The sequence below is a fragment of the Zingiber officinale genome, chromosome 2B (assembly GCF_018446385.1).
Source record: "Zingiber officinale cultivar Zhangliang chromosome 2B, Zo_v1.1, whole genome shotgun sequence".
In the NCBI taxonomy this organism is placed as follows: domain Eukaryota; kingdom Viridiplantae; phylum Streptophyta; class Magnoliopsida; order Zingiberales; family Zingiberaceae; genus Zingiber; species Zingiber officinale.
The window spans coordinates 145,546,311-145,617,776 of NC_055989.1; the positions used below are offsets into that span (position 1 = coordinate 145,546,311).

A 71,466-nucleotide genomic window follows, 5' to 3' on the forward strand; every position below is an offset into this window, starting at 1 on the left:
ATATACTCAAGGGTGAGCATAGGATAAAAATGAAGGATATGGGAGTTCCATTGAGTTATTTTGACAAAATTGACTCTTAAGGGGAAGAGTTTTTGATGTTTATTAAAAGGAGAGAAAATATAGGGTCTAAGTTAGAAACTCACATTCATGTTTCGAGCATGGGATAAAGTTGGAGTTGGGATAATATGAGTTAGCGTAACTTAAACGTATTGTCAAATATCAAAAAGGGAAATATTGTTGGTGTATCCCTGGATCAAAGTTGACTAGTTTGACTCAAACTTGAGTTTTGATATTTAATAATATATGGAGATTACATGTACAGTTGTCCATTTAGGAGATTGTTGATGTAATTGTCCCTGGATCAAAGTTGACTAATTTGAATTAAGCTTGAGTTTTGATATTTGATAATATATAGAGATTGCAGGTGCAATTGTCCATTTGGAAAATTATTGGTACAATTCTCCACTAGTCAAAGGTTGACCAGTTTGATATGAGAGAGTAATCAAGTACGTCAAGCTTGACTGGTTAATAATTGGGAAAGTCCTAACTGGAGGTTAGGTAAGAGCAAGACCAACAGGATGGTTAGCAAAAGAAGAAAAACCAAGTGAGTCAATGTTGACCGAATACTTGGTATGAGAAGTCCTGGTGAGTGAAGTAGGGCAGTGAGGAAGGTCCTTGTGAGTGAAGCCAGGTAGATGTAAAGTCCTACTGAGTGAAGCTAGGCAGATCAAAAGTCTTAGTAAGTAAAGCTAGGCAGATGAGAAGTTCTGGTGAGGAAGTCGAGCAGTGAAGAAAGTCCTGGTGAGTGAAGCCAGACAGATGGAAAGTCTTGGTGAGTGATGCCAGGTAGATGGAAAGTCCTGGTGAGTGAAGCTAGGCAGATGATAAGCCCCAGTGAGTGAAATCAGACAATGAGGAAAGTTCTGGTGAGTGAAGTCAGGCAGATGATAAATCCTGGTAAGTGAAGCCACGTAGATGAAAAATCCTAGTGAGTGAAGTCAAGCAGATAGAAAGTCATAGTGTAAGTACCCCGTGATAGTTTTGATGTGGTCAACCAAGTTTAAGTACGTCCCTTGTATTTGATCTTTGTATCTAAGTGTGTAGGAGCTTGAAACACAAGAAGTCGAGCGGAAGACGCAGCCAGTGAAAAGGATGACACGAGAAGGAAGTCAACGGGCTCAGTGCATCCGAAGGACAAGGTGCTGCGGAAGAGTACACCGACGGACGAGAAGGACACGCTCGGTGGTTCGAGGGACAAGAAGCCAGGGAGGAAGGCTGCTCGATGAGAAGGTCAGAGTTGGGTTCAGATGAGCTCAACTCCGATTAGTTAGAGCATCACCGATGCAAAGAGATCAACAAAAGAGTTGATCTGCCGTATGGAAGGCACCTTCGATGAACAGTACGAAAGTGCCTTCCAGTGACTGTTAGCAAAGATAAAGTTTTATCTACACACGGATAAAGCTTGCCACGTTGGAGGCGACTTCTAGCCTATTGAAGGCGCCTTCCAGCCTCAGATAGAATTTTCCAAGTGCTATAAAACGACTCTTGGAGCTAGGAAATAGACAACAACTTGAACTACGACTCTTGTACTCTTTCCTAATCTATTTCTTGAGCTGTCAACGTCTGTATGAGGTTTCTCCACATGCAACGAAGGAGATTTTCTAGTGCCTTACACTGTCTTAGATTAACAACCATCTAGATTGTAACCAAGTTAATTTCTGACCTTCTTACATCTTTCTTTTAAATTGTTTAGCTCAGTGTTATTATTGTTGTTTTTTATTGTGCTACTAATTAAATCAAAAGAACGAGAACGGGCATTTTTTTTTAGGAAATTCACCCCCCCTCTAATCGACCCTGTTGTGCCAAGTGGTATCAGAGTCAGAACACCTCAGAAGGACTAACCGCCCACTGAAGCACTGAGACGATGGCCAAACCGAGCATTTACCCACTGAAGTTCGAGGGAGAATTCGCGACATGAAAGAAACGCATGGAGGTATTCTTTAAAATAGACTTTGAATTGCTTTAATTATTAAATATGGTTTTGTAGCTCCTATAGACTCACAAGGAAATGAAAAAAAAGAATACAAATGGACTAAGAAGGAGCAAACAAACTTCATAACAAACGGACGAGCCGAGTTCCACCTGCTCAGCGTACTTCCATCCTAAGAAGTTAATCGGATCGAAGATTACGAATCAGCAAAGGAACTTTGGAAGAAGTTCCTGGAGCTACACGAAGGAACTTCCGAAGCAAAGCTCTCGAAACGATACATGTTCCGGAACTAACTGACGAACCTCCAGATGGAAGAAGGCGAAACAGTCACACATCTACACTCAAGGATCAAAGAACTCATCACCAGACTCGCGAATCTCGGAGAAAAGGTAACGAATTGAGATTTATTAAGGTATACTTTTAATGCATTTCCTAGGACACTCGACTAGACATCTATAATCGACTTGTTTTATATATTTAAAGACCTCGAGTTAGTTCATTAAAAAAACTGTTTCCATTTTTGAACTTCACGAATTAAGATGTGTAGGCTTACGAAATAAAGAAGAAAAGACAGCTCATAACATAGCTCTAAAGGCCAACAAGAAAGGTGAAACAGATCCAGACTCCGAATAATTAATCGATAAAAATGAAGCAGCAATATTGGTAAGAAAATTTAGCAAGTTCATTAGATCTAATAAATTTAATAAGTCGTAGGTGAAAAAGCACTTTCGGAGCAAATAGAAGGTTCAGTGCTATAATTGCCAAGGAGAAGTGCACATCAAAGATGACTGGCCTGAACTGAAAAATAAGGAAAAGGACAAGGGAAAAAGATCAGCAAGATCGAAACACAAGAATTTTAAGACCACATGAGATGAATCGTAGTCCTCTAAGTCCGAGATCGAAGCTTACACCGGCTCTAATGGTAAACAGTCAAGAAGAAGATGAAATATCTTTTTGTGTGCCAACACCGCTATGAGCCTAAGATACCGAGTGTTGATCTTCTGGTCTATAATCTCTGGTCCCCTCCTGGTCCCTTCCATAATTTGTACGTCAGATCGTGGTCAAAATCCAGCCAATATTAACTGTGATTTCCTCTGGTTCACCCTTCCATCTATTAATAGTAGCCCTAATACCAATTATGAGATGATTGTAAAGGTCTCATTTTGTATCATATTTCATTATTAATAAAAGGCAAAGTTGGTTATTATATTTATTTTAGTTCAGTGCCGAATGAATAAGTATAATAATGTCCTTGGGTAGTAGGTTCTTGTCTACAACATATTAATTGGTTGAATTGATAGTGAGATATTGTAGATATACATAGAACACTACTCTTAACTATTCCTAGTCAAACATTAATATACAAGGACAATATTAATGCGTTGAGACTAACATGTAAGTCAATGGATGACTTAATCTCACAAGTCATAGATATGAGATATTAGAGAATATATACTAAATGACCCGCCATGAGAATATTTCATAGATCGTTATATAAGTGTCATAAACATTCTCATGTGACTATTGGTATGAATAGCTTGAAGTCACTACGGTTCCCTACATAAGACATTGTATACTTTGGTATCGGCAAACGTCACCCGTAACAGGGTGGACTATAAAGTCGATCACTGGGTATGCTATAACTTATGCGGAGGGATGTGAGTGATGTAAATGGGATCTATCCCTTTCATATAACGGAAGTGATATATGTGGGTCCCTTGATTAGTATGACACAAGAAAACATGACCAAGCACAAATGAGTCAATATGAGATATTGAGCTTATTTGATTGAGTGTGTCTACTTAGAAATCAAGAAACACAAAAGTTGATAAGAGGATGATACTGTCTATGCCTCATTGATTAATCTAGATATCAAGGATAGAGGGACCAAGTCATACAAGATAATAGTCATGGAAAGGTTAAGTCGGATCTCAACATTCTTGTCACTTCGGTAGCAATGATGACTTGTTAGATGTCACTCATTGCTTATATATCTAAATGTTGATTTTGATACATGTTACGAGAACCTATTGGGTCACACACAAAGAACAAGTTAATTTGGAGATAGATTTATATGATGGATCATTGGATTAAATCTAATCCAAATTAGACTCATTGAGTTAGACTCAATTGGATCCAATTATTGGATTAAGTCTAATTTGAATTAGATTCATGGAGCCAATTTGGATTGATGTTCATGGAGTCAATTTAGATTGATATGGTTCAATGAGTTAGACTCAATGGGTGATAGTTCAATGAGTTAGACTCATTGGGTGAACTTGAGTTCACCAAGAAAAATAATAGTCATCAAGGAAAATGAATAGTGAATTTTGAACCATTGGATTGAATGGTCAATTTCAAACCATTGGATTAGAAGACGAAAGAGCAAAACCCTTTTGTATTCATGAGATGGATATAAATGAAAATTTATGGATGATAATTTTCATTAGATGAAAAACTTTTCTTCTTCTTCTTCTTCTTCTTCTTCTTCTTCTTCCTTCTTCCTCATCTTGGCCGAAACTCACATTCTTGGTTTAGAGCACAACCTAAGGTAGTTTTCTTCTCCACTTTAGAGTTTGTGAGACAAACGGAGACACTTGTTCGTGTGGATACCGTTAGATGCGTGAACGTTTGATCGTGCTGAGATCCTAGCTGTCGGAAGATCGTGTGCACGCTAGAGGCGCGAACACTTGATGTTGTTTATTCTTCCCTTCGTATGGATCCTCTTGATAAGGAACTAGATGTTTTTCGCTGTATTTTTGTGTATTTAGCGCCCTAATACTTTACACAATCTAAATTATAGTTTAAGACAAATGACCAAAGGACCGCCTAGGATGGGCAGACTATTTGACACCGAGCATTATTTTGATTGATTTTACGCCGTTTTAAAAATTTTGAACCTCATTTCAAACCCAACGAATGGCGGTAATTACACATAAGGTTGTAGCACACTTAGAGGGTGTTTGGCTAAACTTATTAAAAACAGCTTATAAACTCGTACAGCTTATAAGTTGTTTTAGGAGCTTATAAGTTGTTAGGTCTTATTTTAAAAATAAGCTGTTAAAGTGTTTGGGTGAACTTATTACAATCAACTTAAAGATATTGATGTGTTTGGTATTATAAGATTTTTTTATTAATAAAATTATCAAAAAGGGTATAATACTATTAATAGAGGGTTTTGGGCATTTTATTAATAGAAGGTTTTGAGCGAATTTTTGCACCAGGGGAGAGAAAATTGGAAAGAGACGTTGGTGGAGAAGATGGCACAGCGCTGGAAGAGAAGTCGGTGGATATATAAAGATATTAAGTTTATAAAAATTTATAGAGGATAAGATGAGAATTTATGAAATTATATAAGGATATTTTAGAGAAGAAATTATTAAAATAAGATATTTTTTTAAAAAATAAAGTCTTCCATACTTTTTTAAAAATAACTTATATAGAGAGCTTATAAGCTCAGCCAAATACCCTTAATCGAGTCACATTAATAAAGTGTTCGATTTGATCCAGGAAAATTTCCCATCAATATAAATTTAAAAAAGCTAGTAGAGATACATAAAAAATTTATATTGACCATCAAAATAAATTCCAGAGTACTTGCGAATTTATCTTGATGGGAAAAATTTAAGGTCGTTCTTTTTTATTTCCAAAAAATTATCAAATAACAACGTTATTCACTGATTCTTCAAATAACAGTTATTTTTTTCTTTAAACAAAAATTTATACTTTTTATGGACCCAAAGAAAAAAAAATCACTATCTATATTATTTTCCATGAAACCAAGGAACCAATATTATGCTAGTGTCCAATATCAGAAAATATTACACCACCACCAATTTTGTTGTAGCAACTTGGTGTATCAAAAAGGTTAAAACTCATCGTAACAAATTACTACAAGCGCTAGAAAGAGGGCTAACCAGGGCGAATTGGTCATCGTTTATGCCTCTTGTTCTTTTTATGTTTCTTCTCGATTGAACGCTTCTTACCACCTTTCTTATGTGACTTGTGCTTAGCGACTTTCTTTAATGGTTTCTTCTTCACAGCCAAGCCAGGGCTCTTTTCTGCTTTTCTAGTCGCAAACGGTATAATGTCCGTTGGCTTCAAGTCATCATCATCATCGTTGTCGTCATGGGAAATAGAACTTGTAGTAACTGTAATGGTTGTGGTGCGGTCTTCATACATCTTTGTCTCTTCGGACACAATAACATTAGCACAGCGACCCAATGTATCGATCAAGGAATGAAAATATAGCATTGACCGTGATGTCGAAGGAGACTAGAAAGTACCTGAAGCAGATGCTATCATGTTGTCTTGCTCGGCATGACCATCATTATCGGGCTCAGCAGCAGCAGGAGGTGGATCTTCTGAAGAAAGAACCTTACCGTACAATGCGATTTCTTTTTCTTGTTTCCTCTATAATAACGAAAAGAAGGTAGACAAATGTGAGATTAAAATAGAACAGAGCTTTAGACTCTTGCCTAGGTTATAGGTGAAGTAACCAGCACATATGTTAAAAGAATATTCATAAATCATTTACCAAGATTCAAAATATCCAACTAAATATATTGAGACTAAGTCACAGTGCATATGTGAAATAGTTGACAAACCAATTTCCGAGTCCGGATCCTCTTCAACCTCTCCTTTTCTTGCAACTGTTTTTGTGCTTCTTTTCTTCTTTTCACCTTTCTTTTGTGAAAGCCAGTAACATATTCCCTGTCACAGAAATGCTTGTTGAGTGTGCCATAAAAAGAATATGATTATCTATCAAAATCCCATGTCTACGATAGTCAATTTGGTAGTAGATCATAGGTAAATATACTAACTATACTACAAAAAAACCATATTGCATAAATAGAACAATGGCGACATAAATGGGAAATAGGAGCATATTTTACTTGGATGAAAATCCTAATGTTTTTCATACGATATCAATCGATTCTCACTGTGAGCTTCAGTAAGATGCCATTGCGCACAGAATAAAATTATTAATTTAGGAAAATCAGAATAAATCGGCTGTCTACGTCTGAATGATAGAAGTCATTTGTGGTTTCTACTGTTGTATTCAGTGAAAAATTAAACCTGAAAGATGCGACCCAATCAAAACAAGACGAAAAACTGAAACAATGTACCCAAATCAACAACACAAGAAACTCCTTTGATATGAAAATAGAAAGATCTTGGGCTAGCAGATGAGGTCACCTGAGTTCTTTGGCATCGAAACTGACAGACAGAGCTTTGTTCTTGAGAGCTCTCTTCTTGATATGCCTTGGCACAGATACCACGGGTAGTTGCCCCACCATGACTCCCTCATCAAACTCCTCATCTGATTCACCTGCCATTATCTATCGCAGAACCCTTCTGTTTTTCACAACACAAACACAACAATCTTTTTTAACACTAATGTTTGGAAGAAGCATTTACTAACTATAAATTATAATTTCTAATAGTTAGAGTGTTGGGAGTCCAGCTCGAAATTGCAATGCTCCATGTATCTTCACTCGCAAACATGTCATAAATAGTTAGAAATTCATATATTCTTCAAATCAGAAAATGCATTTATCACCAAGAAACAAATATATCATGTAATTATAGAATATTTTATCCAAATCATGCTCAAAGTTTAAATTGATCAGATCAACCTAATTTAACAAATAGACAAAGGAAAAGCATGGGTATTCATAGCTTAACTGTACTTATGATTTCAAAGTGTAGTTCTTGTAATAGTGGCAATGTCAAAATTAGACAAAAATATAATAGAATTGTCACACCAAATTGATTGGTAGCATGTATTTTGTGAAGCATTGATGATTAAGAATAATTTGTTCAAAAACTAGAATGTAAAATTGGCCCCTTCATAAACGAAGGTGATCCAGAGGTGGTTAGTTTGCAAGAACAATATAATTTGCAGGGAAGAATCACACTAATCACAGCAGTTTCTCAAGCATTCCTTATAGCATGCAAGCATGCATGTTGCCTATAAATATCAACTCAGAGATGTACAAATGCTTTACTTGGGGAGATTTGGGATTGCACTCGATTAAAGGGAAGTAACTAACTAAACTTGTAGAAATGGTGGATTGGGTATATGGTGAACAGAGTGATTCAACATGTGTACATGTGTATCCTTGGAAAATTCTGTAGTTCTATTTAATGAAATAACCAGATTATGCGGGCCTAGATATTGAACAATATTTCCAGTATAACTCAATGGAGCTCTCAGCTTTGGCGTGTCATACTTGCCAAGCGTTTGTTTTTTTTTTTGGTTACAAGAAAGATTGGCAACAGAATAACAATCAGGAAGGAACAATAATTGAATAATAAAGCCATACACGAACAATCATAATGCAAATTGACTATAGAGTGTGGAACCTGTAAATGTATCTGGAGATCTCTGTGTCCAACAAATTCATAGATACATAACTAGCATAATGCTATAGAGGCACATACTCAAACTATAGTCAGACTCATTGTGCATCTACATTATCCTTCTAGCATGTCAGACCTAATAGAAATATTAAATTCAGTGTGCATTAACCAATGTAGTAAAGTAATCATGAGTTATACAGATTGGGAACAAACTAATAACAGTCATCATATTTGTCATTACCTATTTACACATCAGAACAAGATCCACACTGAATTACTCTAATTTCAAGCATATAGTGGAGTCCCTGTTATAATCAAAACAACTTTTGTATTGTTTATCTAACTTAAATATAGTGTTTTTCAGCTCCGGTTTTCATAGTGTTATTTTATGACACATTATTTGGTAATTAGGTATTATAACAGGGTTCTAAAAATTATCCATGTAAATTTTATTCTTTTTGTGAGAATACAACCACTCTACTAATGTGCCATACCACTTCTAACTATTGAAGGACCCAATCCAACATGTGTGGACAAATTGAGAATCAAGTCTAGATTTGAAAAAAAATAAAAAAAATACAACTATTCCAGCAATTTAGTATTTGATTGTAATCTACCACTTATCGTTTATAATATTTCTAGTGAAATTGATCATTTGCTCACCCAACCTTGAAGCTTCCTACAAGTTCCCTTGGTTATGGCTTAGTGCTAACTGGCCTTCCTCTCAGCCACGACTCACATTCCTAGCTAATGATTCTTTGAAATCTACACACTGCTTCTACTCAGAAGGACCCTTTGTTTCCCTCCTTGCACAGGTCATTCACTCATCACCAACAGCAATGCATGACTTGAATCTTAATGGAAATAAACTATCTACAATTCGTAAGACATCATACAAAAAAATGCTGCAGTAAGTACCTTATCAAATTTGAAAAAGATTACTTTTATTTTATGACATGGTAAAGTAGCAACAAAAAGTAACGCAGCCAATGGATCTCCATCATACAGTAATACCATCATACAACGAACAGTTTGAATCTGCACAGCATCTTACCCATGATCCAAAATCCAGAAAAAACAAAGGACACGAACAAGCTACATCTGAACAGCTTATTAGCAAAGAGAGAAATTACAGAAAAGATAGAGAGTGCCGAGCAACACAGAAGTATGATTCCTTCTAAGAAAAAACATGAAACTGTTGCGATTGTAGATAATTCCATCTACTGAAGCGATACCGTCCGCGCCGATCTATTTCGTACGGTATCGAACGAGACAAAGCGAATCTCGGACGGTATCATTCCGGGATGAATCGAGATTCGATCCGTCGGCGAGTCGGAACGGAAGGAGATGACATAGAAATCGAAGAAGTAGAGATTTCTAACCTGATCAGAAGCAGATGCGACAGCAAGAAAAATCGGCGGAGGAAGGTGATAAATCGGCGGCCAAGGGGGGCCGATCGCAAAGGAGGGCGGCGGGCGTGGCACGAGCAAGCGTGCGGAATAGGGTTGAGGGGGGATATCGGAGAAGTTTTCATTTAACTCCTATAGGTTTAACTTAATTTTCAAAATTGTTGAAGTACACCTCAATATTTTCAGAACCTCTCGTTTCACCCCTAATTTAATTAGAGCGAAATAATGGCTAAATATATTTAGTTTTCGAGCTTACAAACCATCGAGGTTACAAATAGGCCTCAAACTCGTGGCCAGATGGTTGTGAGCTCACTAGGAGTGTGCAAGTTTGTCATTGAGCCCGTGGCAGCTGCTAAAATTAATTCGCGAATGGAAGATGAAAATTAATTCGCGAATGGAACATCGTCATCATCAACTCCAGCAACTCCAGCAAACAACACAGGAAGATGAAAATGGTGAGGACGGTGGTCCTAAGAACACCCTTTGCACCATCACAGTCACTCCACTGTGCATTCTTAAATGAAACAGTTGAAGATAACAACACTATTCTCATGTATGATAGCAAGACATGCCACCAAACACATTCAAATTTTCTCGCACATATCCTCGATTTCTATCTTTATTTGTATATCCTCTCACATATATAAATTTATCTGAGAAATAGTAACAAAGATTATTATTGCTAATATTAATACATCAACAAAGTACTTAATTTGATATCAGGTGATGTTCTCGACATGGTGATTGATAAGGAAGACAATTTGAAAATGCTAAATCTAGATTGCAAGTGTTGCTTCCATTTTCAACACTTGCAAAGTTAGAAACCTGGTGATGTTAATATATATATATATATATGTTTTGCAAAATCATATTTTCTTATTCTTCAGGGCTAAAACTCACCTGGCCTAAGCAAGTCTTCGAATCAATGTGTGACAATAAAAATAGAGTTTTTTATATTCTAATGTGTAAAAAATTATATATTTTTAGCTCTATGAAGTTAAAAATCACAGGCAATCCTAACAGTTTTTTTTTTCAAATTTTTTCTCTAAGCTAATTTTAAAATTATATATATCTGTGTGTGTTTCGACGAAAAAATGGCAAAATGATAAAATTGTATGATGGGTAAATTAGAAGGGGCAAAATACAAAATACAAAATACAAAATTATGTTATATTCCCTTAGGCAAAGTAAAATTATATTATCGTTTTGTTGACTTCAATTTTTTTAATTAAATTTAGAGGGGGGGAAATCATCGAATTTTTTTTTATCAATTTAACTCACAGATTTACATTCCCGAATTAATTATGCGCGCATGAACATGAACATGAACATGAACACGAACGGAATAAGCGGGTTGCCCAGCGCCGTCCCCGGTCAGGTTACCGCACTGGCGGAAGGTTCTCCGTTGCCTTGGTCGGTGGTCACCGTGGCGGAGGAGTTGGCGGAGGGAGGTTTAGAAATGGGGATGGCGAGGACGGTGGGGGCGTCGTCTCCTGGCATGATGACGAGGAAACGCTCCTCGAGGACGGCGGGCCCACCGGCGCGCTTCTGGTGGTCGGTGGAGGGGCCTTCTGCGCCGTCGTCGGCGTCGCTGGAGTCGAGATAGCTGGAGTCGAGGTAGCTGGAGAGCTTCCAGTAGGAGCAGGCGAGGATGAGGAGCGCGAGGGCGATGAGCCCGAGCATGGCGGCGAGCCCGCCGAAGAGATACGGCACCGGCGAGTGCCACGCCGACTGGGATCCGCCGCCGGCAGTAGCGGCGGAGGAGGATGGAGGAGAGGAGAGAAGCGAGGCGCCGTCACCGTCGGCGGTGAAACCTGCGGGGGCCCGCATGCTGTCGTGCGTGCGAGAGGGCAGCCAGCGGGTGAGAGAGAACGAGAGGAGTGGTTAGTATTTATAAAAGCCTATAGAGGTGCTAATGGGTTTGGTAATATGCGGAGTTAGGGATGATAATGTACTCTTATGGCAAAAGGTAATGCGTATACCTCATATTCATTCCAAGGCATTTGTAAGAGAAATAAAACAACATATGATAAAAATATCATACCCTCATAAGTCTATTTGCCATTGAATGAGAGTGATTTGGGTAATGACCTAACATCATTAAATGTTATGGTTAAAACAAATGTTAATGAAGACACTTTATTGTGAAGACTTCAATTTACTTATTTATTGGATAAATATGAAGACTTGGAGTCAAGTTTTTGATATTATAATTAATAGCCCTTTTGTAGACTTGGAAAAACAAAGAGGAAAAGTTTGGAACAATAAGAGCTTAATTATGCATTAAAAAGTGATTCACTTTGTATTAAAATTAACCTTCATACCAAGCAAGGAATTCGATTCAAGTAACCTTTGGGCCACTTGTCCTCCATGCTAAGCAATGCTTGTATAGGAGCTGAGAGTTTCGCAATGTTTAGTTTGTCTTACGACAATATTGTATTGTAAGTTTGTTAATGCTCCATCTAAATGGTATCGTATTTTAGATAAAAGTAGATCGATTTTTAGATTATTGGATCGTGTCTAATATCATATCATCAATAGCTACCTGCGACATGGATGATGGCCGATCTACATCAACCGGCATGGACCCAATTGTCTGATCCCACCACTTTAATGGTTGCCTGCCACCCAGGTTGAGGGACCTAGTTTCAAATGCCAACCCTAAGCAAAGAGACAACAGGGAACAATAAATGGGAAGAAAAAACGAAGAATGAATAAAGACCACAATTTTTTAAATATCCAACATTTTGAAAGTTTCATTTTTCTTTTTAAATAAATGACTTAAAAATAATTATTGAAATTATTTATTTTAACAATGACATAACATGATAAAATGAGATAAGTTAAGAGTTCCCCCTTAAAATACCTCTCCAAGTTCGAGCACATACAAAGAGACAGCAAGATGGATAAAACTTAGCGCAAAATTGGTACATCTGATGCCACTACTTGGTGTTTTGCAATCTGTGGACAAAACTTTGAGGGTTTTGATACTCACCAGCACTGAATGGTGGGGTGGTTCTGTGCTCCTTGACATGGAATGCAATTGTTCTGCTGATGTGGATGATGTTAACATGTCAAACCCTAAAAAAAGTTGGAGTTGGAGCAGAAAAAACATTGATGAGTAAGAAAATTGTTCAGACAAACCATAACCTGGTTTCAGTAGTCGACTGATAGATCAATTGGTCGAACTGCATGCCGGCCCAGACATAGATTGGGTTGAGTCCATTACTAATCTCAATCTAAGTCAACTCATAAGGTAATGAAAAACAACATAATTTAAAACATGGAGATTAGATTTCAAAGGAAAACAACCACTAAGAACATGAGTAGAAGGATGATGACAAATGGCACGAGAGATTAAGCAACAAATGGCAGAAGAAAGGAGACACTGCAACAAGAGGAACAACAATAAACAATCGGCTAATGGCTGTAAACCTCGAGAAAACTTGAGAAAAGGAAAAGCTTCAATGGTGAAAGATTTGGTTAAACTTTCGAAATAAGGACTCAACTTTTGACTATCTGTGTCTAATCTCTTAATTTCCCATACAAGTAGTCCTCCATGCTTCGATCCCTTGACTCGTATTATCCTCTGAAGTCCAGCTTTAACGACTTTACGGAAATTACTGTACCAAGTTGGTTTGTTGGTCTGATGACATAATATTCAACCAATCCACCTGTCCAACCACTAAACTAATGATCTGAAAAACTCATCCAATTAAAAAACTGTTTTGATTTCCGTAATTATGACAGCAACAACAGGAAATAACAATAAACAGTAGGTTAATGGCTGTCAACCTCAAGAAAGGAGAAAAAAAACAGCCTTAATGATGAAGGATTTGGTTACACTTGCAATTAGGGTTCCACTTTGACTGATAGTGGATAAGATCAGTTGTTTTCAGAGTAGTTTCGACACCATACCAAAAGGAAAGCATCCTAAGCTCATGTTTAGACATTAGCAAAGTTACAAAGTACTGACAAAGATGGTCATAAAAGCATCATAATAACTTAGACTTAGACATCTTGACAAAATCTTAACGCATTAATGGGTCAGAACTCTATCATCTAAGATAGTCATGACAATTGACATCGGCACATATCTAATCTTAGACACAGTAAAGTATTGAACAAAAAACAATCTATGTGATAAATTGTGGATCAATTAAATATAAGTAGGTCATGATGACAATTTATATTTGAGCAAACATAATCCAAGTGAAGTGTTGAAAAGCACTAGTCCCCCATAATATCAACTACAGGTGATTCTAGACTATGAGTTGAACTTCAAGTCTTGATGGAGATATTAATAATACAATTTGCTCCCACGCTTTATAAGTTTTTTTTTTGCATCAGTAGTTGAGCTAACAAGTCATTCTCTCATCAATGAAGAAGTTAGGGTTGATAATCGGCTAGACATCATTGTCAGAGGTCCTTGGAGAAGATGTGACCGTCTCCTAATGGTATAATAGCCATCAACTTAGCTACTTCAACAAAGCCATGTTCATCAAGCAAAGCAAGCACTAAACAGCTGCAGAAAAGGGGCAATTCAAAACCTGGTGCAATCTCGCTTCCATCTTAAAAGAGTATGAGAATACATTTTGATGCTTTTGCAATGTTCTTGAAGAAAATACATATCATCATACAGAGTGGCTAAAATCAGGAACAAGTAGCAAGTTTACCAACCCTCTCAGACAACAGCTACTGCAATGAGGTAAAAGAGGAATTGAAGGTTCAATACACTCATTTCCCCCTGAAAATGAAATGGACAAGTCAGGACCACAGGATATGTCATATTAATGGCATTGTATTAAATTATACCCTTTATATTGCTTTTATCAAATCATGATAAGATATTTGTTTATTAAACAAATCATGCCTCAACTATTTTTTTTCTCAGATTATATTTTAATTTTCAAATTCATTTCAAAGTACAAATGAAAGTTGAATCAATTTACAGAGTGACTTTACAACAAGAACTATATATATATGATTTCCTTCCAACTCAAAATGGTAAGGAGTTTCTTACAGTTTAATTTACGCAAAACTAAAGGTTTGAGCAACTTACATGGTAAAAAATTATACTTGTTCGGTGAAATTTTAAACTATGGAAAATTAAGGTGATAAACTCCAAGATAACCAAATTTAGATTGAAAGGCTCAAATATCTGTCAATTGTCTGAAAATCATGCAACAAGTTAATCTGCAACTCAGTGTGGGTCATTTTATATTTTATTACACCATTTAAATTTATGTTCGAATCAAGTTGCAGATTCCGAATCTCAAATTTACACAAAACAAAAGTGTTGAGTATGAGGGAGCTTATTGACCATTACTCAAATATATAATATTTTTACTACAATTCATGTGAATCAGCTTGCATTTGGAATTTGAAGGAAATTTGAAATTTAAAGATAATAAGGAAAAAATTAATAGCTAGAGTGTCATTGGGTGAAAACAATTGTCGAGGCATCGTTTGGTAAAAAAGGAAAAAAAAAATACATGAATTGATAATATGCTCTATTAACAAACAAAAGATGGACACCACTTACGTATTCATCATCAAAGTTATGTTGTCTCCTTTGAGCAAAATCCTCCCTACAATGCAAGGACAGATTTCAGGATGATCATAGGATGAGGAAAAAAAACATGAAAAATAATGCATAAATAAGTGACTTGCCCAATGTCTTTTTGATGTTCTTTTTGACGTTGACTTCCTCAGCATCTTCGAGAACCAGGTTCATATACTCATCAAAACCCTACGAAGTGAGAATGTATTTTAGCACCTTCACATATATTAAATAAATTACTTATGGTGCATTATTTGATTTATAAGAATGACTATTCTATTTTCCATGAAATCTCATAGAATAAATATTCATATTTAGTTACTAAAATGAACTTAATTTTTATAAAATTTTGATTATTCATAAAGAATAGTATTCCTCACACCATTGTAGGAATAAATATTTCATAACTCTTCCATTCTTCAGATAATACTTATATTCTATTCAACTCTTCAAAATATATATATGATAAGGGTGAGACAATCAGGTTTGGTGATCGAGTACATGAGTTGAGCTTGAGCTAGACGGGTCATTAAGGCAAATTAGACTGATTGAGTCAATTGGACTAGATGATACCATCAATCTGTTCGAATCGTTCAAGCTGAGTAGGGTGAGTCGGTCAAGCTGAGTAGGCCTAGTGAGTCATATCTCATATGAGACAGCTAGGCTAAGTGAGCTAGTAGAGCCAATTGAGTCGTGCAATGCATCGAGCACGTCAATCATGTCAAGTGAGACAAGCAGATATAGGTGGTTGAGCAAGTAAGACAGCTGTTTAGACGGAGCAATTGAAACCATTGGGTTGATTGGGCTAGTCGAGCAGGCTGATCGAGCATGACAAAATTGAGTCAAATGAGTCCATCAAGACGAGAGGCATTTAGATCAAATTAGCTAGTTTGCTCAAACGAACAAGCCAGGCTGGGTAAGTATAATTGCGTAGGTAAACCCATCGAGGACAAACTATTTAGACGGAGCAATTGAACCCATTGGGTTGATTGGGCTAGTCGAGCCGGCTGATCGAGCATGACTGACTGAGTCAAATGAGTCCATCAAGATGAGAGAGATGTTTAGGCAAAATGAGCTAGTTTACTCGAATGCACAATCCAGGCAAGGTAGATTGGTAGCATCAAGCTACTTCCCTACTCTTTCCTTCTCTACTCTCTTTTGCTTCTTGATTTTTCTAAAAGATATTCCTATATGAATTTATCTTCGTAAGAAAAGGATTTTGGTATTTATTGATCCATCATCTTTAATTCAGGGCAAACATAAATAGAAACCCTTAGCTTTTGAATAATGATTATGTTCTCATAAATTTCAATGTGAAAGTACTTCATGAATCCAAGTCCAACTCATGAGAACAGAAACTTCTGAACCAAAGCTTCAACCAGTAAGTTTTATCCATGCCTCCACGTCTCCCAAAGGAAAAAATCTAGACGTGACTTCATTACCATTTAATACTGGCTATTAGCTAAATATAATGCAAATAAATGATACAATTTCAAAATATATATATATATATAGCTTAAAATGTTTAAACCTATTTAAATTTGCAGCCTTAAGCACTAACATTCAAGGTATTGGTTAATTAACTGTGCACAAAAACAAATTCCATAATTACTGCTAAGATTTAAAAGCAGCATTTCATTAACTCTCATACCTAAAATGTTTATTTACCTACTTTGTGCCTGTGCCAGACACCCACACTCTGATACCAGCACTTTGAGTCAATGCCCATACCCCCTCTTGCCTAGTGTATACTTCTTAAGAAATATCCCTGTTGGACACTTGGGTTCACACTAATGTTCGATACTCCTAGCGAGTATAAATAACTCTGTATTGTTTGATAGGAAAGCATGAATATTCAAATCTTAATAATTAAAAGCTATAAGTAGTTAACTAACACATTCTTCAATCAACATATGACTAGTAAAGCAGAGATATCAAAGCATATAAAGCAAATACTCTAACTACTTCATAAAATATGACCTTTTGGTTGGTGAATCAATCTACTTGGCCAATTAATAATGGTTTTGGGTGGGAAGCTTAGTAATGTTGTTGTTATACTCAGATGTTTCATGGGAATGCCACTTCCATAAATTCATGGCCACTAGCAAGGCAGATCCTAAGTCAAGTGCCACTATGATGCCATCACCGAAAATAGAAGAGTGGAACGGTAACATATAGGGAGTAAAGCCTAACTTTAGTGCTTCAGTACATCCTTCTCCTTCATTGATCGGTAGAGAAACAATCAAATCTCCATTACCGTGACTTCTTCCAAGATTCAACCCCAACCAAATTTTATCTTTGTCATCAATTGACATTTTAAAAGATATTCTTTTGACGTATTAATGAAAGTTAGAAGTATGAAGTAACATCGGGCTAATACGGTAATAGCTCTCACTAAGTTTGCAAACAGAGCAATGAAACGAAAGTGAGAATAAAGCCCTAAACCTTGCGACAGAAGAAAACGGATATATCATACGTACAATTATACGCCCTTCAATCCTCAAGTCCTTCTGTTCAAAGAGCCAGATCTGAATGCGAGCTTTCTGAAGCAATTCCACAACACAGAAAAAATATAAAATATAAAATATAAAATATAAAATATAAAAACACGTTTACCAAAAATATGTTAAACGAAACAAAACATAAACTAAAGCAGCGACAAGAATCAAAGCGTACACTTTGAAGAAACCGAAATATGAGATTCTGTCGCAGTTCCATCAGATCCCCCATAACCAAAAAGGCAAAAAAAAATATTGTGAGACGTGCGAAGACTAAAAATAGCTCACAGCTATGCTTGCTCAGCTAGGAGTGGAGGAAAGAAGAGGAGAGGAGAACTCACGATAGGTTGGGTCATGATCCGCTGGACCTTCGTGGACGCCATGGCTAACGCTTCTCTGCTTCCTCCGCGATTTGATCCAACGACGACAACTAAAACCCTAGAAGCCGGGAAGAAGAATATATAGATTCGAGCATTGAGTTTTAGAGACGGCTGTTTCGCAGAAAGCACCCTTAGTTTTACATAATATAATAAATACATATTGAAGTTTCGGAAAACTTCGTTTCGCCCCCTAACATCTTACTTTCATATCATCACAATGCTTTAAATTTACCATCTCCGTATTGACCCTGAGTCGGATTGACAAGAACGCTGAGAACGAACGTATTCACTTTTGCCACCACGATGGTTTAAATTTAATAATGAAATAATATTATAATATAATATAATATTGATTATTATTTGGTTAAATAATTTAACTAAGATAATTTGATAGAAATTTTAAATTCAAAAACATTCTAAAGGTCTTAAAATTGAAAATATTTTTTAAACAAGGCAAAAATTTTATTAATAGTCAAGAGCCTATGACTCATTAGAATCAGTTCGGATCCTTTATCCCTAAATTTTTTTGTCCCTATATTTCCTTACCGATCGGACAGACCAGATTACATCTCAAGAATATCTTGCACATCATGAGGATACTGCACACATCTTAAAGATGCCATGATGTCTTAAGATGTAATCTGGTCCGTCCGATCGGCAAAGGACACGAGGACAGAAAAATTTGGGGACAGAAGATTTAATCTACATTAGAACAAGAGTCGTGCTTGTATAACCCTTACAATCGTAGCCAAGTTAGTAAGAAATGTTGGGGGTTGGTGGGAGCCAATGAACCCTCACCTGTTAACAGATGGGGACCTTTGCCCTCCATCAATCCTCTTGTCCCGGTCCAAGAGCGGACCAGGATAAGAGGACCAGAGGATCCGGTCCATAGAGATCCCTTGGTCCAGAATCCCTAACCACTCTTGGATCCCTGCTTATTCATTGGCGGAGTGGGTTGTACCCCACTTGTTAATTAGGTAGGGTCCAACTCACGCCACTAATGTGCTTGTAGGGTCTCCCTGGTCCAACTGAGCTCATAAATTTATATCACATAGTGATGTTTGTGTAGGACTAGACATAATATATAGTGATGTTAGCCGAGAGGAACTAAGATGAGGAAAGAAAACAAAAAAAGAAAAGAAAAAGAATTCTCCATAATTTTCACATGATACAAACAATTAAAGCAAACCAAAGAGTTAACACTGCAATAATTTTATCATTCGATCGAGTAGGATGCTCACAGACATTAACTTTTGCTTTACTAATCAGCTAACATTTTAGATATCATCCTACCCAATCTAAAATTTTCCCAACAGGCATCAAATTGATCTAACAAATAATTGAAGACCACTCCGAGAGGAAAAAACTCGCTGTTTACATTGATAACGCAATCGAGAGCGGCAGAGAAGAGCATTCGAAAATATACACACATCACTTGTTGAATTGTGGCTTATGAGCCACCCTGGTTGCCTAAAATCCAAGAGAAGCATGATGCAAGGCGCCGTCATGCCATCGGTGGTGTGATGTCCCTTATAAGAAGCAAATATGGTGTTGTAGTCAATAAAGCTTCGATACAATAGATCAAAAATTAATTTCAGATGATTCGAACAGAAAGTAGAGGTCTTTCTAAGGAGGAAAAAAAAAACGACAACTCACACAAATCTCCACAGTACTTAACAATTAGCATGTCTACTTACCTGAATCAGTGAATAGAAGGTTCACTCTCCATTTATAATAAGTGAGTGATGAGGAACTCTTTCTATCTCCACAAATGATGAATACTCGGTGTCCATCGGCTGTTTCCATGGCTCCCCATCCATTTGCATATATGCATCTTTCCACTCCCCGCCTCGAATCTCCACTCGTATTGCTGAAGCCTAATTACACAACATTACATAGGAACCCTTCAGAAAGCAGGGCTAAATTATTTCTAACACTTTGTATCGACATAGCAGATCATAAACACTTTAGCCTACTGTATTTGGACAGTGTTCTTGTTTTTGTGAACAGATAAACGAAGTAAAGCATTTGGACAGTGATCCATTTGTATGCATGAAACCGTTTTCATCGGGGAATATAAACTAGTTGGACGAGTTGCCCAGGTGGGATCCTCTGGACCGCGACCCCTGGTCCACTCCTGGACCAGAGTTCGCTCATAGGTGGGGTTCCATGGTAGTCCAGATCCTCTGGACCACAAGAGGTCGTTTATAGGTAGGATTTCATGGATCCCACCTGTATAGCAGGTGGGGTCCATAGAACCCCACCTATGAGTGAGCTGGTCCATCCTCTGGACCACATTTTGTGGTCCAGAGGATCCGTGCTCGTTTCATGGACCCCATTTGTATAACAAGTGGGGTCCATGGAACCCCCACCTATGAATGAACTGGTCCAGCCTCTAGACCAGAAAGTGCGGTCCAAAGGATCTGCGCTCCGAGTTACCTTGGTACAAGGTTTGACTTGTTGGAATTGTAAGATGAACCAATTTTTGGAATTTCTTTGAATGGAAATGCTTCACATAAGATTTGAGACTATGAAAAGGTTCTGTCAATATAATTCAACATGGAAAGAAAGCAATCAAATTATCATGTCTCCGATTTTGGTCATTTTTATCTCATTGTCTTTCTTAATCGTTATTGTACCCATTTAGCTCTCCTCTCCTAACGCCTTCCACTCATTTCTCCTAGATCTCTCCTCTACACCGCTTTACCTTTCTCGCTTTATATGCTACTCAGACTTGGGCACGAGTATTCAACATGGGTTTGGATCCAAGTGTGTGGCATGGCTATTTTTTAAAAGATCAATAGAAATATCGAATGATCAACACAAAATGTCAATGTGTGGGTGTCGTCGGTATCTAATGTAAGGAACAATAGATGAAAAGTTCAAGTAGCAGAGCTCTCTTTTTCATATTTCACTACTTTCTACACTGCCTGTCTTCTTTTCTTCTGATCTTGCATCTCTCTCTCTCTCTCTCTCTCTCTCCCCTTCTCACTTCTCACTTTACTGATTTGGTGGCATATTTCAGTAGAATGATAGAGGATGGAGTTCAATTTTTGGTACAATTTGAAGCAGAAGGCTAATGGCTATTATTGTTCGATTGCCTACTTCACTAAAAATATAGGCAACAAGACTGATATCCGAATTATAACAAAATGCTGATTGATACCTGTGCAATGTGTTTTGCCGATATAATTTCAACCATAACAAGTGAAGCATGCCACCCTTGCTTAAAGCCAAAGATCTCGAGCAGGCCGTCGTCCATCTGGGCTTCAACAAAGCCTCTCTAGGAAAAAAATGCAGAAGCTGCAATGCATTATTTGATGTGACAATGCAGGAAACTTAAAATGAATTAGTATCATCAAAAAACTCACAGTAATATAAAAAACAAATTGATATCTTCCTAGTCTAAAAGCTATGATCGTATGGAAAACAAAACTACATCATAAATACAAGAACACATGACTCCTGATTTTTCAGCTTAGCTTCAAGGGGAATATTGGTTCAAAAAAAAAATCATTTTTTTCACTTTCCAGAATTTCAAACTGTATAAAATCACAGGGAGAAACATAAATAGTTTGACTTTTGTTGGGTTTCTATAATACCTTATTTTTTTTATGGCAAGGTTGTCTATGTTGGTAAGGAAAGGAGCATCCAGTGAAAGTTAGCAAATTGTGTAATGAAATGGGCAGCAGAATTGCCTAGAGATTCCATAACCTACTGAACTTTGTTTTACATTTAAGCATGCTATGAAAATCTAGAAGATCTAATGATTTTGTGTTATAAGATTGAACCCATTGATGACTATCTAATCTCATGAAAAAGATTTAAAACAAATGACGGTCATTCTAAGAGGCCAGAAATGGTCTACTTACCTTTTCCATATATCCTGGTTTCAGATTACCCCAAGGATTCCTTCCACTTGCATAATTGTGAAGATTTAGCACCACGATTGCCCGGACACTGCATCGATAACTAATTCTGAATAGACTTAAATTAGGAAGATAAAGAACGACATTCCGAAACATAAAAATCTTCTGGTAAACATATATGAAATAGATCCATATGCAAATAAGAAACAATAGTACAAATATAATTATAAGGTTGACTTCAGTTGAAAAATAAACAGAGAATCCAAAACACACAAATTGTCTTTCATGCATTTATGGAATAAATATTCGAATATCCAATTAAGAAACCATATCACTGGTAGACAGAAAATAAGGCTAATTTCTTTTTGATTGATACAATTCTATATTTTCCCAATATCAACACTAAAGTTTACTTCAACTAAGTTTATCCCTTATAGTTTATAAACTATTCATTTTACCCTATATAAGTAATCTTATTAAATTCTGTGATATTTTGAGCATCTTTACTAGATAGCAAAACATATAAACTAAAATATTTTGCAAAAAGGAAAATTGAAGGTGTACTACTTTTATTATTATTTTCATCAATCCTAGTGGTAATACAATATATATTTATTTAAGAGATCATCAACAGAAAAAATATTGTTATTAGCACTTTGGGATGATTGCAGAAAATAGAGAACAATTTCTTTTTAGGTGGGAGTAAAAATTGATATAGGAAATGACTAAACTGCAAAAACGTATATAAATAACAACATACTTGAAGTAACATAGAATTATATTAAATGATTAATATTTAATATAAGTGTGGTACTTGCCTTGATGGAACAGGAATCTGTTCCCATTCTAAGCAATTTACCTTTTTAATTGATAAGCGAAGAATGTGTTTGAGTCCCCTGCACAATTTTAAATATTATTCAAACCAAAAAAAAAAGAAGGCATACTTTCAGCTCAGAATTATGCTACACAATAAAGAATGCATAGGAAAAGTATACAGTGGCATTAAGGAGTCTCACAATGGCAAATGAACCTGGCACATATCCAATAAAGCACAAGTTTGAAACATTAAGGGTGCATTTGGTTTGCACGTTTTTCATTTTCATTTTTTGAAAAACGCACATTTCTGAAAAATGGTGTTTAGTTTGTATTTTCCATGTCTGTTTTCTAAAAAAATAATAACATTTTCTGGAAAAATAGAGAATGATGAAAAGTCATTTTCTATTTTTTAGAAAACGCGCGTTTTCCAGAAAATGAAAATGGAACATGCATAAACCAAACACACCCTAAGATATTTAGTTTCAAAAATGTTGTAGCAAATTAGTGAGACATATAGCCATTATACACATGTCTATTTAAAGGTTCCCTATGTTTCAATCACTCAGATATTTTTTTTCTGAATTGAAAAGGAAAATACCGGTACAACGGATAATAGTAAACAATAGATATTTAATACATAATTACATACTTAATATTTCTGTTTCTAAATAAGAATTTTATTTAATTTCCCAATCAGATTAAGGAGAGATACTGCATCTAGTATTCAGCCATAAATATCTCCAATCCGATGATTTACAAAGAAAAAATATGAAAGTATTGAGAGCAATCAGCAATATATCATCACAAGCATGTACAGCCGTACAGGTCTAAAAGAGGGGTGAAACAAAGCTAGTCCATTTTTTTCACTCAATGTTTTTACCTGAGAATTTTAGATGGCTGTGGTTGCCCAACATTCAAAAACGATAAAAAAAAGAATAGCAACTTCTCACTCAAAAGGATAAACATGCTTTTAGTGCATTTGCATTGTTTATTCTGCCAAAAGTTATGTTCCTTCAAATGCAACATTTGACTTATTTCTTGCAGTTTTTGTTATATAATTCCATGTTCCACTGACCCAAATATGTGTTCCATGCTATTTTAAATCATGTGTCAACTATGTAAAAGCTTGGTCTGGTCTTAGAAATTATAGGGGATAAATATTGGTCTTCGAATCTACTTATGCAAGCTGGAAATATTACTGAGATGTTAATATCCTTACTCAAATTCCAAAGAGTGAAGGGAACCGATCCACTTAGAATATTATTGATCAAGACTATTGCTTCTCTTGAGGTAATTTCATCTGTTTGAGCAGCATGAATTAATTATGCCCATTTGGCTTTTATTTCACATAGTTTTCTCACAGAAGATGCAATCTCAATCCAAATTGTAACAATTCACCAAGCAAAATGATTTGTTTTAGAATAGCATGTATCAAGCTAGTCAGGAAACACAAATATTGACCAATAAGAATCACTGGGAACTGGATTCAATGATTAATTGCAACTAAGTGTTTGGTATTTGATTCCAAGTGATGATCAAGCACCAGTAAGCATCTAGCACGACTGTGAATTAATAAAGTTAAGGATTTACATTGATGCAAAAACGTGATAACGCTCACGCCAAGCCATATAATAAGAAATTCCCTATTAATAGATACTAATACTATATGCACAACAAATTCAGTGGCATTGAATTTTGACTAATAATCCAATGCCAACAAAACAAATTCAGTGGAATTGAGTCAATTCATACCCAAAAAAATTATATAGAGCACGCTTTGTTGAATTGGTATGTACTATTGCCACATAATATAGCAACACAAATTCAGTGGCATTGAGGAAAAGGGTACCAAAAAAAAAAAAGCCTAATAAGGAACTTTATAGAGCACACCTTGTTGGGTTGCTATGTGCTATTGCTACATACCTTAGCTTCAAACTAATGGTAGAGTTAAAACATTATAAATGAGGGTAGAAAAAAAAAACAAACCTTAGACTTGGATCACTGATGCAAGGTGTAAAAAACCATCCTTGTTTGCATGTATAACCAGTATAAATCAGCTGTCAAACAAATACCAAAAGGTTGAAAGCTCAATGGTTCATGTGTAGCAAGTCAAAAACTTTATCAGGTAGGCCTTCCCATTAGATTGAAAATCTAACAGGATAAAAGAACAAAATTTCAAAGGCAATCTTGGTGCAAAAGTAATAACTGCACCTTATTTGTTAATGGTCCTTGTGCAAGATATGGTTTTTCATCACGCAGATGATGGAAACTATATGCAACTTGAGCATCCATTCCTAAACATGAGAACAAAAGTGCCTTCTCAGAAAGTTGAGATCTAATACCCAAATAAAGAAAACATCAAACAGAGCAATGACTAATAGTGAACCAACATTGAACCTGTACATATACACCCTAACTTGTTCATTTCAATTACGAGAATTGCACATGCATGTGCATGTATGTATGCTTATAAAGAAGAGGCAGTTCCTTTGTCTCAGAAAAAAAAAATAACATTACTCATTCAAAATATTAACATAGCAGAAACTCATCCAAACATACAAAAAATGTTACATAAATTTATGCAGACACATTTTTACAACATTGTATATTGGTATAGCAGGACTATTCTCAATATCATACCTGCATCAACGAAAAGAAAAGTGGAATTAGGGGGGTGTTTGGTTCTTTCCTAGGAATAGGAATCGGAATGAGAATCATTGTATTGTGGAATGGGAATGGGTATGAGCATGGATATCACTCTTAAAAGAAATGTTTGGTTAGTTACATATTTTCTATCGGAATAAATCAAAATTTCCTTTTTTACCTTTAAAGAAAAATAAGAGAAAAAATTAGATGTGAGAGAAAGATGAATGTGAGAGAAAAATATGATGAAAGAGAATGATGAGAGAGAAAATATGATGAGAGAGAAAGTGTGATGAGAAAGAATGAAGAGAGAGAAAGTGTGATGAGAGAAAATGAGAAAAGAGAGTCTGATAGGAGAGAGCATGATGAGAGAAGATGAGAGAGAAAAAATATGATGTGAGAGAAAGTATGATGGGAGAGGATGAAGAGAGAGAAAATGTAATGAGAAAAAATGAGGAGAGAGAGTGTGACGAGAGAAAGTATGGTGTGAGAGAAAGTATGATGAGAGAGAAAGTGTGATGGGAGAGATTGAGGAGAGAGAAAGTATGATGAGGGAGAAAGTATAATGAGAGAGAAAGTGTGTTGAGGAAAAAAAAGGAGGGAGTGTGACAAGAGAGATTGAGGAGAGAGAAAGTGTGATGAGAGCGAAAGTGTGATGAGAAAAAAAAGAGAAAAGAGAGTGTGATGGGAGAGATTGAGGAGAGAGAAAGTATGATGAGAAAAAAAAGGAAGAGAGTGCGATGGAAGAGATTGAGGAGAGAGAAAGTGTAATGAGAAAAAAGAGGAAAGAGAGTGTGATAGGAGAGAGAAAGTGTGTGATAAAATGATGAGAGAGAAAATATGATGAAAGAGAACAAGGAGAGAGAAGTGATATGAAAGAAAAAATAAATAAATATATTTTGATATTTGATATTAAGGGAGAAAATTTTAGTTTTAGGTCAAGGGTATTTTTGGAATAATGGAATATTTTGATTGATGAAAATAGGGTAATGGCTCATTGAAGGGGAGGTACATGGGAATGAGTTATTACCCAATTTCAAGGATTCATTCCCTTATTTGTATTCCTATTCCTATAATCCAAACATTAACAATGACAATCAATGATTCTCATTCCCATTCCCCACTCCTATTCCCCTAAACTAAACGCCCCCTAGTTTTTCAACTACCTTCACAGTAAAATTTCTTCACATTTTCCAATATTGCAAGTTCCTTTGGCTACTCATTAAAGTCCTTTCCAATTCCATTTCTAGGTCTGACTACTGACAAGCTTCACAACAAAGAGTGGCACAGCTCATCCATCATGGGGGGAAGCACTCGATGCAAGCCTGAATTTTATTCTTCATGAGCAAGCTGACAATTAATGGAGCTCTTCAGCAGTCCCAACTTTATATACCGAATCATCTTGCCGCCCGAGCAGGTCATTTACAAAGTGGATGATAACTGACAATTATCTAGAGCAACAAGGGAACACTTTTGATCTCCAATGTAAGGTTGTACATCTATAGTTTGTCTCTGCAAGGACTTGAGGATGTGGATCTTGAAGCACAGTACCTCGCAAAGCTAGAAGAAGAGGATGCTCTCCCTACCTTGCAATTTGGTTGGGTTTTGCTATATATTACTGTATGATTGTATGTAGGCTCCAAAATAATTCTACTCCATGAATAATCATTCATGTCTACAATTATTTGACCATGGTGTTCACTCCTGTAGATCATTGCAGCTTTTGGCAAAAAGTAGTGACTACTTGATAGTAGTTAGTGGCATACACCTTCTAATACATCTGTGTCTAGAACTTAACCCCCTCTCTAAGGTCAATAAATTGGTATGGAACACTTTTGTGGAAGGGATGTACAAGGTTCACTTGAGCATGCTGCATGGCCCATGTATTCGAGGACGTCCAAGTTTCCAAGTACAAGTACCAATAGTTACAAGTCAAAGGATGGATCATTAAGCATATCAGACTCAAAAAATGGCGTCTATGAGATAACTAAACCAAATTATGGAGTACATTTGTGTTCACAGAAATGCGTGGATCATTTGTGCACGCATGGAGGCCTTTGACCATCTCCCTAATCCTACCCAAATTTAAATGCGTGGACTGAAACAATTTCATCAGGACCGCTCCAACTCACTGTCAAGGGCGCCTTCATATCCAAATACATGAGTTTTCTTTGCATGGAAAGACAAAAGGATTTTTTGGAAGATCTTAATTCTTCACATTATTCATAGGCCTGCCTGTATAGACCATTGATGAATATTTACACCAGTAGCCTCCAATCCTAGTGTGATGTTCCAAATGATGTTGCTTTCTTGGTATCGTAATATATGTGTTATAGTAGGGAAATTATTAGTGTTAGATTACCCAAGCATGCTCTTTATCTATGTTTATTATTTACAATTAAGTCTCAAACATTTTTACAGTGATACATAAATGATATAAACCCGGCAGTGCTCTAGGATAAATTCAAATTTTAAATTATAAGAAATACACAGATGTTCCTCTATGTGTTTGCATGGAGTGAAGAAGTCATACCTATGCTAAAATAATTGTAGAAGATTCCATCAAAGCAAGAAACCCTTTCAGGTAGGAGACCTTCAATATACCCATCCTATTTGAATCAAAAGCAATAAATTCAGTAACAAAGGAACTAAAAAACATGTAGTAAGAATGACATGACTGCTAATGCTGGCCACCATTTCAGATTGATAATGAATGGTGAAGTACCATGGAATGCTGTAAATTGGACAGGGAATTCACCAGCTTGGAAAAATAAGTTTCATTGTCACATGTGATGAAGGGCAAAGCTTAATTTATATGAACAGTTATCAAATTCCCCAGTAGAAACACATGATACATTAAGGAAAATAGATAGGAAACAGTTTCTTTATCATACTGAAACATCAGAAGCACTAGAACCAAAGAAATTCCATTCCACTCATCGTCATCAATCAAAAAGTGATCTGTGTGTTCAAATATAAGCACATCACTATGCAGTAGACTATTAGCTACCCACCAAATTTATAAAAATTAAACCATTGTAATAGATGGCTTTATCACTAGGAAAGCTAGTGGCCCATCAAAACAAATCTTCAGGCTTTTCAAACCCTAATGAAACAGCCTGCTACAACCATTCTTTTTCATACTTTAATTATATAATTGTATAAGAAGTTATGAGAAGCATGTTGAACTACTCTTTTAGCTCTTCTAGGAGATACTCTCCTATAAAGCATATGATCTTGTAAAGCTTACTCTTCATCAAAATTTAAAAGCTACAAGCTACACACAATGCAATTTTACGAATAAGAAAAGAAGATAATTCAGTAAAAAGGAAACCAGTAGAATGCTACACTTACCTGCATAAATGTACTTTCACCTAGATGTCTGAGACAGTGTGGCAATTCTATCAAATCTCCAACAGGAACCGAGACAACAATGTGCCAGCTGCATTTAGATAATTAAGATTTTGGCATGCATCAATACAAGTGATACTAATAATTTGGATGACTTGAAATCTAGAACATGGAAAAGGCAGTAAGAAAGTTTAGTTAAAACTTAAAAGGATTAGTATTTTGTAAGGAAAATTCCACTTGCTAAAATTAACGCAAATTTAGACAAACTATAGGTGCTAATAAGCGTTAAAAAAAATAGTTTACTGCAATTTCTTTTGCAGAAATCTTGCATCATTTTAAAGATGACAAGAAAATGTATTTCAAACTCATTTGTTGAGGGTATGAAATATAGCATACTAGAAAAGGCATGTTAAAGGTGGGGATTCGGACAGGCCCAACTTGGCCTAGTTTAGGCAATGTATGACAATGCTTGATAGGGGCAAAGTCATATCATGTTGGGCCTAGTCTGATGCACAAGTTAGGTTGGATGATGGTGGCTTGACTCGGGTAAGGCACGGACCACGCATGGATCGTACCATGCTCAACATAGACCCAGACTAGGCATGACACATGCGTCGAGCCCAACCTAAAATTTTTAAAATATAACAATTAAAAAATCAAATATATATAAATAAATTCTAAAACCAGAAATATTTTTAAAATCTTTTGAATTTTTAATATTTCTCTATTTTTTATTTTTACTTTTTTACTTTTATATATTTTTTATTTTATCCGGACCCAAATTAGTCTGAACATGGTCAACTGAGTTTAGTCATAGTTTAATGTAGTCATGAGTTGTGCCCTACACAACCCTTAAGTGCTCGTGTTGTATAAGATAAGGTTTAAAATTTTGAGTTATGCTGAAGTTTCGATTTAAGACCGAAATGATACAATTTCGGTATTGCATAGTGTCATGCCGATATGATTTCATTACTTTTTTAACTGTATTAAAGTTTAAAAAATATATAAATAATTGATTGTTATAGATGCTAATTATTGAATTATATTTGAAATTTAAATATTGAATTCAAGCTTTGATATTAACTCATGAAATGTTTGATGCTTATTGAGTAAAAATCAATTTAGAATTAGTTGAAGTCAACTAAGTAGACATAGAACATTTCACTAGGTTGCCATGGGTAGACTATTAAATCTGCATTTTCAATAAATTGCACAGGGAACCACCTTCACAAGCATTTGCTATTGCCATGTTTGTCAAGTGAACTAATTGGTGAAAAAAGAAACATATTTCAAATAAGATTGTTTCTCTTGTAATAAACTTATAATATCCTTTTAGAGATTTTTTTTCTCCAAGGTACACAAATTATGACCTATGGTAAAGAGCTTTAGTTTAGAGTTTCACATAATTATAAGGAGTATCATAAATTCAAAATAACTACTAGTTCAAATTTCCAAAAAATAATGATGCCATATGTTTCCCACTTAAATAGTTTACCTATCCAGACGGCAAATTGGACCAGTAATTGCCTTGTATAATGACCTTTTCACAGTCGACCTCCATGTGACAGGAAATGAACCTCCCTGTGCACATATGTTTGACCATATTAGAGTATGGATGTACATGCTGTAAATGTAAGCAAAAAGTTGAACTAGATTCTTACCCAACCAAAGCTCCTAGACAGGTCATTTCCTGTTCCAAGAGGAATGATCCCAGTTGGAGGAATTGGCTGTCTGTTCTCTTCGTAAAGTTGCCCGAGGCTTCCTAACACCCAACCTACTGTACCATCACCTCCTGCAACCTGTTGAGAAGATTCACAGGGTAGTATTATCACTTGTAAATTTCATTGCTAAACCAAGATTTACACCTTCATCTGACTACTGCATGCTTTTCACACAATCATATATCAGATCAAAAAAATGGAACAAAATAATCACGACAAAGATTAGAATGAATGATGATAGAATAGAAAAGTACCTAATGAAGACAAATGATATTACATGAGCTCAATCAGATACAATGTAATATATGACTGCCATAGCAGAAGTTGGTTTGTATTATTTTGGAATTGGTTCCAAACCAGCATACCATGATTCTCAGATTTTCACGAGTAGCCTTTGCACAATCATCACCTAGATCAGCCATCCTCTCCAAGCATGCCAAACCATACTGAACAAAATCTGAAGGCTTTGTAACTGAAAGATCAAATACCTGCATGTTCAGTTAAGTAATTGTTAGAGGGAATGCCCTTGGATTAACCATACAAATATAAACGTCATTGTAATGGAAGCAACTAACAACTGTATGTGACTGTGAATAACAGACATAAGAAAGTATTAAAATGCTGCATGCATGCTATGAAAAGTTGAAGTTAAAAATCTAGATCAAAGAACAATGACAAAAAAAAAAAGTGACTATCCATTAGAAAAGTAAGAAGTATGCAATAAGTGTGAAAAACAAAATATAATCCACTTACATGATAAGAAATCTAGTTTCACAGTAGAGTGTAAAACTGTTGGATGATATAAACCTACTTTCTCTGTTAACCAAACTAATACTGTCATATAAGCACTTTGAAATTTGCATGATATAAAACACAACAAAAAAAACATCAAAGGCAGTACCCTTGTATCCTACTTCAATAGATTGGAAAGCTAAATAGATTGGTTGTCATGCAAGCATTGCTTCTAAATATTTCCCAAAACTCTGCAAAGAGCTTTCTTTTTTATTTTGACGATCTATGTGGTTTTTTTTTCTTTATTACAAGGTTATACTGTGTACATAAGACGTGCTATGTTGTATTAGAACCCAGAACCAGTTAAAATGCAAGCAGGTGCACTAGCCATGTGCGATACAAGAGGCTCATGTGGGACACTACATTCTAGGCAAGAAGTAGAGTTCATGTATCTATTATTGACGAATTAAACCTCTTTGATTGATATCCCTTCCTTGTTTTAGCCAAGATGATACCTTTACAGCGCTCAGAAGGTCAAAATCTATAGAACCATGATATGATGCAGGAATTACCAGACCTGGTCTTCGCCGATCAGGTCCTGCAGCCGGCCTTTGAGAAGAGAGCCATGTCGTCCCCCGCTGCGCGAGTTAATGAAGACCACCAAGGGCGCCTCCGGCGGTTCGTCGTCCACCCATCCAGCCTCCCTCGCCGCAGCCTCCGCTTCCAAACCGGCCCCAATGTCCCTCGACCTGACAGCCTCCGCTATCGCCTCCGCCAGGCGGTCGGGAATCACGACCTTCCGGCGTAGCCCATCCTTGTCGACCTTCATGAGGCCCGCCAAGCCGCACCCCAACAGGGAATAGTCCTTGATCGAGGAAGACCTGGAAGGGGGCGCCGACTTCCGCGGCGGGGTCGAGGACGCACTCTCGCAGTCGGCCATCGAAGGCGTGGAAGAGCAGGTGGTGAGGGAGTCGGCTTCATCCTCTACTAGGTTGAAGGCGAGGTACTCTTCGCCGTCGCTGAGCGTCGTCGTCGGGGCGGTCATGGGGATCGCCTTGGATCGATCGGAGGAGGAGGGATTCAACAAGGTGAGGCGGACATGCTTCCAAAATCGAGTGGATTTCGATCGAGGCATTGATTTCTCTTCTCTGCTCTCCTCTCTTCTCCTTCTTCTTCGACCGCCATCGGCGACGTCCGTATAACTGGGAAGAATTTTCATTCCACATCCTGTAATTCATCTTATTTACAACATGCCCCTCACATGTGCTGTTCCATAATCCCTCCCCACTCATTTTTAAATTTTGACTTCCGCCTCCGTCAATAACACCGTTCACTTCATCAGTTAATCTGCACCGTTGATTGTATCCATCAACGGCCAAACTTAAATCTCTAATGAATTGGACAAATAAGATTAACATTAATTGTAAATTATATATATTTTATTTTATTTTGTTTATCTCATAACTCATTGATATATTAATGTAATAATGATGTAATTAATGTGATAAATAAAATAAATATTTATGAATAAATTTAATTAAATAAATAAATGTAATCACATATTTATTTAGTTCTTCAATATTGATAAATAAAAATTATAAATTGTTCATAAATAATATTCCTGAATAAATTTTTCTAAATCATTTGAATTAAGAGCTCAAGAATCAAATATAAATCAAATTCAAATTAAATAATCATAATAATAATTATTTTTGTAACTTAATTCATTTTAGACTTATTTTATTTAGACTTGATTATCTTATCAATAAATATGAATAACATAAAATATAATTTCTATTGACTTATTTTACCGCCCAAAATGTGATAAAAAGAAATATTTTTTACGATTTCATTATTCTCTAGGTGAGATAATGGTGTTAGTGATTGAAGAAAATGTGGAAATTTGAAATGTTTTAGAGGTTTTTTGTGATATTATCAGGATTGTTGTTAAAAGTAATAAAAATAAGGGGGTCAATTGAAAATTTTGCTGTATTTGGAACTTTGCCGCGAATGCTAACGCTCGTAAATGACCATCTTGAAGAAGTTAATTTCGATAGTTGCCATCGAGCTTAGCAGTCGTTAGGTCTTCAATAGTTTCGATAAAAACTTAAAATGCTAAAATGATTTTTTAAAATAGAAAAATGTATTTAATCTTATTTTTTGGATTTAAACTAAAAACATTTTAATTTAGTCGTGTCAGTTTTAAAAAAAGTTCCAAATTTATATTTAAAAAACAATCTAAATTTTAAAAAGAAAATAAAAAATATTTGCCAGTTTTGGCATTTTTAATCTTTTGTTCGTGTATTTTTTTTATTTCTTAGACCATTTTTTTTCAAATATTAATGATCCCACTTCTACATACTATTCAAATATTTCACTGTTTAAATATCTTAAATTTTATAATAAAATATCTTATCAATTAAATATTTATGGTCACACCTATTAAATATATACCTCTCAAATATCCCTAATTTTGTAATTAAATATTTCACCAACCAAATATTTATGGTCACACTATTTTATAAAATTACACCTAATTTTACATTTAAACAAAATTAATATATGTTTTTAATATATTAATTTTGTATTTTTTTTCCCAAACACGTCCAAAAACAATGTTAATTAAATTTTTTTAAAAAATTATAGTTCACCTTTTGGTAGACCCAAAAAAAGAAGTCATTGGGCACAAACTTATGCCCTTTGTACCTAGTGATTTTTAAACATCTCAAAACTGTTCCTTCTAATAGGAGATATTTGAGGGGTAGGGATCCTTTGGTCCAAAATTCTTAGGACCTGTCCTATACCCTATCTACTAAATATGTAGGGTCCAATTCATTTCACCAATGAACTTGTAGCGTCTCTCTTAATCTAAAAAATTCTAGATCAGATCTAACCTCATATTTGAGAGAGAGAATATTAAAAAAAATTGTCCCTTTCAAATATGCTCCATCAGATAGAAAAGATATTTAGAAAAATATGCTCTTCAGATATACTTCCTTACATATGTCCTTACAACTCTCAACTCTGATTTTTTTTTTTTAAATAACATATTTTATAATATATTTCCTTATTTAAGTATAATTCGTTTTTAATAAAACATAAAGGTTTTCAAATGGAGTTTTTATATGCATGAAAACTAAATAGTACAAAAATTTAATAATATTTAGACATTTATATTTAGCCAGCTTACTCCTCATCATTTCCTTTTTCCTTGTCATTTCAGGAATAAAAAAAATCTTGGACAGATTGGGATGATAGTCGGAAAAAATTTACTTGTATAACTCGCGGTAAAATCCTACCAAAACAAGCGCACCTTTCACCTTTATATCCACGTTATCTCTAATGCTTTGGCGACAGTGTCTGATTTATGGTAGGACTAGAGAGGGCCATGCGCTGCTTTAGTTTTGCCGTATCAAAAAAAATCTATTGCGTCCTCCAACACTGCTATGGAGTTCCAAATGTCCTCATACCTAAAATCTCAACAGATCTTCTAGATTAAAAGTCAGGTACATCTCTCAAATAATACCAATAGGTTGTTCTCACCCTTGGAGGGTCGTCGGCCTCACGAGTGACCTTAGAGGTCACTCGTGCTTGCCCTTGTGAGGTAGAGTTCACTCGTGCGAGCGACCTCCGACCGCAAGCAACCTTCGAGATCGCTCACACTCAGTGGGTCATCTCTGTAAGTACTCCGGATTAATTTTGATGTGATCAATCAGGTTAAGTTTAGGTCATGCAGTCTTGATCCTTGTGTCTAAGTGTGTAGAAGCTTGACAACACATAAAGTCAAGCGGAAGACACATGGCACGAGAAGCGAGTCAACGGACTCGATGTATCTGAGAGACGAGGTACTGCAGAAGAATACACTAGTGGGCAAAAAGAACCTGAGCGACATTTGAGGGACAAGAAGTCGGGGAGGAAGGCTGCTCGAGGAGAAAGTCGTAGTTGGGTTCAAGGAGCTCAACTCTAGATAACTGGAACATTACCTGTTGGACAAAATAATCTATTGCCGAAAATTTTAGGAATTAGCTGAATTTAAATACATAAAATTAAATTCAACATAACTGTCGAGATGACTTGAGCAGATAATCTCAGACTACCAGCAGGGGTTGGTTTCTGCCAAGTGTTAAACGCAGATGAGTGACCGGTCGGACGAGTGAGTGAACAGCCGAGCAGACCGAGCGAGAGGTCAGGCAAGTGATTGATCGGGCAAGTGAGCGACTGAGCGAGCAAAGAAGTCGAGCGAGTGAGTGGCCGGACGGGCGAGTTGCAGACCAAGTGAACGAGCGACCGAGTGAGCAAGCAAACAAGTGGTCGAGCGAACTGAACGAGCGGCCGAGTGAACTGAAAAAGCAGCCGAGCGAACTAACCGAGCGAGCTAATGCCGAACTGGCGTGCAGCCAAGCGAAAAAGAGGTCGAGCGAGTTGCAACTGAACAGGCCTACGACCGAACGAACATAGAAGTCGAGTGAGCTGTGATCGGACGAGCGTGCAACCAAACAAAGAAGAGGTTGAGCTAGTTGCGGTCGGACGGGCGTGCAACCGAACGAACGTAGATGCCAAGCGAGCTACAGTCGGGCGGGCGTGCAGCCGAGCTAAGAAGAGGTCGGGCAACCAAAGGGCGGAGCGAATGCAAAGGTCGACCGAGTTAGTACTGGCCGAGCGAACGCAGAGGCCGACCGTGTTAGTGACCGAGCAAACGCAGAGGTCGATCGAGTTAACGGCCAAGCGAACGCAGAATTAAAGCAAGCAGATGGACTGAGGCCTGCGAGAGTTACAGTTCCCTTGAAACATATTCGCCCTACCTCTGGCTGTGCTTCGAGGGTTCCTCAGGTTGTGTGTTTCTCAAGATACAACGGTGAACCATAATTCCCACCAAGCACTGATGGTCACGGCGAACCGACAGGTACCCGATTGCTATCACGGGCACTCTGCTGAGCAGGAGATGTAAGACAGAAGAAAAGGGGAACGTAGGTTGAGAGCTTCAACTTTTAGAGCGTGTATCCTTTTACCTGTGATCACAGTCTCCTTATATAGGAGCTCAAACCAATGGGCAGCATTAATGATAGTTATTCGCTAGCCGTGAAATGGCAATGTTTCACTCGACTACATTAATCTTTAATTTAATACATCCTTTACACCCTTAAATAAGCAGCAAAATGTTTATGTAGCAAAATGTTGATTATTCCACTTGGGCAAATTTTGTCCCAATGGGTCTGGCATTCGGCGCACACAGGTCGTGCTCGCACATGAGTCAATTTGGTTCAGTGCAATCCAGACCTTGAATTTGCACCCCCCCTGCGCACCCACGCGTGAGAGAGAGTCTCTCTCCATGCATTTGTTCACATCATCAATGTATGTGAATCAAAGTCTCATTCACAATAGAGCTTCATGTCTCTTCCACCTCTTCTCCATTCACATATATCCAACAATCCTCCATATGAATGGAGATAGGGTATATGATAGCATTTAGCAGATGAGTCCAGTATAGGACAGGTAGGTTTTATCCTTTGAACCTTCCCTTGTGAAGATCTATTTACTTACTGGCTGACAGTAGACACGATGTCCTTAAATTGTTCTGTCATCTGTGTAAGCATTGACATATCTGACCCAAGACTCCATTTTGCTGAGGAGTATAAGGAACTATGATTTCATGTCTGATCCTATGTTTAGCACACAATTCAACGAATGGTAATACATATTCATCGCCTTGGTCACTTCGAACCACCTTAATTTTTCTATTAAGCTGATTTTCAACCTCATTCTTATAGAGTGCAAATTTCTCTATAGCTTCATCCTTACTTTTGAGAAGATACACATAACAGTATTTTGTATTATCATCTATAAAATTACTAAAGTAGTTATTCCCACCACGTGTTGGTGTACCTTTGAGGTCGCACATGTCGGTGTGAATTAGTCTGAGTGGCTCGTTGCTTATTTTAATATATTGAAAGGATAATCTCACACTTATGTTTCGGGTCAAGGTGGAATGCAAGTGTACTTTGCATATTTATTAATCTACACAATACATCTTAGTTAGCATGTCCTAGTCTACCATGTCACAAATATGAAGACTCAAGCATATAAGTGGAAGACCTGTTCCGGGTTCGGGCTTATCGGGAAGCTGACGTGGCGCATGCGGAGTGGGCAAGCCACGTGGTCTAGGCGCCCGGAGAGGTTCCGATCGCCTGGAATGGCCTATTTAAGGAGCCTTGACCAGAAGCTACAGAACAACACGACGTCAACTCTCGCTTCTACGAGCTGCTCAGAAAAAGCCTCCACAACGCCCGAAAGCTCCAAGGACGACTCTTTTAGAAGACTTTCTAATTCAGAGCTTTTGGTATTGTATTAATTTCAAATTCTTTTGTACTGAAATTGTAATCCTTCGATTGATTAGTATTTGCCCATCGAAAGTACTCTTACGTGCGGGCCTTGGAGTAGGAGTCGCCACAGGCTCCGAACCAACTAAAAAATCTTGGTGTCTCTGTTCTTTCAACCTATTTCTATTTCTATTCCACTGTGAGTTTTTCGAAATGAAAAGTGAAAGCCACGAGCGCTATTCACCCCCCCCTCCCTCTAGCACATCTCGATCCAACATTCCATTCTTAGACAATACAACTATGTCTGACTTAAAAGCAATGCTAAAGTCATGCTTACTTAATAGCGATCCAGACACTAGATTCTTCCGAATCTCCGGAACATACAGCACATTATTCAGAGTAAGGTCTTTGCCCGAGGTCATCTTCAATACCACTTTTCCTTGACCCATGATGTCTAAGGTTGTTGAGTTCCCTATAAATAGTTTGTCTCCATTGACTTCTTTGAAGTGTGGAGCAGCTCTTTGTTACAACACACATGTCTAGTGGCTCCAGTATCGATCCACCATTATCGCGGGTTTGAACCGATCATGTTCAGTTTTGAGACCACTACACAGAGGTCGTCCATTTCTGTTCCCTCATTCAGGTTGGCCTCCTTCTTCTGCTTTGACTTTCTGCATTCTGAAGATTTGTGACCAACTCGATCACAATTAAAGCACTTCCCAGAGAATTTCTTTTTGTCGATGCCTCCTTTGGGTCCAATCTTGGAAGACTTGAGATTCTTCCATTTTAAATTTTGACCGTGCTCGACCATGTTTACTTTCACAGTAGTATGAGAGAACAACTTTTTCTTTGAACTCTTGTTGTCTTCTTCGATGTGAAGTCTAACAATGAGTTCCTCCACATGGATCTCCTTCCGCTTATACTTCAGGTAGTTTTTGAAATCCTTCCAGCTGGGGGCATCTTCTCAATGATAGTAGCCACCTGAAAGATTTCACTCAGAACCATCCATTCTCAGTGGATCTCGTACAAGATCACTTTTAGCTTTTGGACTTGGCTGATTGATAACTAGTATTTTGATGCACTATTTTAGCTCTTATACTTAGCATTTTTACCCTCTCGTATGTTTAATTCCGCATTTATATCATGTTTTATGAGTTGAGATTTATTTGGAGTGTTGATCTAATTTTTTCTATATTTTCTGGTATTTTATCTAAAAGGTGCATCTTATTTTGTAGGGGAGTAATTTAGACCGTTGATCAAAATCAAAGAATCCAAGAGTTCATCAAGAAGAGGAGCTCCAAATCAATGTGATTCCAAATCCAATTTTAAAAACTCAATCCAATCCTCAAGTCCACTCTTAAAGCCCAATTTTAAAACCCAATTTCACTTTTCTTATTGGATTCGGATTCCTCTCCTTAATCCAAACCCGAAACCCATTAAGAATCCATTCCCCTTTTTCATTCATGCACGGCACAGTATCCCGGATCTGTTCGCGACTTCTCCTCAAGCTAGGGCTCGCAACGCCACTTCTTCTCCTTCACCGATGGTCGGCGGCCATCTCTGCTTATCCATCGCCGCCGGCCAGACTTCCCTCACCTCATCATCCTCTCCATTATCCCGCGATCATCTTCTATCCGCATCTCCTCTCTGTTCGCGATTTCCAACGGCGCGTGGGCTAGGGCAGCAAAGACGACAAGCAATTCCAGGCGGCAAGCTTCGGCTCCGATCATCCACCTCACCGGAGGGGTTCTCCGTGTTGTTTAGTCCTAGGAAAATGTACCGGTTCCACTGTACAAAATTTTTTGTACAAGTGTCGAACCTTTCCTTAAATAACCTATTGTGTTCTTTAGAAGTTAAATTAGGAATCGCAGACGGAACTTAACATCATTGATTCCAAATTTAACTTATCTGTTCTTAATGGTTTAGATTTGAATCGTAAGCGGAACTTAACACTATTAATTCAAATCCACCTATGTTATTAATTTCATTAAATATTAATTTTCAAAATTGGCTTCCAGGACTGCATGACGAGGCACATGGCCTTCTTAGATATGGGAGCAACCACCACCGCCTAGACAAAGCCTTTTAAGGAAAGCTAATATTTAATTTCCTTAAATAACTCTAGGTTAACCAAAAAGAATAATCGAATCACAAGTTCGAAAAAGAAGAAAACACAAACTCGAAAAACTAATTCGAAAACCTAGATCTAATGCATCTTGTGTTTGGAATTCATACAAAGAAAAATAACTAGCATGATGCGGAAAATAATTGCTAATTATACCTTCTCTTTGTATGCTAATGACCTCGAGATCTTCTGCTGCATTCCTCGCCTCGCCTTGGACGTCGTGTGGGCGATGAACCTCCAAGATGATTACCACCCAAAAGCTTCCTTCCTCTTCCTCTAAAAACCGGCCACCACCACCACCAAGGAGAAGAGAGCAAAAGGGAAAAGAGAGGGGAAAGGGAGGGCCGGCCACTTGAGGTTCTCCAAGCAAGAGAATAAAAATTGTTTCTAATGAAGTCTCCTCACCCCTTCTTTTATAATACTTGCCCAAGGCAAATAAGGGAAGAATTTTTACAAAAATTTAAATCTTCCTCTAGCTTTTCCTTTTCCCTTTTAATTTTCCTTTTCTTTCCTCTTGATTGAATCAATCACCAAAAATAAATTTGATGATTTTATAATTTTAAACATGGCCGGCCACCTTGCTTGGGCACCAAGCAAGGGTGGTCGACCCCCATAAGAGGAAAAGGAATTTTAAATTTTTTTTTTATAAAATTTTACAAGAAGAAAAACTCTTATAAAATTTTACAAGCTCTCTTTCCTAAAGTAGGAGTTAAAAAAAAGAAAAGTTCTAAAAATTAAAATCATATTTTAAAATTTAAAACTTCTCTTATAAAATTTTCTTTTTTAATATGATGATAAAAAATTTAAATTTTAAAACTTATCTTCCTTTTTTTTTTTGAACCATGAGGATGGTTAAAAAAGGAAAGTTTTAAAACTTTTAAAACTCTCTATTAAAACATGTGGCTTAATTCAAATAAGGAAAGTTTTAAAAATTAAAATATCTCTTTTAAAACTTATAGTTTTCTACAAAGAGAAGATTTTAAAAATTCAAAACAACCCTCCTTGTTTGAATTATTGTGGCCGGCCCCTACTAGCTTGATCTCCAACCAATAAGGCCGACCCCTTGGAAGAGGATGTGGTCGACCCTTGCTTGGTCACCAAGCATTGGACCGACCCCCTTCTTGGACACTAAGAAGAGCCTTACATTTGGATGAACTTGAGGTTATAATGAGGCTACGACAGGGACCTAGAGGAGAAATTGGTTTTGGCCTTCCGATGAACTTTAGTATCCCGGGTTCGCCCCAAACAGGGGCGGATCTAGGCGAGGGCCGGAGGGGGCTGAAGCCCTCGCCAAAATTTGCCGGAGAAAGAGCTAAAGAGGAGTCACACTTGTTCTGTGTCCGGCGGCGGCGTGAGAAGCCGACAACCACTGGACAAAAAATGAAGCAGCGACGTTTTCATCTTGTTTTTTTTTAAATAAAATTTATAGGCCTTTGCAGCCCAAGCCCAAGCCCAAATGCCCAATAGGTCATGTTTTTTTTTTTTGCCGTCAGTTCGTCAATTGCAATTTCTCCCTCTTCGCGATCGCGAATCTCGACTCCGCCTCAACAGTCGGCGACTCGACGCTTCGACACTTCGTTCTGTCGTCCTATGTTCGCCGGTCCACCACCCACCAGTCCGACACCCGCCGGTCCGCCGCCCACTGCTCCGCCCGACGGCGCCCGCTGACTGCAACAGCCAACAGCTGCCCTACCGCCCACTAGGTTCACGATCCGCCGCCTCCCTCTAAGGTTTTTTCTCTACTTTTATTTTGTTTTCTTGTGTAGTGTTGAATGTTGATTCCGTCGTCTGCCGGTCCATCGTGGCGTCGCCGACCAGTCTGCCGGCCGCCCGCGGCCCCGGCCCGCCTGTCCGCCGCGGCGTCGCCCATCCACTGCAGCAGGTCAACAGTTGCAAGCTGCTGTTGATTTGATTAATGTTTTTCTTAACTTACTGAAATCCAAAAAATACTACCCTGTTGTATGTTGAAAGTGAGTACTATTGTGATTTGATCCTAACAATTATTTAGATTAAGATTAAAACTTGTTAATTTCATTGCAGGACTCTGTGCATTTTGTCCGGGATCAGAAGGTTATTATTTGGCTCTTCCAGCAAGTACAAGTAAAGGATCTATCTTACTCTTGATTTACAACATAGGTGGGCTCACGTCATTCACATAATTTGTGAATTCAAGGTTATTTTTTTTACCTTTCTTATTATTTTTTTTACTTTTTTATTTCAATTTAAATTAAGAAGTTTAGGGTTTAAATTAGTTGTGATTTGTGAATATTAATTTAGTTACATCATATACATGACTTTATTTTTAATTATTTATTTATGTAGATTATGGAGAGGTTTTTTAAACCTAAACGTTTTCGTGAGGGTTCTTCCAATGATCCTAATATTAATGAATTTGTGGAAATTCAATCTCATGTGGAATTAGATTTAAATGATATTGTTAGTGATCCTGGATTACGAAAATCAATTGAAGAGTTTGATATTTCTATTCGAGATCAAGTCCGAAGAGAGTACTTGACTAAGGGGCCCTGCCAACCAATTGGGCATATGTATCCAAAAAGATCTTTTGGTAATCAAGAAAGGAGTTTCCAAGATAGTTGGTATAAAATATATACATGGTTAGAATATAGCATATCAAAAGATGCGGCGTTTTGCTTATGGTGTTATCTTTTTAAACCATCAAATAAAGGAGGTCGATATAAAGAGGATGCCTTTGTAAAAAATGGATTTATTAATTGGAAAAATGCTTTAGAAAGATTTAATTTGCATAATGGTGCCGTAGATAGTTGTCACAATCATGCTAGAGTACAGGTTGAATCTTTTCAAGATCAAAGACATAGTGTTTCAAATATATTACGAGCACATGGGCGAGATATAGAGGTTTCTTATCGCATCCGTTTAATAACAATGTTGGATGTTACGCGATTTCTTTTAAAGCAAGGACTGTCTTTCCGTGGACATGATGAGTCAAGTAATTCTTTAAATAGAGGAAACTTTCTTGAATTGCTTCAATGGTACAGTCAACGAAATGAGGAAGTTTCAAAGGTTGTTAATCAAAATGCTCCCGGAAACAATCAAATGATTTCTCCAGCAATTCAAAAAGACCTTACGCGTGCTTGTGCCTCTGAGATCACACTTTCCATAATCGAAGATATTGGAAACAATGTTTTATCCTTAATGGTTGATGAATCTCGAGACATTTCAGTGAAGGAGCAAATGGGAGTTGTTTTGAGATATGTGAACAAAAGAGGACAGGTGATTGAACGATTCCTTGCAATTGTACATGTATCTGACACTAGCTCTCGTTCTTTGAAGGATGCTATCGATGCTTTATTTGCGAAACATGGATTATCATTATCCAGACTGAGAGGTCAAGGATATGATGGAGCTTCAAATATGCGGGGTGAATTCAATGGATTGAAATCTCTCATTTTACAAGAAAATCCATATGCAAGTTATATTCATTGTTTTTCTCACCAATTGCAGTTAGTTATTATTGCTGTTGCCAAGAGTAATCTCAATGCGAGTGATTTTTTTAACTATGTCACTATGATTGTTAACACAACGGGAGCATCATGTAAAAGGAGAGATCAACTTAGGCAAATTGAACATGATAGGATTGTTGTAATGTTGGAGGGTGGAGACATTAGTACAGGCAGTGGAAAAAATCAAGAAACTAATTTTAGTAAGGCCAGGAGACACTCATTGAGGATCACACTACTTGACATTGGGTCGTCTATTATCTATGTGGCCTTCAGTGATTCAAGTGTTGGAGAATATTTGTGATGATTCTAGTTCTTTTGATAGTAGAGGGGTTGCCAAAAGTTTGATTCAGAAAATGGAGAATTATGAGTTTGTTTTCATGTTGCACTTGATGAAGATGATATTGGGAATGACAAATGAGTTGTCACTTGTGTTACAACAAAAGGATCAAAATATTGTCCAAGCCATAAGTTTGATTGAGAGTGTGAAAGATCAATTTCAAATATTTAGGGAAGACGGATGGCATACAATTATAGATAAAGTCAACACATTTTGTGAGTTGAATGAGATCCCAGTGCCGGAGATGAAAGACAATTGTATGATTGGTGGTCGCAGTAGACGTAGAAGGCAAGTCATCACCAATTTGCATTATTATCGTGTGGAGATTTTCTATCAGGTATTATTTTTAAAAAAAAATTATTATTATTATATTCATCGATCCTAGTTTTTTTACTTATTAATTATTTTTTTTGTGAATTATAATGTTAGGTTGTTGATTCAGTTATACAAGAGATGAATACTCGTTTTTCAGAAGTTGGCACAGAATTGCTTAGTTGTATAGCATGTCTTCATCCAAGGAATTCTTTTTCTGAATTCAATGTTCAGAAACTCGTTCGACTTTGTGATTTATATCCTGAGGACTTCTTAACAAATGATTGTATAGTTATTGAACAACAACTTCATAATTTCATTCATAATATACGACAGGATCCAAATTTTTTTGGAATTGAAGATTTGGGAAGTTTTGCTCAGAAAATTGTTGAAACTCAAAAAAATCAAGCTTATCCATTGGTTTATCATCTGATTGAGATGACATTAGTTTTACCAGTTGCGACCGCTTCTGTTGAAAGAGTATTTTCTGCGATGAAGACGATAAAAACTGATTTACGTAACAGAATGGGAGACGAGTGGATGAATGACAGTCTAGTCGTATACATCGAGAAAGATATCTTTTCAACAATTGAAAATGAGCAAATATTGCAGCGTTTTCAAAAGATGAAAAGTCGCAGGATGCAGTTACCTCCTCTTTCTTATCCAACGATCACCTAATATGTCACAAAGTGTTAACCAATACTTCAATAAGCAATAGTCTAATTGCAATTTATTAATTTAGTATTTTATCTTTTTGTGATGTCAAATTGAACTTTTTGTTATTAAATATATTTTTTATGTTACAAAAGATATTCTGTTGACTGTTAGCCCTCGTTAAAATTTCTCTCTGGATCCGCCCCTGGCCCCGAACACACAACTCAAGTTCATCGATAATAACTCATTCCACTAGAGAGTTATTATCACACTACCGCACCAATCCTAAATTACATTATGGACTCCTTTTTATCATGAGTGTGTTAGTCTCCCTGTGTTTAAGATAACAAATATCCACTAATTAAGTAAGTTACTGACAACTCACTTAATTAATATCTAGCTCCAAGAGTAGTACCACTCAACTTCATTATCATGTCGGACTAAGTCCACCTGCAGGGTTTAACATGATAATCCTTATGAGCTTCTCTTGGGGACATTTTCAACCTAGATAACTAGGACACATATTCCTTCTATAATCAACAACACACACTATAAGTAATATCATTTCCCAACTTATCGGGCATATTGATTTATCGAGCTAAACCTCATCCTTTGATACGTCAAAAAAATAAATATTAAATATATGTGCTTATTATTATATTAGGATTAACAGCACACACTTCCATAATAATTATGGTCTAGTTCTTTTATTAAGTCAGTACAAAAAGAACTTACCTAAATGATCCTACTCAATACACTTAAAGTGTACCAGTGTAATTTATTAATCAAGATAAACTAATACTTAATTACTCTACGACTATTCCGATGATTTGTTCTTTTCCATCTTAGTCATGAGCAACTGTTTATAATTTATAAAGAACCGATAACATGATCTTCTGAGTGTGACACCACACTCCATGTTATCTACTATATAAATTAATTGAACAATTACATTTAACAAATAAATGTAGATATTGACCAAATATGATTCTTTTATTTCAAAATAAATGTTTACAAAAGTTAAGCTTTTAGTATACACTCTAACACTCCGGTGAGATTCTTCACCTTCCGGCCATCCCTGCCCTTTTCCCAGTAGCAAATCTTCTCCAAATTTAGCCAGCCACAGCAGCCCTTCAAGTCCGAGCAGCACTTCTTCTTCATCAGATTTTGGACAGCTTTTGTTTGTTGCATTTCTTCACTTGATTCGTATCCATATGTTGATTTGTGTGGTTGATTGTTTGATGCTTGTACTAAGTTGTTCTCCCATGTTTTAGTGCACGTACTCATGTAATTTTGACTCATGTTCGTAAGGTGTTCGACAAAATGCTTCTTCCAATAGCTAGGTTTAAATTCATGCACTTTATTTTACTTAATGTTTGCTTGTCTTGTCTCTTTCAATTGCTATAAATTCTGTTATTCGTTGGGATGCAATTAGGATTAGATTTCTTTAATGCTCTAAATTTCATTCAATGCTTACTTTATGTTGTCTTTAATTTCCTTGCAATCATAGTTTAAGTTAGACTAGGTTTTCTTATTTGCATCGTCTTTCATTTACTAGGTTAGGTTCATTTAATACTTTGCTCTTTCATTCCTTAGTTTAGTTCCGTTAATGGTGAAATCGTAGCGTAGAGTGACAATGCACTATGAGATCACTATTAATGGATAGATAGGATGCCTTTCATTAATTAGGATTAGATTTCATACTTGCATTGCTCTTTTGTTCCTTAGGTTTAATTTCATACTTGTTTGTTATTTTATATTGTAGTTCAAAATTCAAAACCCAAACCCCCAGTTTCATATCAAAAATCCAAAAGTCATAACCAATCCTGAAGTTATCATCCTATTGTTACATTCTTTAGGAGACGACCCGAGTCATTTCTATACTACTTTAGTGTAGAGGGGTTCGGTAACTTTAATTGTAATTTGATAAGCTCCCGTAGTACGACACTCGAGCTTATATCAAATTTTGGCACCGTTGTCAGGGAAATTATAGTGGTGTTTGATTATTTTAGGATTTCTTTCTTATTTTTTCTACAAAAATTTTTAAAAAAATTTGTTAAATGCTTTCATGTTAATAGATTCATGTGTTTGATATCATATACTCTTGTGTTTTCTAATCTTATCTGTTAGTGTTTCAATGTAAGACCAGGACAATTCTTTCAGTTCAACATGGATCTTTATTCTCAGTAATTTGGAGGTTTCAATGAATATCATAATTTGGATACTGGGCAAGTGAGACATATATGTATTAATTGTGGCAGCCCATCGCATCCAGTTGCTATATGTCATCTCATTCAAAAGACTGCTAGATTTCCTATGGAACCCCAGTATTTTCAACATCAATATCCACAAGCATATGATCCAGCTCCTAATACCTATAGTCATGACTGGGGCAATTATTCGACTCAGTACTTTCAACCCCAAATTACATAGCATCATGGATACTTCCAATCCCAATGCTATCAACCCCAACAAATTCTTGAGCAGTATGGGAATGAGCAACAACAATTGGATCAATCTTTTCCATCGTATCAGAGGTCACATGGATTTCATGATGATTATATGCCTACTTATTCACATCCATTCAATCAGACTGAACCAGCTCCTTGGGGGACATTTCAAGAGAGCACTGAAGAAGTTCATGCCCCTAGTCAATCAATATTTCAAGATTTAAAGGATGTAATGCAGCAAATGCAGCAACAACAAGAGGCATATACCCAGTCTCAACAAAGAAATGAAGCATCACTACAAAATTGCCAGATGTATCTAGATCAAATTGCAGCATCCATCAGCCAACGACAAGCACAACTATCTAGTGAGGAGATGGAGTATAGAGCTTGTGACAACCCTGATTCTAATCCTAAAGCTCTACAGGACTCCTTTGATTTTATGTGTTGTGATTATATAGTTGTAGTTGATCCTAACTCTGATGATAATATTGTTGCTGTAGATATTGTTGATGCAGGTGTTGTTGGTGATGTTGAGGAGCTAGCTGAGATGGATTATGCATCTATCGATAAGGAAAGTGTAGGGACTTGCATGGTGGAAGCAATGTCTCAAGAATCACCTAGTTTTGTTACACGACCACTTGATGATAAGAGTGTAAGGACTTGTGTTGTGGAGGCAGAGCTCCAAGAATCACTTCTTTTTGATACACCACCAGAGTTTGAGCTATTACTTGATGAAGAGGAAGTCACATCCATTATTCTAGAACCTCCAGGTACATTTCAGTACAGCAAGGTTAGTATTTTTTTTATCTTTTAGAGAATTCCATAGAGGTTCCTAATATTGATTTTATTGGATGTGACTTATATTTGGATTCATGCTTATCTAAGTTTGATATTGTTTCATCTCTTCCTTACCCACATGAGTGTGGAAGGTGCATTCTATCCTTGGCCTTGCAGGTTTTTATAGGCCCTTGGTTTGGATACTTTTACTAAACCGCCTCCAGCCACCAGGAACTAAAGAGAAAATGGTGGAAGAAGCAATTCCCTCCTTAGCTCGGATCACTTCCCCTTTGATCACATAAAAAAATGGGGTACCAAGAGAAACTCTAAGGGTAATAATTTTGAAAACTTTGAATTTTTTTAAAAATTATCGATATCATCAAAAATTTGCAATAACTTTAAAAACTTATTTCAATACTTTTTAGAAAAATTTCTAAGTTAAAAAATTCTAAGTTTAGATAATTTTGCAAAAAAAATATTTTAGAAAAAAAAAATTCTAAATTTTTTACAAGCATAAATATTTTTGAGAACTTTTCTAAGCAAAAAAAAAAATAAAAGCAAGAAAATTTTTCTAAGTTAAAAATTCTATGATTAAAAAGAATTTTAAGTAATTTTTTAAAAAAATGTTTGAATTTTTTTTTTAAAACATTACTTAATTTCAATTTTAATGTTTTATCAATAAGTTAATTAAACATTTTGGCTTCCAGGCAGTGGCGAGGCACTAGACCTTCTTGGTTATTGGAGCAACAACCACTTTTTTAGACAAAGCCTCATAAAGAAATTTAATGTTTAATTTTCTCACTAAAAGCACTAAGTCTAAGTTAGAGTTTAGGTTAAACAAGACTTTGGAACCCAATATAAGTTCCAACCAACTGGATTAACTAATAATTTCTTAGGGGCATACCTTTTTGAAATATTCCTAATTTGTTCCTTGTGATCAGTGCCGACCTTGAGGTGGTCAAGGTGGGGCAGGTGCACAAGGCCCATCTTCCTAATGGGCCCCATTTTTTAAATTTTAAAATGAAGTTTTGATATTTTTCATAGTATTAACTAACATTCCTATATCAATAAAAAAAGTTTAATTAAAAATGATCTAGTTATAAATTATAAACTATTATGGACATTTTTTATAAAAAGTGCTAAAATTTTGCCTTTTGCTTTTTGAACCTTTTCGCCCGTGCCCATGCCGACGCCGAGGCTGACGCCGAAGGCTCGACAAGCTTTATAGTGGGTAGACAACCCACCGGTCATGCGAAGCCGTGAATGACAAACCCTAGTGATCTCGAGCGCCATCATCATAAATTCATAATTTCACAGTCACCTTTGGTCTTCGTGGCTGTTATCACAGCATCCGGTTGGCGTATCAGGTTTCAATTTCTACTTACGCATCTATGATCAATTGTTTTACTTAAATATATTTGGTTGGATTATACTTTCCATTGATTGTTAGTTTCAACATCAAATTAAAGTATTTTTTTCTCTGAAATATGTGGTTTTTGAATATCTAGGAATTAAGGTGGATAATTAAAGGGTGTGTCGTAGGCATTATGCCATTAATATGTGGTTTTAGCATCAATTGTTTTTTGCACCGGACCCTTCAAAGTCTAGGGCCGGCCCTGCTTGTGATATCTAAAATATCAATTTAGATTGTTGTATTTTCTAAAATTTATATTATGTGAACATGCATGATTTTTTAAGTTATCTACTTGTATTTTTAAATCATTATTTTCTAATTTTAATTTGTCTAATTCTTTTAATGGACAAGATTTAGCTAAAATTACTTTTAAATTTTTAATCCCTTTTTCTAACTTACAGCAATCCTTAGTTAATAATTTAACAAATTTAAATAATTTATCGGGAGAAAGAGATCGTACCTGACTTACCTTATCAATCTCGTTATTTGTGTCTCCCCCTAAACTGCTACTTTCTTCCGACGTAGCTCCCCCTTCATCGATGCTCTTGATGCTCATTTCAGACAAGCTTGAATCGTAGTCCTCGTCTTAATGACTTGCTATTAATGCAAGTCCGGAGAAGGCCTCGACTTCCGATTCGGACGACGTATCATCTCACGACGCTTTTAATGTCTTGAATTTGTTTGATTGGACAGGTTTCTTTCCTTTGTCCTTGTTTCTTAGCTTGGGGCAGTTGTCCTTGACGTGCCCTTCTTTGTTGTAGTGGTAGCATCGGATCGTCCTTTTCTTTCTACCCTGCGGATGGTTAGTTTTTCTAGATTTACATAATTTCTTAAATCGCCTTACCATCATTACCATTTCTTCATCGTCGAGAGAGGATTCTGACTTAGATTTATCTCTCGATGCTTTGAGGGCGACGTGCTTCGTCTCCTTCATACCTGCACATCTCGATTGCACTTCAAATGTGGAAAATAATTATTCTAAGGAAATAGTTTCTAAGTCCTTAGATATATAAAAAGCATCTACTAGTGATGCTCATTTAGTATTTCTAGTAAATTAATTGAGTGCATACTTTAGCGAATCTCGGTTACTTACCTTTTCTCTGAGATTCGAAAGTCCGGTGATAAGCTCCTTAATTCTTGAGTGCAGATGCACAACTATTTCGTCTTCTTCAAGTCTTAGGCTGGTGAGCTGGTTGTGAAGTAAATCCCGTCTTACAAGCTTGGCTTCGGACATCCCTTCGTGCAGCTCAAGGAACTTTTCCCATAGTTCCTTTGTTGAGTTGTAGTTGTCGATCCGGTTGATTTCTTGTGGCGGAAGGACGCTTAGCAGATGGAATTCTGCTTTGTCATTTGCCATGTAGTCGGCCTGCTCCTTTTTCGTACACTGATATTTTTCTTTGCCCTCCGGTACTACAAAATTGAATTCCATTATTAAAAGTAAATCAAAGTCAGTTTTGAAAAATACCTGCATTCGCTTTTTCTGGATGGTGAACTCCCCCTTGAACTTCGGTGGGTATATGTTTGGTCCGACCATTTGTTCGGTGCTTCGATCAGTGGTTAGTCCTCTTGAAGTGTTCTAGCTCTGATACGACTTGTTGGACCGGCTAGAAGGGGGGTTGAATAGCCCTGCACAAATTAAAAGCAAAACCCTTCTCGAACTTTTAAGATAATACTTGCATATAATTAAAGAAAGAACTAAAAGGTAGATGCACAGGAATTTTTACTTGGTTACAACTGGGGAGGTTGTTAATCAAAGGAATGAATCACACTAGTATCAGCAATGGCGTACAAGAAATGAGAAGCTAAACTAGACAAGAGAAGCGCACAAGTGTAGAATTTGCAATTGCTTGTTCTGATTAGCTTCTTGGACCAAGGCTATATTTATAGCCTTGGTCGGGGTGCTTGGAAGCGTTCCAGGCGTCTAGAAGGGGATAAAACTTTATCCCTTTCGCATAGATCGCATTTGACTGCGATCTGAATAAAATCCAAGTCCGGGCGCCCGGACCAAGAAAGTCAACAATGTTGACTTTTTCAGTCCGATTCCTCTGCTCCGGTTCAGCTCGCCTCGGTCCGGGTCTTTCGCTCCGGCTCCGCTTGCTTGGGTGATCTCGGCCATCCGGAATAGGGCTCACCCGAACCCAACTTCCGGCTTTCTCGAGCAACCTTCCATTCCGACTTCTCATCCCTCGGAAACGCTGCGCGCCTCCTTCTCGTTCGCCTGCGTACTCTTCCGCATCACCTCGCTCCTCGAATGCACCGAGCCTGTCGACTCTCTCCCATGTCGTCCTTCTCGCTAGCTGCGTCTTTTGCTCGACCCCTTGTGCTTCTAAGCTTCTACACACTTAGACACAAGGTTAAAACACCATAGAACTAACTTAATTAATTTGTTGATCACATCAAAACAACCTTAGGGTTTCAATAATATATCCAACATTACGCATGCAAAGGAAGTCATGAGTTGACTTTGGAAAGATGAAGGTCTGAGGCGCTTCACATGTGTGGAGGTGCCTCGGATGTCCAAAATTACTACTAGCGTAAAAAGGACCGAAGGCACCTCTCTTGGAGTGGAGGCACCTTGGATGAACAATCCCGAGGCACCTCCAACTGATTGGAGGTGCCTCGAGTGAAAAAGTAATCACAGAGTTACAATTTGTATGGAGATAAAGGTTTATCTCCTTGGAGCGTATCTAGTGCTACATCATCAAATGGTAACTTTCTCGCTATAAATAGTACCCTAGAGCTAGGAGTTCAAACAACACACTGAAAATCATTTTCTATACTTAATTGATGAGCTTCTAACTATTCTAAGGGTGTTCTCTACCTCTGATTGTTGTCAAAGAAGGAACATTCTTTTAGTTAGCTTTCAATCGTCTTAGGTCCACCTAAGTTGTAACTAAATAAATCTTGTCCCCTTATTATTTTATGCATTTCTTTATATTATTATTTCTTATCTAATCTGTGTCCTTGTTAAGTTCGAAAGCAAGAGATATTATTCTAACTTTATTAACATGGCTATTCACCTCCTCTTGTCGGTCTACTCGGGTCCAACAATTGATATCAGAGCCCAACAACTTCATAAGGACTAATCGTTGACTGAAGTACCAAGATGATGGCCAGACCTAGCATCTATCCACTAGTGTTCGAAAGGGAGTTCGCATTTTGGAAGAGATACATTGAGGTATTTTTCGAAACCGACTTCCATATTTTATTAATAATTAAATTTGGATTTAAAGTACCCAAAAGTAAAGATGGATAAGAACTCAAGAAGCATTATTGAACTAACAAGCAGTGCGAAGAATTATGGCAAATGGTAAGACCGAATTCTATCTTCTAAGTGTGCTACCTACTCAAGAACTTGAAAGAATCGATGCCTACGAATCTGCAAAAGAACTTTGGGAAAAGTTTTTGGAACTCCATGAAGAATCAAGAAAAGAAGAATCCGACTTTTCAATGGACATCGCTTTGTCATCCGATTCTTCAATGGACATCACTTGGAATCCGAGACTGAGGAGATCACCAAGCCAACACTAATAGCCGAATATCTACCCGAAGACAAAGCCACTTTTGAGGAGAGCAATGATGAAAGGGGAGCATCTACTGATGAGTATGACATGGTAAGTCAGGTAAGTAAGCTTCCTCCAAATCAACTATATGAGTGTATTAAAATGCTAAGTAGATTTTTATGTAAAACTAGATCTAAATATTTAAAATCAAAAGAGGATCAAGAAGACCTAATTGAAAATTTTAACAAACTTAAGGATGAAAATGAAAAATTAAAAGATCAATTAGAGCCATTGAAAAAGAATTTGGCACGTTCAAATTTGAATATTTCTCATGTTAAATATAATGGTGAGCTTAACCAGTATATTAGGAACCATAGGGGGTAAATTACAAAAGTACCTAGAAATAATATTCCTAGAAAATAGTTGATAAACGCAATAGGTAAAAACTTATTTTGGGTTCCCAAATCATGTCTAATTTGATTAAAATTAATTTTCATACCGGCCTTAAATTGAATTTAGTTAATTTTTAATCTTGTTTATCAAATTAATTATTTTGCATACCTTCTTTTAATGTTTTTTATTAAGTTTTTTTTGTGAAAAAATAAATAATGATCTCTTAACAGAAAAATTTTCAAAAATTGTTGACCTTAATATTATTTTTTATAAATTTTATAACAAAAATTATATTTGTAAAATTATTTCTAAAATATATTTTTTAAAATTTAAATTTTTTTATAATGAGTTATATTTTATGTTATAATAAAAACAACAAGTTTTTTTTTTTTGATAATTATCTGATTTTTTATGTATTTTTTATCAAAAAAATATAATTTTAAATTATTTCAGCGATAAATTTTTTAAAACCTGATTTTTCGGCTAAGGAACATTATATTTTAAATGTTGAGAAAAATTAATATGATTTTTTAATTAAAAATCTATTTTTAAAATATTTAAATTTGAAAATAACCATTTTTATTAAAAATTTATTATGGTTCAAATAATAATATTTTATTTGTGAAAATTTTTGTCATGTTTCTGTATACTTTTATTTTTCATTTATAAAAAATTTCAAAATTTTTTGGAATTTAAAAATTATTTTTACTAAAACTGAGATTTATTTGATAAAAATTAAATGTTGAGAAAAATGAACAAGATTTTTTAATTAAAAATCTATTTTTAAAATATTTAAATTTGAAAATAATAATTTTTATTAAAAATTTATTATGGTTCAAATAATAATATTTTATTTGTGAAAATTTTTTTGTATACTTATATTTTTCATTTAAAAAATTTCGAATTTTTTTGGAATTTAAAATTTATTTTTACTAAAACTGAGATTTATTTGATAAAAATTATTTTCTTTAAAAATTAATTTTGATAAAGAGAAAAATAACTGAAAATTATGTCTTAAACCCCTTGAAAAAAAATTCACTAATTTTTTATAGGATCAAAATGGGAGAACATAGAGATAGTTTAAGGGGAGGTAGTAATAATTGTAAAATTTAGATATATTTTGCTGGTACTTTTTACAAAAAAAAATTATACTTATTGCTAAATTTAAAAACATAAATTGTTTTATTTCTTGTTTACCCTACCTTAACCACAGTTGATGTACATTAAAAAAGAAGAGATTCTAAGTATCCGACGTTAATTTTGATATGGTCAATCGAGTTAAGTTAGGTCATATAGTTTTGATATCTTGTGTCAAAGTGTACAGGAACTTAGAAACATAGGAAGTCAAGCAGAAGATGCAGCTAGTGAGAAAAATGACACGAGAAGTGAGTCGACGGACTCAGTGCATCCGAGGGACAAGAGGTGCTACAGAAGAGTACATCGATAGATGGGAAAGACGTGCACGACATTCGAGGGATGAGAAGTCAGGGAGGAAGATTGCTCAAGAAGAAGGTCAGAGTTAGGTTCAAGTGAGCTCAACTTCGAATGACTGGAACATCATCCACCTGAAGGAAGTCACGAGTTGACTTTGGAAAGATGAAGGTCCGAGGAGCCTCAGATGTGTGGAGGCGCCTCGGATGTCTAAAATTATTGTTGCCACAAAAGGATCGGAGCCGCCTCCATTGAAGTAGAGGCACCTCGGATGAACAGTCCCGAGGCACCTCCAACTGATCGGAGGTGCCTCGAGTGAAAAGTAATCGCATGGTTACTGTTTTCATGGAGATAAAGTTTTATCTACTTGGAGGCACCTCAGATGACTTTGGAGGCACCTCTAGTGCCATGTCGGCAAACTTTAACTTTCTTCAAAGGGCAATAAATAGTACCCTAGAGCTAGGAATTCAAACAATACACTAAGAATCATTTTCTGTACTTAATTGCAGAGCTTCTAACTGCTGTAAGGGACTTCTCTGCCTCCGACTGTTGTCAAAAAATGAGCATTCTTTTAGTAAGCTTTCAACTATCTTGGATTAACAACTATCTAAGTTGTAACCAAGTAAATCCTGTCCTCTTATTATTTTATACATTTCTTTACGTTATTATTTCTTATCTAATTTGTGTGTCCTTACTAAGTTCAAAAGCTAGTCCCTACCTTGCACGGTGCCCTCACGGAGCCGCTAGTAAGAAGAGGACATCGCGAAGGAAGAGGATGTTGCGATCATGTGAGGTTAGTCGCTACTCTAAGGAATAGTTGTGTACGATGAAATGAGGAGGGAGAGAATTTTTTTAGTCCTATTTTGACGAAAGAAAAATTGATCCATCGATGAATTTAGAAATGTCCAATAGGTATACAAAAGAAAGGAAGATAACTCCTATTTGTAAGTACCTTGGGTAAGTTTTGATATGATCAACCAGGTTAAGTTACGTCCTATGGTATTTTGATCCCAGTGTCTATGTGTGCAGGAACTTAGGAACACAAGAAGTCGAGCGGAAGATGCGGCGGACGAGAAGGATGACACGGGAATCAAGTTAACAGGCTCGGTGCATCCGAGTGACGAAAAACTGTAGAAGAGTACACTGGTGGAGTGAGAAGGATGCGCACGGTGCTTCCAAGGGATGAGAAGCCAGAGCGGAAGAGTGCTCAAGAACAAAAAGCCGGAGTTGGGTTCAGGTGAGCTCAACTCTAAAAGGCCAGGGGATCATCCAAGCAACTGGAAAAGAAGCCAGTGATTGGATAAGACGTCAAACAATCAGCATGTGGCTGACTGATCTAGGCGCCCGGACCACTTTGGTGCTCAACGAGCGCCTCATCGTAGTGGATCAATTTTGGGTCCACGTTAGCAACGGTCAGGGCGCTTGGAGATGGTCCGGGCACCGGGAGTAGATAAATCCTTATCCCTTTACCGTTGTGAAGCAAATTGAGATGGCTAGCTAGGCAACTAGCTAGGAGCGCTCGGATAGGGTTCGAGCGTCCGAATAGCTCCGTGTCATCAAATGGTCACTTCGACCAGGAAGCCTATAAAAGGAGCCCTGGTGCTCGAGATTGAAAGCATAATACTTGTATTCGAATCATTTATTTCTGTTTTAATTGTTCTAAGCTGTAAATTGTTATACGAGGCTTCTCCACCTTCAAGAGTTTTCTCGAAGGAGTTCTACTAGTATACTTCATTTGTCTTAGATTAGTAACCTCCAAGATTGCAAACCAAATAAATCTGATAGCCACATTTCATTTCATGCAAATTAGTTTTATTTTTCTAACAAGTGTTTCTAACTTAAGTTAAAATTTTAAGGGTGCGTTTGTTTTTTCAAACAATTCACCACCCCCCCCCCCTCTTATCGACCACATGGGATCTATACTATTTTTTTTTAAGTAACAATAACAACAACAACAACAACCAAGCCTTTTCCCACTAGGTGGGGTCGGCTGTATGAATCCTTTTACGCCATTGAGCTCTATCTCCTATTATATCATCATCTATATTTAAATAAATTTTATCTTGTTTTATTGTTGCTAACCAAGTCTTTTTTGATCTTCCTCTTCCTCGTTTTATATGCATGTTTATCATAGTTTCACATCGCCTAACTGGAGCATTTATTGGTCGTCTAAGTACATGTCTGTACCATCTTAAACGTGTCTCTCTGAGTTTTTCCTCAATAGATGCAACTCCTACTTTCTCTCTAATGCTCTTATTTCTTATTTTGTCCATCCTCGTATGTCCATACATCCACCTTAACATCCTCATCTCTGCAACTCTCATCTTCTGCTCATGTGCTCGAGTCATAGCCCAACATTCAGCTCCATATAACATAGCAGGTCTAACTGCTGTTTTATAGAACTTACCTTTAAGTTGAAGAGGTACTTTACGGTCACATAAAACACTCGGCGCCTCCATTTCACCCATCCTGCTTGTATTCTATGTAAGACATCTCTCTCAATCCCTCCATCATTTTGTAAAAATGATCCTAAATATTTAAATCTCTCGGTTCCAGGCAACTCGTCCTCTCCTATCTTAACAATTGTTTCATTACTTCTAATATTGCTAAACTTAAATTCCATATATTCCGTCTTTAATCTACTAAGCTTAAAACCTTTCCCTTCTAGTGTTTCCTTTCAAGATTCTAGCTTAGCATTTACTCCTTCACGTGTCTCATCTACCAAAATAATATCATCTGCAAACAACATGCACCACGGTACTGTGTCTTGAATGTGTGCAGTGAGTTCGTCCATAATTAATGTAAAAAGATAGGGACTTAGAGCTGATCCTTGATGTAACCCTATCTTTATTGGAAATGCTTCAGTTACTCCGCCTGAAGTCTTTACTCTGGTCGTTACATCCTCATACATATCCTTAATTAGTTCAATATATGTTACGCTAACACCTCTCTTTTCTAAAATTCTCCATATAATTTCTCTTGGGACTCTATCATAAGTTTTTTCTAAGTCAATGAATACCATGTGTAGATCTTGTTTTTGCTCTCGATATTTTTCAATTAATTGTCTAAGAAGATGTATAGCTTCTATTGTCGACCTTCCAGGCATGAACCCAAATTGATTTTCTGTCACTATGGTCTCCTTCCTTAATCTTTTTTCTATTACTTTTTCCCAAAGTTTCATAGTATGACTCATTAGTTTAATACCCCTATAGTTTGCACAATTTTGTACGTCTCCCTTATTCTTATATAAGGGAACTAGAGTACTTATCCTCCATTGATCAGACATTTTTTTCGTTTTCAATATCATGTTAAATAATTTTGTAAGTCATTCAATATCTTGTTTCCCTAAGCACTTCCATACCTCTATCGGAATATCATCTGGTCCAACGGCTTTTCCATTGTGCATCTCATTTAAAGCTTGTTTTACTTCTGAAGTTTGAATTCTACGATAAAAATTAAAATTTCGATGCTCATTTGACCTAATTAAATTACCTAAGTTAAGTTGGTCTCTTAAACCTTCATTAAAAAGTTGATGAAAATACCTCTTCCACCGCTCTTTTATTTCTTCATCGCTTACTAATACCCTATTACATTCATCTTTAATACATTTTATTTGGCTAAGATCTCTTGTTTTTCTTTCTCTCGCTTTAGCTATTCTATAAATATCTTTTCCCCCTTCTTTTGTATCCAATTTTTGATATAACCGTTCAAAAGTTTCATTTTTTGCTTCACTCACTACTTTCTTAGCTTCTTTCTTGGCTATTGTATATTTTTTTAAATTTCCCTCGTTCTTACAAATATATAATTCCTTATAAGCTATTTATTTTTCCCTCACTTTCTCTTGTACTTTCTCATTCCACCACCAAGATTCTTTACTTAGCGGTGCATGCCCCTTTGACTCACCGAGAACACTCTTAGCTACTATTTTCAACTTTGATACCATCTTATCCCATGTTGTATTAGGTCATCGTATATTTCACCTAATGCTTGTACTTCTACCTTCTCTTTAAATATATGTTGCTTCCCATCCTTTAACTTCCACCACTTAATTCTAGGAATTGTATATATTTTCTTTCTATTGATACTATGTTTGAGGCGTATATCCAACACTACTACCCTATGTTAGGTAGTTAAGCTTTCTCCAGGGATGACTTTGCAATCTTTACAAATCTTTCTATCCTTCTTCCTAACCATAAGAAAGTCAATTTGCGATTTATTATTCCCACTTTTGAATGTGACTAAGTGTTCTTCTCTTTTCTTAAAAAACGTATTAGCTAATATAAGGTCATATGCTATTGCAAAATCTAATATAATTTTTCCTTCCTCATTCCTCGTTCCAAACCCACAACTCCCATGTACTCTCTCATATTCCTCATTTTTCACTCCGACATGCCCATTTAGATCACCTCCTATTAAAATCATTTCATTTGGTGGAATATTTTGTAATATTTCATCTAAGTCCTCCCAAAACTTTGATTTGGTAGCTTCATTTAATCCTACTTATGGTGCATATACGCTAATTATGCTCATAGTTTCTTTTGCCACTATTATCTTAAGGGCTATAATTCTATCCCCTTTTCTAACTACTCCTACAACTTCATCCTTTAACAAACTATTTACAATGATACCCACTCCATTTCTTGCTTTACTCTTTCCAGTGTACCATAACTTAAAACCCGAGTTCTCTATCATCTTTGCCTTCTCGCCTGCCCATTTTGTCTCTTGTACACAAAATACTAATTTTTCTCCTAATCATTATATCTACTATCTCATTGATTTACCAGTGAGAGTTCCTATATTCCATGTTCCAAATCTTAGATTATTAGTTTTCCTATCATATTTGTTCTTATCTAACTCATGGTGTGAGAACTCTTGCCTATTTAACACTACACTCAAGTTCTCATGGAGATGTAGCGATCCTTACTGAGACGTTACAGTTGGACCCTGTAATGCGAACTCTTGCATATTTATCACTACACCCGAGTTCTGGAGATGTAGCGGTCCTTGCTGAGACGTTACAGTCGGACCCTGCAACGCGTTCCTTCCGGGGAACAACCTAGCATTAGCACAATAGTTTAATGGATTCATTCATGAAATTTTGCCATAGTTTGACGCTGGCTGGCAACCTAACGCAACCCTCCTCCTTTATCCGGGCTTGGGACCGGCCATGACTGGTCATCATGGGCGGAGTCTTAAAATCCATCATTTTTAACAAAGAAAAGTTTTTTCCATTTATTTTCTTCATCACAAATAAACAAAGTCTTAAAATCCATATATAAATAATTAATTATCTTTTTAAAAATAAGATTTAAAGTCCATGTATAAATAATTAATTGTTTTCTTAATAACTAAATTTAAAATAACAGCATGGCTAGGGTTGTAAATGAGTCGAGCTGAACTCGAGCTAGCCTAGACTTGAGTTTAACTTGACTCGATTTATACTCGTTCGACTCGAGCTAGAGCTCTCTCGAGACTATAGAGTTGAGCTCAAGCTCGATTTTTTTTTTTAATAAATAAATTAGTGAATTATATATTATATGTTATAAAAATATATATTATTACTGGCTCGTTTTGCTCGACGAGCCACTAAGCTAGTAATAATTAGGCTTGAGCTTGGTCAATTTCAAGCTCGAGTCAAGTTTTGACTGTGTCACTTGCGAACAACTCGCGAGTGGCTTGGCTCATTTACACCCCTAAGGATGATAGACTGAATCTTCTTACATTCTCTCCCCCAACTAAATTTTCCTAGTTTATTCCAAAACCTTTGTTGCTACTTTCACCATCGATCGTGCCATCGTCAATTGCACAAATTTAGAATTGATTACATATTCAAAAAGCCCGCAACCTAAGAACATCTCCAATGGGAGCGCCTTCGGAGCTCCCACTGGTGATGTGGCTTGAGGGACAAACCTCCCTCCCATAGTGGGAGGGAGGTTCATCCCTCAAATGACGAAGTGGCTCCGCAAATGCGGAGCCGCTCTGTTAGTATTTTTTTAATTATTTTTTTAATATTTGTTATTAAAAAAATGCATACACAGTAGATTGAAGAAGAAATTGAACATTGAAGATAGACGTTAAACAACGACTAATTTGATAGCCGTTGTTCAACGTTTATTTTTTTTTAAAATTAAAAAATTCTATAAACACATCATGAACTCTTATTTTTTTCATTCATTTCTTCATTCTCAATTTCTTTCATCCTTTCATCCTCTATTTATATTTAAGATGGACGAAAATTTTAATATTTTTTTATAAATCTTTTGAATTCTTCAAATGCGGAAGAAAATACATCTTCTCAAAATACTCGGATTCCTCCAAACCATGCTGCCCAATATCCTCAATTTTTCTCTCACACGCAATACCGTCCAAATTTTCAAAATATTTCATATATTCCACAAGTCTTCCAAATTTCTAAAGTTCTCAAAATTTTTCCCTTCCCCTTCAGAGTAATGTCGTCCTAGCTCCATTTGGTATGTATCCATGCCAAGATTGGTAAACCATGAGCAACCAATTAGGGATGCTTTCTTTGCCTTTTGTATTTTCACCTCCTCAACCATCAGCCACATTTTTGAATGTGTTGGTGCAAGTTGCACCAGAATCAAACCCGAGTTTTGATATTGTCAAAGGTTCAAGTTAAGTTTTGTTGTATCTAACAAGTTAACTAAGTGTGCAGGTTGTTTTCTCAATGGGGAAAAGACCTAGTTGGAGGCTAGGCAGGAAAAGTCTTAGCAGATCGTGGAACCCAGGTGAAATTCCAAGTGGGTCAAGAGTACCTAACGCTTGGCAGTGTGATGAGAGGTCTGGAGGACCAAAGGTCGAAAGAAAAGTCCTAGCAAGCCGATCAAGGCTAAGTGAAAAGTCCAAACAAGATTTGGAGGATCAATGTTTGGCAGGTAGGTTGAGGTAAATAACTGGAGGAGCGACAGAGAGGTCAAGTTCCTGAAGTGAGCAGCCTAAGGTCGCTGATCCAACTGAAGAAACCGGGAAGGTTTCCAAGTTGAGATCAAGACAGTTTCTACTATCTAATATTACTCGTGCATTATATATTACTGTGTTAACCTTTGTATTGCATGAATACTTTGTCTAACACTATTTTGCAGGTTATAACCTGATCCGTCGACCGAACGTAGAGATCGGTCAACCGAACCAGGGTGACTCAGCACAATTCAATTCAATCAGCAATGATCAGAAACAGAAGGAAACTACATTGATCGGTCGACCGAACCAGAGGATCGGTCGATCGAACGATCAATAATTAAAGGCACAGTAAATGCAAATCTCGAAAAATCTCGATGAACAGGGAAGGAGCCTGTTTGGCTGACCGAACAGAGGGATCAGTCGACCGAACCCTTAATGATCATTAATTGCCGAAGATCGAATCAACATTGAATCTCAGCCAAGAAGGAAGGGAACTGGTTAAGTCATCCGAACCCAGAGATCGGTCGACCGAACATCGACGATTCTTATAAAAGAGAGCTCGAGGTCCGAGGCTGTGTAAGGTTTTTTGGTTCGAAATTAATCACTATGCAAGCTTCTGCTGATCATGCTACTGCTCTACAACTCGCAAGCTGCTCCATTCAGAAGTGCCGACCAAGCTTCGTCTTTTATTATTATCGGTACACTTATTTATACTTGCATTGTACTTAAACTCTTACAAGATAGTAGAGTGTTACTATCTTGCATATTGTACGCACTGCTTCTTCCGAGGTTTTTCGAAAGAAAGGTTTTAGTGGATTGCCCATCGGTGCGGTCAAGGATCGCGAGCCTTGAAGTAGAAGTCAACCTAGGCTTCGAACCAAGTAACCGAACTGAGTACTTTATTTTTCCGCTGCACGACTTTGTTTTTAACGAGGAAAAGAAAAGTTTTAAAAGCACAATAGTCACCCCCCCTCCTCTATCGTACCCCTTTGATCTAACAATTGGTATCAGAACCTCGTAGTTCTGAAAATATTTAACCATTTTTTATAGCACTTTTAAAAATTTTTCTTTCTTTTTCTTTTAAAATTCTCTTTCTTTTTCTTATTTCTTTTCCAGCACTACTAATCCCAAGACGAGAGTCTTAGAAATTTGCTTTGTTATTTTTCTTGTAGTGAATGATGTCAAATTCCTACCAAGAAGGATACAGCACCGTCCGACCTCCACTATTCATAGGGGAGAAGTTCAGCTATTGGAAGAACAGGATGGAGTGTTACCTTAAGTCTGATATTGAACTATGGTTTACAATACTGAAAGGCTACACACCTCCAACAAAAGATGGAATACCACTAGAACCTGAAGAGTGGACTCCTTCAATGATTAAGAAGGCACAACTAAACTACAAGGCGATCAACACTATTCAGTGCGGGCTCACAATGGAGGAGTTGAATCGAGTCGACCCCTACGACAACGCTAAAGAACTTTGGGACTATCTAGTAAAGTTACACGAGGGGACTGACGAGTCAAAGGTAAATAAAAGAGACCTTTTATTAAACAAATTATTTAACATTAAAATGCTTCCTGGAGAAACGGCTTCCCAACTACACGCTCGACTAAAGGGCATTCTCAACAACCTCCATCTGATCGGACACAATCTGGAGAACTACGACACAATAAGGTATGCACTAAATGTCTTTCCGCAGAATGCTTTGTGGGCATCAATTGTAGATGCTTACAAAGTTTCTAAGGATCTTTCAATTTTTAAGTTAGATGAGTTATTTTGTGAATTGGAATTACACGAATAATCTAACGTGAGCCATGTCGAGAAAGGAGTCGCTTTGTATGCAGGTCCAAGCAAGGAAGGCAAATCAAGAACAAAGATCGAGTCAGAAAGTGAGCCAGACTCTGACTCAACAAATGAAGAAGAACCAGTCAACATGGTCCGGAGATTGCTGACGAAGAAGAAATTCAGAAGAAGTGCCAAAAAGACACCACTTAACCAGATGCAAAACAAATCAAAAATGATTTGTTATGGATGCAACAAGAAGGGGCATTTCAAAAATGAATGCCCAAATCGGAAGGAAGAAAGGCCCAAGTCGACAAGAAGAAAGAAAACCCTCCATGCGACATGGGACGAGTCATCCTTCGAGGAATCCGATGCGGAAGAACCGAAGCATTCAAGCCATCTTGCCTTTATGGCAAGAAACGAAGAATCCAATTTCGAGGAAGAGTACGAGTCTGGGAACTACAGTGATTCTGAGGTCGACATCGAGTCTGAGAGAAGTCACGGATCCGCATCCGTTTCCGAAGGTCCAAATATGGTAATGATTTATTCAAAGTCAAATTTACTTAAAGTTGTTAAATGTTTGTTTAGAAAATTATCAAAATTTGAAAAACAAAATAACTTGCTACTTAAGGAATAGACCACCTTAAGAAGCAAGTTAACTTGAGTGACTCGACTAACCAAGTTCAAGTTGGAACTTCAACTCAAGTTGCAAAGCTTGAGGAAGAAAATTTCAACTTGAAAGATCAAATCGAGCGACTCAAGAAAACGTTGGAAAAGTTCGAACTGGGATCCAAGTGTCTAAATATGGTACTTAGATCACAACGAGCCGTGTAAAACAAATCAGGACTTGACTATAAACCAAGTAAAACAAACAAACCATATTTGTCATTAATTAGTCAAAATGTTAAAAGTCAAGTCCAAGCATAGGTCCAAATAAAATATTTAACCAAACCAATTAAACCAAATCTCTACTTGATCCCTAAAAGTCAGATTCATTACTTAGATAGACCATATCTAAGTTATGACTCAGGGGGAGCAATTAGAAAAATAGTTCAACCAACATGATTAATTAATCTTACACACTTAGGATTAGGTTTACTTTCTGCTTAGAACGGTTAGTTAAAAAGATTTACCAAACCATGCAGCATAGCATCAGAATGGATTGGGATGATAGTACGTCAAGGAAGCTTTGTCGAAGGTATGTTTAGCTTGAATCTTGTGTATTCTACCTGGTGCACTATATGTTGGTTAGTCCTAGGAAAACGTACCGGTTTCATTGTACAAATTTTTTTTTGTATAAGTGTCGAACCTTTCCTTAAATAACATATTGTGTTCTTTAGAAGTTAAATTAGGAATCGCAGACGAAACTTAACATCATTGATTCCAAATTTAACTTATCTGTTCTTAATGGTTTAGATTTGAATCGCAAGCGGAACTTAACACTATTGATTCAAATCCACCTATATTATTAATTCCATTAAATATTAATTTCCAAAATTGGCTTCCAGGACTGCATGGCGAGGCACATGACCTTCTTGGATATGGGAGCAGCCACCACCTAGACAAAGCCTTTTAAGGAAAGCTAATATTTAATTTCCTTAAATAACTCTAGGTTAACCAAAAAGAATAATCGAATCACAAATTCAAAAAAACAAAACAAAAAGAAACACATCTTCGAAACAAATCCGAAAATCTAGAATCTAATGCCTCTTGTGTTTGGAATTCATACAAAAGAAATACAACTAGTATGATGCGGAAATTAATTACTAATTATACATTCCTTTGTATGCAACGACCTCTTGATCTTCTACCGTATTCCTCTTCTTATCCCGGACGTTGTGTGGGCAACGATCTACTGAGATAAGAATCCACCTAAGCCACCTTCTTCTCCAAGCATGATTCGACCACCACAAATATTCCCTGAATAGATGTGGTTCGGTCACCACCACCAAGCTCCAAGGGATACTTCCTTTCTCTCCTTCTCCATGCTAAAATCCGGCCATCTTCAAGCTCCATGAGATTACAAGGTCCGACCAATGAAGAAGAAAGAAAAGGAAGAGGGAAAAATAATAGGGCCGGCGGCCACCAAGGAAGAAAAGAGAGGAAGAAAAATAATAGAGTTGTTAGCCATGAAGGCACCTCTACCTCCTCTTTTATATTCCTTGGTCTTGGCAAATAAGGAAATTTAATTAAAAACTTCCTAAACTCTTTTTTCATGAAAAGGAAAAATTTATTTAATTAAAAACAATTTTCCTTTTCATTATTACATGGCCGGCCACTTATTTCCCCAAAACAAGGAGAGTTTTAATTAAAACAAAAATTAAAACTTCCTAATTTGTTTCCGGAAATTTATAAAAAATTTCTCCAATAATTTTTCCCTTCATGGTGAGTTATAAAAAGGAAATTTTATAAATTAAAATCTTTCTTTTAAACATGTGGATAATTTCCAAAAAGAAAAGTTATCTCTAAAAATTAAAATATCTTTTCAATCTACAAATAAGGAAAGAGATCAAATCTTTTCTTAATCTTTTGTAGAAACTAATAAAAGAAAATATTTAATTTTTAAAACTCTCTTTTAAATTATGATCATGGTTAAAAAGGAAAGTTTTCTCAAAATTTAAATCTCCTTTCAATCTACAAATAAGGAAAGATTTCAAATCTTTTCTTAATCTCTCGTAGAAAGCTATAAAAGGAAAGATTTAAATTTTAAACTCTCTTTTAAAACCATGATATCCACATAAGAAATCATTTTAATAAAAATCCTTTTTAATATTCTAGTGGCCGGCCACCTAATCTTGGGACCCAAGCTTTGGCCGGCCACCAACTTGGCTCATCCACTTGGTCTTGGCCGACCCTAGCTTGGGTTCCAAGCTAACTTGGCCGGCCCCATTAGGATGAGTAAGAAGGTGGGTATGTGGTGGGTATAAATCTCTATATACAAGAGGCTGCGATAGGGACCGAGAGGAGGAATTGATTTTGGTCTCCCGATGAAATTAAGCATCCCGTGTTCGCCCCGAACACATAACTTAATTTCATCAATAATAATTCATTCCACTAAAGAACTATTATTGAACTACCGCACCAATCCCAAATTACATTTTGGGCTCCTTCTTATTATGAGTATGTTAGTCTCCCTGTGTTTAAGATAATGAATGTCCACTAATTAAATGCATTTACTGACAACTCACTTAATTAATATCTTAGTCCAAGAGTAGTACCACTCAACCTTATCGTCATGTCGGAGTAAGTCCACCTGCAGGGTTTAACATGGCAATCCTTATGAGCTCATCTTGGGGTCATTCTCAACCTAGATTACTAGGACACAATTTCCTTCTATAATCAACAAGTCACACTATAAGTAACATCATTTCCCAACTTATCGGGCATTTTGATTTATCGAGCTAAATCTCACCCTTTGATAAGTCAAAGAAATAAATATTAAATATATGTGCTTGTTATTATATTAGGATTAAGAGCACACACTTCCATAATAACTAAGGTCTAGTTCTTTTATTAAATCAGTATAAAAAGAACTTACCTTAAATGGTCCTGCTCAATACACTTAGAGTGTACTAGTGTAATCTATTAGTCAAGATAAACTAATACCTAATTACACTACGACTATTTCAATGGTTTGTTCCTTTCCATCTTAGTCGTGAGCTACTGTTTATAATTTATAAAGAACCGATAACACGATCTTCTGTGTGTGACACCACACACTATGTTATCTACAATATAAATTAATTGAACATCTACATTTGGTATATATAAATGTAGACACTTGATCAATGTGATTCTTATAAATATTTATACAAAAGCTAGGCTTTTAGTATACACTCCAACACTATGTTGGTGCAGCGGGCCAGCAAGAGGGGAATGGTGAATTGCCTAAAATAAAAAAAATACCCTTCTCATTCTTTCAACTCTTAAAGTGCAACAATAATAAATAAAAATAAAAGAACAGAATTAAAGAATAAACTCAGAGATTGACTTGGTTACAACCTAGGTGGTTGTTAATTCAAGGCAGTTGAAAAGCTCAGTTAGAATCTCCTTCTCTGAAGGCGGAGAAGCCTTTTACACAATAAAAGCTTAATTAGTTGCTAGGAAGTTAGTACAAGAGTTTATTATAAATTTTCTAGCTCCAGGGCCCTTTTTATAGGGCCTGGAAACTCTATCTTCGGCTTGAGAGTGCCTCCATAAGCATGGAGGGCACCTCCAGCATGGCATTTGGATAAAGTTTTATCCAAATGCGAAACGGTCACTTTGACTGGGTTGAGGGCCAACGCCATGGAGGGCACCCTCAATGCTGCAGCGTATAAATAGCGCCAGTATCTTTTCACTCCTTTTCTTCTTCTGAAGCTCCGATCGCTTGGGTGATTACGGCCAACCGAAATAAGGCTCACCCGAACCCAATTTTCGGCCTTCTCATCGAGCAGGCTTCCGCTCCGGCTGCTCATCTCTTGAACATCGTGTACGTTCTTCTCGTCCACCGGTGTACTCTTCCACAGCTCTTTCGTCCTTCGGACGCATCAAGCTTGTTGACTCCCTTCCCGTGTCGTCCTTCTCGCTAGCTGCGTCTTCCGCTCGACTTCCTGCGTTCCTAAGCTCCTGCACACTTAGACACAAAGATTAAAACAAAATATGACCCAACATAACTTGGTTGATCACATCAAAACAACCACGGGGTCCAACAATCTCTCCTTTTTAATGTGCATCAATCCAAGTTCAAGTTATGGTAAAGCAAACAAGTAATAATTTTAAAAAATTACCATACTAATAATTTAAACATAAAATTATAATAAAAGATATTACAACATTTAAATTAAAAATTTTCTAAGCTAAAATAAAAATATTCTCCGAAGTTATAATAATTCTCTCCCCCTAAACTTATACATATTTCTCCCCCTTTGATCACATAAAAAAAATCAATGTACAAATTTTTAAAAATTCTGAATAAAAATTTTCAAGTTATAAATTTTCAAGTTAAACAAAATTTGGAACGATTTCCAAGTTAGAAATTTCCAAAAAGAATTTGAAATGTTTAAATAGTTGACCAGAATTAAAAAACATTATCTTAATTGCTTATCAGTTTGTCAATTAAACATTTAATTCGATAATCGGCTTCCAGGCTGTGGTGAGGCACTAGGCCTTCTTGGTTATTGGATCATCAACCACTTCTAGACAAAGTCTTTTAAGGAATTTAAACATTTAATTTCTTCTGAAAGCCTTGATTAGCAGAAGGTTTAATCTAGATATAATTTAGGAACCCAATAGACGTTCCTTCCTACGGGTTAGTTAGATATCTGGGGGGTACATATCCTTTAGGTATTCTTCTAAGTTGTCCTTGATGTTTTCTAATGTACCAATTTAATTTTTCATAAATCTTAAGTTTTGACTTTTGAAAATTGTTTGGTTTTTGACAACATGTATCTGATTTCAAATTTTCAATTTGCAATTTTAATTTTTCATTCTCTGATTTCAGGTTATCTAATATTTTGTTTAACTCAACAATCTATTTTTCTGATTTCACTAAGTCTCTTGTAAGGACTTTGATAAAACGAAAAGACTATTTGGGGGTTAGAGCACGTACCTTACTTACCTCAATTTCTGATGTTCCCCCTTCATCGTACCTTTCTTCTTCTGATCTTCCCCCTTCATCTATGCTCATCTCTGAGCTGGTCTCATCTTCTTCTTGATGGTTAGCCATTAGAACTAGTCCCGAGAAGGATGCTACCTCGGAATCAGAGGATGAAGAATCATCCCAAGTGGCCTTCATGGTCTTGTATTTGGAGGAAGTTGGTTTTTTGTGCTTGTCCTTTTTCTTCAATTTTGGGCAGTCATCCTTGATGTGACTTTCTTCATTGCAGTTGTAGCATCGGAGAGTTCTTTTATTTCAATGATGCCTTCTTGACTGCGATTTAAACTTATTAAACTTAAGAAATTTATTGAACCTTTTTACCAATAGTCGTTTCTGTAGGTGCAGCGGAGGCCGGCAAGAAGGGGGTGAATTGCTTCTGAAAAAATTAAAACGATACCCTCCTCGGATCTTTCAACTCAAAAGTAAAACAACTATAATAAAAGTAATGGCAGAAATAAAAGGAGATAGAATTTAACCTGGTTACAACCAAGAGGGTTGTTAATCCAGGGCAGTAAGAAAAGCGCAGTAAGAAAATTCCTTTACTGAAGGCGGAGAAGTCTTTTACACACTTAAAATGCTCACTAGTTGCTAGGAAGTACTACATAATTGATTGCTTGAGTTGTTGTTGAATTCCTAATTCCAAGGGCCTTTAAATAGCCTCTGGAAATCTGATCTCGAGGGTCCAGGGCGCCTCCAACAGGGGTCCAAGGCGCCTCCATCGAGTGGGTGGATAAAACTTTATCCAAAAGCTTAACGTTCAAATCTGCCGGGTACGAGACACCTTCAATAGGGGTTGAAGGCGCCCTTAAGCTGGAGGGGCTTCAAAGCCTGATGGAGGCGCCTCCAAGCTGGCTGGCAGCTTTTCCAGCTTGGTTGCTTCTTTGCTTCATCTTCCGAAGTCTGGTTCTTTTGGGTGATTCTGGCCAACCGAAATAGGGCTCACCCGAACCCAATTTCCGGCCTTCTCCTCGAGCAGGCTTCCATCCGGCTTCTCATCCCTCGAACGCCGTGCACGTTCTTCTCGTCCACCGGAGTACTCTTCCACAGCTCTCTCGTCCTTCGGACGCACCGAGCCCGTCGGCTCCCTTCCCGTGCCGTCCTTCTCGCTAGCTGCGTCTTCCGCTCGACTTCCTGCGTTCCTAAGCTCCTGCACACTCAGACACAGGCATCAAACACAAGGCAGGACCTAACCAACTTGGTTGATCACATCAAAACACCCACGGGGACCAACAATCTCCCCCTTTTTGATGTGCATCAACTCAAGTTCAAGTTAGGGTAAAAATAGACACAAAACAGTAATTTTAAAGGAAATTACTAAACTAGCATGTTTAAACATTAGTTTGCAATAAATAAAATTGCAACTACTAAATTAAGAGTTAATCAGAGAAAAAAATAATTTTAAGTAATTAAAAAAATTCTCTCCTCCTCTAAACTTGTACCTATTGTTAGGACCAAAAGTAGCTAGAGGGGGTGTGAATAGCTCGTCGCGTGCCCGTTGTTCAGCGTTGCTTGTTTCTTCGAAGATGTGCAGCGGAAAATACAGAAACAACTCACACAACGCTAACACGGTTGGTTTACTTGGTATCCACCTCACAAGAGGTGACTAGTCCAAGGATCCACACCTACACACACACCCTCCACTAAATAAAACTCTCCTTTATGGTAACTACCAAGGGCGGAGAAGCCCTACAAGACTCAATACAAGAAGAAGAAAGGGTAGTAAAGAAATACAAGCTTACAAGCTTACAATGAGTGCACAAACCCTAACCCTAGTTTCTTCTTCTTGCTTTGATCCGCCTCTTGACTTGGAATAGCCTCCAAGAACCTTCAAGAACTGGCGATCTCGAGCTTGAGAAGGGCTGTGGAGGAGCTGGTGAAGATCTGAAATGAATCGGTGAAGAAGTGCGAAGGCGGCGCGCTGCGGCTCAAATCGACTCAGCGGTCCGGATCGTCGATTCGATTTTCCCAATCGATCGGGAGGCTTTGATCGATCCACGGATCGATCGGCGCCTCGTGCTCTGGAAAATGCGGATCGATCACGGATCGATCCGGCTATCATGTGAGCGGCGTCAATAGATCCAGCGATCGATTGAGACCTCCGGATCGATCGATCGATCGAGGCTTTGCTGGGAAAGGTATGGATCGATCCAGCGATCGATTCTGAATCGATCAGCGATCGATCCAACTGGATTTTGCCCAAAACCAAGTCCCAAACCTCCCAAACCAACATCCGGTCAACCTTAACCTGTTGGTACGTCATGCCTAGCATCTAGTCACTCCCTTGACCTGCTAGGACTCCTCACCAAGTGTCCGGTCAATCCCTTTGACCCACTTGGACTTTTCTTTCATGCCAAGTATCCGGTCACTCTCTTGACCTACTTGAACTTTCACCTAGCTTCACTCACTAGGGTTTTCGATCTGCCTAGCTTCACTCACTAGGTCTTTCACCTGGCTTCACTCACCAGGATTTCCATCTGCCTAGCTTCACTCACTAGGGCTTTCACCTGGCTTCACTCACCAGGATTCCATCTGCCTAGCTTCACTCACTAGGACTTTCACCTGGCTTCACTCACCAGGATTTCCATACTGCCTAG

At 36.8% G+C, this 71,466-nt stretch overlaps 5 protein-coding genes across 8 annotated transcripts; 1 reads left to right on the forward strand and 4 right to left on the reverse strand.

The window, feature by feature from the left end:
- Positions 1–5,752: 5,752 nt before the first annotated feature.
- On the reverse strand, positions 5,753–9,890 carry LOC122047665 (ribosomal RNA-processing protein 17-like). The gene is made up of 5 exons (XM_042609089.1): positions 9,739–9,890; positions 7,190–7,348; positions 6,598–6,703; positions 6,277–6,403; positions 5,753–6,180 (listed from the first exon to the last, which is right to left on the reverse strand). Exons 2-5 carry the CDS (start codon positions 7,327–7,329, stop codon positions 5,921–5,923), a joined length of 633 nt encoding a protein of 210 aa, XP_042465023.1. The 5' UTR covers positions 7,330–7,348; positions 9,739–9,890; the 3' UTR covers positions 5,753–5,920.
- A 1,075-nt stretch (positions 9,891–10,965) lies between these two features.
- LOC122047666 (protein GLUTAMINE DUMPER 3-like) lies at positions 10,966–14,172 on the reverse strand. Of its 3 annotated transcripts, none has more exons than XM_042609090.1 (4): positions 12,916–14,172; positions 12,761–12,813; positions 12,311–12,426; positions 10,966–11,596 (listed from the first exon to the last, which is right to left on the reverse strand). In XM_042609090.1, exon 4 carries the CDS (start codon positions 11,593–11,595, stop codon positions 11,140–11,142), a length of 456 nt encoding a protein of 151 aa, XP_042465024.1. In that variant the 5' UTR covers position 11,596; positions 12,311–12,426; positions 12,761–12,813; positions 12,916–14,172; the 3' UTR covers positions 10,966–11,139. The 3 variants fall into 3 exon arrangements, with proteins under 3 accessions (XP_042465024.1, XP_042465027.1, XP_042465025.1); XM_042609093.1 differs by having other exon boundaries at positions 12,761–12,816; XM_042609091.1 differs by having other exon boundaries at positions 12,761–14,172.
- A 135-nt stretch (positions 14,173–14,307) lies between these two features.
- LOC122047667 (probable small nuclear ribonucleoprotein E) lies at positions 14,308–18,292 on the reverse strand. The gene is made up of 6 exons (XM_042609094.1): positions 18,168–18,292; positions 18,005–18,031; positions 17,809–17,871; positions 15,439–15,517; positions 15,311–15,356; positions 14,308–14,512 (listed from the first exon to the last, which is right to left on the reverse strand). The coding sequence occupies exons 1-6, from the start codon at positions 18,207–18,209 to the stop codon at positions 14,503–14,505; spliced, it is 267 nt and encodes an 88-aa protein (XP_042465028.1). The 5' UTR covers positions 18,210–18,292; the 3' UTR covers positions 14,308–14,502.
- A 1,091-nt stretch (positions 18,293–19,383) lies between these two features.
- On the reverse strand, positions 19,384–32,529 carry LOC122047668 (diacylglycerol kinase 4-like). 2 transcript variants are annotated; one of them, XM_042609095.1, is made up of 13 exons: positions 31,916–32,529; positions 30,972–31,094; positions 30,547–30,684; positions 30,381–30,466; positions 28,889–28,976; positions 28,068–28,143; positions 25,103–25,185; positions 24,878–24,948; positions 22,894–22,971; positions 22,079–22,166; positions 21,373–21,489; positions 19,904–20,083; positions 19,384–19,735 (listed from the first exon to the last, which is right to left on the reverse strand). In XM_042609095.1, the coding sequence occupies exons 1-12, from the start codon at positions 32,471–32,473 to the stop codon at positions 19,925–19,927; spliced, it is 1,665 nt and encodes a 554-aa protein (XP_042465029.1). In that variant the 5' UTR covers positions 32,474–32,529; the 3' UTR covers positions 19,384–19,735; positions 19,904–19,924. The 2 variants fall into 2 exon arrangements, 1 of the variants encoding a protein (XP_042465029.1); XR_006130630.1 differs by having other exon boundaries at positions 19,385–19,735; positions 21,373–21,509.
- A 6,669-nt stretch (positions 32,530–39,198) lies between these two features.
- LOC122048814 (zinc finger MYM-type protein 1-like) lies at positions 39,199–44,589 on the forward strand. The gene is made up of 6 exons (XM_042610337.1): positions 39,199–39,304; positions 41,547–41,662; positions 41,821–41,874; positions 42,715–43,303; positions 43,536–43,936; positions 44,029–44,589. The coding sequence occupies exons 1-6, from the start codon at positions 39,199–39,201 to the stop codon at positions 44,587–44,589; spliced, it is 1,827 nt and encodes a 608-aa protein (XP_042466271.1).
- Positions 44,590–71,466: the final 26,877 nt, after the last annotated feature.

What these genes read in the sequence shown, in the direction of transcription:
- LOC122047668 (XM_042609095.1), bottom strand. Translation starts at nt 32,473, where the DNA reads ATGCCTCGATCGAAATCCACTCGATTTTGGAAGCATGTCCGCCTCACC. An exon ending in AAGGACCATTAACAAATAAG is followed by an intron (nt 24,949 to 25,102) that starts GTGCAGTTATTA and finishes TTTGTTTGACAG; the next exon opens with CTGATTTATACTGGTTATAC. An exon ending in CGGCAAAACACATTGCACAG is followed by an intron (nt 20,084 to 21,372) that starts GTATCAATCAGC and finishes TTGTGTAATTAG; the next exon opens with GCTTCAGCAATACGAGTGGA.
- LOC122047667 (XM_042609094.1), bottom strand. Translation starts at nt 18,209, where the DNA reads ATGGCGTCCACGAAGGTCCAGCGGATCATGACCCAACCTATC. An exon ending in GGATCATGACCCAACCTATC is followed by an intron (nt 18,032 to 18,167) that starts GTGAGTTCTCCT and finishes GAACTGCGACAG; the next exon opens with AATCTCATATTTCGGTTTCT. An exon ending in TATTTCGGTTTCTTCAAAGT is followed by an intron (nt 17,872 to 18,004) that starts GTACGCTTTGAT and finishes GAATTGCTTCAG; the next exon opens with AAAGCTCGCATTCAGATCTG.
- LOC122048814 (XM_042610337.1), top strand. Translation starts at nt 39,199, where the DNA reads ATGGTCGGCGGCCATCTCTGCTTATCCATCGCCGCCGGCCAGACTTCC. An exon ending in TCGCCCATCCACTGCAGCAG is followed by an intron (nt 41,663 to 41,820) that starts GTCAACAGTTGC and finishes ATTTCATTGCAG; the next exon opens with GACTCTGTGCATTTTGTCCG. An exon ending in CAAGAGTAATCTCAATGCGA is followed by an intron (nt 43,304 to 43,535) that starts GTGATTTTTTTA and finishes TGTGGCCTTCAG; the next exon opens with TGATTCAAGTGTTGGAGAAT.
- LOC122047665 (XM_042609089.1), bottom strand. Translation starts at nt 7,329, where the DNA reads ATGGCAGGTGAATCAGATGAGGAGTTTGATGAGGGAGTCATGGTGGGG. An exon ending in TTCGATGCCAAAGAACTCAG is followed by an intron (nt 6,704 to 7,189) that starts GTGACCTCATCT and finishes TTTCTGTGACAG; the next exon opens with GGAATATGTTACTGGCTTTC. An exon ending in GGATCCGGACTCGGAAATTG is followed by an intron (nt 6,404 to 6,597) that starts GTTTGTCAACTA and finishes TCGTTATTATAG; the next exon opens with AGGAAACAAGAAAAAGAAAT.
- LOC122047666 (XM_042609090.1), bottom strand. Translation starts at nt 11,595, where the DNA reads ATGCGGGCCCCCGCAGGTTTCACCGCCGACGGTGACGGCGCCTCGCTT.